Below are 72,089 nucleotides of genomic sequence, written 5' to 3' on the forward strand. Positions count from 1 at the left end.
GAGGTAGAATTTTTGGGTCATTCTGGTCAACTTTTCATCCAGTCTTCCTTTTGCTATCATAGTTCTTCCAGCTAATTTGCCTTCCTTAATGAGCTGATATTTATAATAACAAGTCAGTAACTCATATTTTAAAAACCTCAACATTTGTTCATGTCTTCTCTGTGTCCATCTTCATGCCATGGGCTCCACAAGCACCTTGTCCCCATGTGCCTCAAACACATCAGTTCGGGTCCTGCCTCAGGGCCTTTGCACTCTCTGAAGAACAAGGTTCATCATATCCATTTGGTTAGCTCCTTCATATCTTCCAATGGTACCTTTTCACATAGGGCCCTATGCTTTCCTGACTGGTGTAAAATTTTGCCCCCTTCCCCTCTATTCTTCTTCCTTCTCCATAGCACTTATTGTCATGATACCTTGTATATTTTACTTGTCTGTGGCTCCCAAACTAGAATGTTTTTCCCTATTTTGTCCTCCACTGTGAGCCTTGACCTGTGCCTGACGACAAGCATTACATAAATGCACATTGTGGAGTTACGACCCTATTCATCACAGCTTCCCTTTGATCTTTTCTATATTGCAGCATTGGATACTCCAGTGGGGAGAACCAACTTGTCTAAAATACCAGGCTTTTTCATCTCTAACTTTTACCTGGGCTGTGCCTCCTTCCTGGCCCTAAAGCTAAAACATCACCTTAAACCTTTTGGCCTGATGCCAGCCACTTTAAAGAAGGGAAAACCGATATGGTGGAATTCCCACATAGATGCTTGGTGTTCCAAGATTTCTTAAACCATGTTTAGAAAGCTCACAGTGAGCTCCAAAATCATTGCAGAAGAGCCTCACTTTGCCCTAGAATGCACAACCTTACCCCACCCCAGACCCTTACTGCATACCTACTCCTCATGCTCTGACAGGCCCAAAGCTAATAGTATGAAGGGGCTGAAAGCAAAAGGGCAGACCGTCCTTGGAAGTTAGGTGTCCAACCCAAGACTGGCAGCAGTGGCCTCTGAAATGCAGGCAGAGGGTCTGATTGAACACTTAGCTGCTGGGCAGCCAAACTGAACCAGCAGAATGGTTCCTCCAGGTCAGTGCACTGGTAACAACTGGGAGTGGGAAGTAGTGGGGTTGTGTAGAGATGCTCTTACCTTTGTGAACAACAGCATAGTGACTGAGGATCGGGACAGAACCTGGTCAAGGGGGAAAGCCTAGGGAATTTCCCCTTTAACCTCCTTACCTACATTTCGTAGTGCTTAGTGACACATCCCATTACTTCACCTTAGATCAGTGTCTGATTCATCTTTAGCTCCCCTTCACCTCACCCTTTCACAATATCTGATGATCCACCATACGCCTTTCTCTGTCTTTGAACAATGTATGGTGGACAACCCACTGTTAACCCACTTTACCTCATCCCATACTGTTATCTGGGGCTTCTCTAAGTCTTGCAACCCACAATTCTGCCCCAACATAGGACCGTGTTTACTGAACCCTCAAGATAGTATCTGGAGACCCTCTTATCCTACCCCAGCACAGCATCTGGACACCCATTATCCCTCTTTTACTCCACTACTGTGTTTATCAGCCCTCCTTAATTCCAGGAAATAGCATCTGGAGATTTTCTTTTTACCTCCTCCAAAATTACCTCTAGCATAATGTCTGTTACTTCATATGTGACAAAGTCTAGTAAACTCCATACTCACCATTTATTCCTACTTTCATGTAAGTAGTTAAGGATGGCCACTTACTATAGTCCTCAGAATAGGGACCTGTGATATACCACCCCCCACCATCCAACAACAGTATCTTCTGATACTTCTCTGTACTTCTAGTAGGATGGTTTGTGATCTCCCTCCATTACTTATCCATCACAACAATGGTGGCTATTTCCCATTTCCCCATCTAGCAGTGTCTGTAGTGATTCCCACAAGAAAGGGCAGTGACTGATAAATCACCATAAACTCCACATTTTCATCTGCATTTTGGAGCCTCTGCTATCCCCCCTGTCTGTAGGACCTCCAGCAAAAAATCTACTGATGTCCATTACCCAGTAACACAGTATCTATGACCCCTCCATTAAATCCTGGTAGTATTTGCTTTTCCCCTATTGGTCCCCACTAACATAATGCTGATTCCCCATTGCTTCATGAGGGCCCTGAGTGGCTACTGCAAGTTCTCCAGCATTACTTCTCCACATCCCCACTGTTTGCAGGAGAAGGGTTGAGGATGAGATCCTAGCTTCATATATCCCTCTGGGGAATTAATGGCCCAGAGTGGGTTAGAGAGGATCTAAGGGCGTCAGGAGACCACAAGCTGATCTTCCCGTGATGCAACCAGAATAGAGAGGGCTATGGATGTGGATCCAAATCCTGCTGCCAACACTGATCCACTGAGGGATTCTGGGCCAACCCAGCAAACTTTCCCCCTGGGCCTCAATCGCCTCACCTAAAAAATGTAATTATAGAGAATGAAGTAACTTAATGTAAGCCAGGGCTTATTAAAGGAGCAGGGCTAGTGAAGACCAATGAGGGTATCATGTTATTGTTAATAACATTACTAGTTATATATTGACACTAGCATCGGATCAACATCTGCATGACTGTGCCCAAACCTCACAGAGGGAAACGTTATTTTATTGTAAGTTACTTTCAGTTATTTCTCTTTTATATGTATTATGATACTGTAGTACTGAGGTATTTTTAAAGCCAAATTTATTGAGGTATTTATATAATATTCACCCTTTTTAGTGTACAATTCTTAATTTTGACGAATGCATGCATTTATGTAATCACCACCATAATCAAGACAGAGAACATTTCCTTCACTCCCCCAAATTCCTTCCTATCCTTTTTTGGGCAGTTTTTCTCCCTATTTCCAGCCTCTTGCAGTCACTAATTTGATCTGTTTCTTGTCTCTATAGTTTTACTTTTTGCTACCATGGTATAAAAATGTATGTGTATCCATATATAGATCTATACATATGTTTATATCTCCTTTTGAGTCTGACATCTCATTTTATGATGTATTTGAGATTCATCCACATGATTGTATGAGATACAGATGGAAAATAAGGTATGAGAAGATGCTCAACATCATTAGGAAGATGCAAATTAAGACCATGATGAGATACCACTACACACTAGAATGGCTTGAAAAAAATTTTTAAATAGTACCAAAAGTTGTCAAGGATGCAAAGCAGTAGAAACTTTCATGCATTGCTGCTGGAAAGGGAAAGTGGTTTATCTACTCTGAACCAAAATTTGGTAAGTTCTTATAAAATTAACCATATACTAACCCTATGACCCAGAAAACCCACTCCTTGGTATTTAACATATAGAAATGAAAAATTACATGTGGACTGAAATGTTCACAGAAACTATATTCTGGGGCGCCTGGATGGCTCAGTCAGTTAAGCGGCTGCCTTAAGTCATGATTCCAGGGTCCTGGGATAGAGCCCTGCATCCAGCTCTCTGCTCAGTGGAGAGCCTGCTTCTCCCTCTCCCTCTGCCTGCCGCTCTGCCTACTTGTGCTCTATCTCTGTCAAGTAAATAAAATCTTAAAAAAAAAACAAAAACTGTATTCAATTGCCAAAAGATTGGAAACAACCCAAATATCATCAGTGGGTGAATAATTCAACAAATTGTAGGACATCTATACAGTGGGATACTACTTACCCATAAAAGGGAATGATTTATTGACACAAGCTACAATGTGGATGAATCTCAAAAGTATTATGTTTTACCATGTGATAATTTAAATTATATTTGATAAAAGATTATTAGATATTAGATTATAACTATAAATAGGTTTGTATAATTTTATATGTGCATATCATTACATACTATAGTAATATTGTATATTTACAATATACAGCAATAATATTTATTGTATATTCCTTATAATAAAATTTATTTTATGATATATAATATATATTGTATGATTATTGAATTATGTAATTTTTATATATCAAACTTTCACAATACTTAAGTTATTTGCATTTTTACATGTTTACATTTAATGTTTATAGTGCAGAATTATAACTGTAATAAAAGGGAGCATATGGTCTGAAGAGCCTGCAGTTGTAGCTGGTCTATATTTTTATTATTTGTCAACAGCTCAGCACTGGCTTTTCTTAACATCAAGGAAGCTTGCTCTACTTAGCCCAGCTGTGTTCTCTGAGAGTACTCTACTTCCCCAGTGAGAACCCCCCGACACCATCCCTCAACGATTTTACGTGAAGTAATACTTCTTGTGATCACTTTGTGTTTTGTACTATATTTGTGTTGCAAGTACCACCATCTGATACCAAATGGGTTTTTCGTTCACCCCTCCCCACTGGACTTCCAACCTCATGATGCCCAGATTTGTCATGTTCCTACTGTGTCCAAGGCACCCGGTACAGCACTAGCACGAAGTAGATACTCTGTATAAGGTTTTTTTAAAGATCTGTTCATTGATTTGAGAGAGGGAGAGAGCTTGCTTGAGTTGGGGGAGGAACAAAGAGAGAAACTCTTCAAGCAGACTCCCTGCTGAGCATGGAGCCTGAGGTGGGGCTTAATCCCATGATCCTCCACATCATGAGCTGAAACCATGAGTCAGATGCTCAACCAACTGAGCCACACAGGCATCTCTCTGTTTAAGTTTGTTAAATAGAAGAATGAATGATAGTAATAGCACCAAGGTTGACCAAGTGCCCCACACCAAATGAGCTAAAGTCATGGCTGGTGGGGGGCTGGTGAGGGAGGAAGGGTAGGTTGGTTACCTGTCCTCTAATTCAAGAATTAATGCCCCTTCCCACACCTCAGCACATCTAAGCCCTAACCCTTCCTCACCCAACCTCAACTACCCCATTCTTACCCTCCCCAGTATATCTGACCTATATCCTTCCCCAGTGTCCTCAAGGTCAAGGCTGTGTCTCCTAACTCAGCCTCCTGTTTGCAATGGGCAGGCCATGTAGAATGGGGAGGGACAACAGCAGGGAACTACAGGCAGGGGCCATGCTGTCAGCATCCACCCCAGCACTTCTGTATCCCATCATCCCATATGGTCTGCCCTGCCTCCTCCACCAGAAGAACCGCCAGCGGATATGAAACCCTGAGGACAAGAGGAAGGTGGCAGGACTGAGGCTTCCCAGCCCCGGGTACCTCGCTGGACAATAAATATAACACACTGTGGCAGCTGTTGACCCTATGGCAAAGTCAGGTTAAAACTGATTGTCATGGGCACTTGCCCTAATAGCAGGATAGGCTGAGCCCTCCACCCTCAGCCATCAGTTGGGGTACTGGTGCTGGTGTGACTGTTATCTATATTATACCCTACCACACCCCACCCCACTTCCCATGCCATATATCATACCATACCATACACAATACCATACCAGTTATTAACCATTTTACTTAATTCCATAAATATACTGATTCTACTATTGAAGTATAATTAATTTATATAAAAATTTCTGTCATTTATTTATATTTAAATATACATTTATATATTTTTTTAATTTATTTATTTGACAGAGAGAGAGAGATCACAAGTAGGCAGTCAGGCAGAGAGAGAGGAGGAAGCAGGTTCCCCGCTGAGCAGAGAGCCCGATGCAGGGCTCGATCCCAGGACCCCGAGATCATGACCTGAGCCGAAGGCAGCGGCTTAATCCAGTGAGCCACCCAGGCGCCCCTATATTATTATTATACTGTGCCTAATTATTATATCTATCATGAATTATATATCATGAATAATACAAACTGATGCTAAGAAAGCCTGTATCCCTTCTTTAGGCACCTTCAGGTCAGTGGTGTTTGCACTATATTAACACAATGATAGTGCCACCTCTAGAGGTGAAGTTTTTCCCCCTTTGTGAAATGAGCTCAATTAGATTACTCCTATAGTGATGATTGTACTATTTTAATATTTATTGCTATTAAAACAATAACTGGTGTTCTGCTTCCATCTGTGAAACAGAACAATGAAGGCAGTACTTTAATACGACCATTTGAATTACATTAAGGTTATGACTATAATCGGGGGGCCTGGCTGGCTCAGTTAGTAGAGCACACAACGCCTGATCTCCAGATCATGAGTTCCAGGTCCATGTTGGGAGGAGAGATTACTTAAAAAGTTATGACTATAATTAATATCAATTCTGAGAACCCATGCTATGTTCCATTACATTCTGGAAAATGGCATGTTTATAATGCATTGCTGACTGTTTATTTCTATGTAACAAGCTACCCAAAACATTATCTTAAAAAACAAACAACCAACCACCACCAACAAAAAACCAACAGGACAGTGAGTTTTAAATTACAGCAGCTAGTTGAGGCCTGGGAAGCTTACCTCCTCTTCCTGAAAGTCCACATGTCAGGCCTTCAATAGAATGACTACAATCCATAGTGACTGTCTCCTTCTAGCACTGCTGATTACCAACATCAACAGCTAATCTAAATGATCAAGGACTCCTCCTCTACCTGCCCTACACACAAACTAAGAGTCATTTTAACTTATTTTACCTCATGTAGATGGTTTTTGGATAATAAATTCTATTAGCACCTTTCTGTCACTGTAACAAATCAAAACATGTTCCCACACACTTTCAAATCCTCCCTAGAAGGGGACAAAGTATTCTATGAGGAATCACTTACTCAGTGATAAACTGGAGTTTATCTAATCAGAAGAATGTTTTTTATTGAGGTATAATTACCACACATTGTATTAGTTTCAGGTATACAACATAACGATTCGACAATTCTATACATCACTCTGTGCTTACCACAAGTGTAGTCACCATCTGTCACCACACATTATTACAATATTACTGACTATTCCCTAAGCTGTACTTTTTTTTCCCCTAAGCTGTACTTTTTATCTGTGTGCCTTATTCATTTTACAACTGTAAGTCTGTACCTCTTAATCCCTTTACTATTTCACCCCCCCTCCCACCCCACCTCTGGCTGGCAACCACCAGTCTGTTCTCTGTGTTTAAAAATCTGGTTGGTTGGTTGGTTGTTTTTTTTTAGATTCTACATGTAAGTGAAATCACATGGTATCTGTCTTTCTCTGACTTCTTTCCCTTAATATTATACCCTCTAGGTCCATTCATGTTGTTGCAAATGACAAGATCTCATTCTTTTGTATGGCTGAGTAATATTCCATTGTGTACATATCCATACCACCTCTTCTTCAGCCATTCACCCATCAGTGGATACTTGGGTTGCTTCCATATCTTGGCTACTGTAAAGCATGCTGCAATAAACATAGGGGTACATGTATCTTTTGAATTAGTGTTTTCATATTCTTTGGGTAAATACCAAGTAGTGGAATTACTGGGTAACATGGTATTTGTATTTTTAATTTTTTTAGGAAATTCTATATTGTTTTCCACAGTGGTTGCACCAATTTACATTCCCACCAATAAGGGTTCCCTTTTCTTGACATCCTCCCCAACACTTGTTATTTTTTGTCTTCTTGATACAAGACATTCTGACTAGTATGAGGTGATACCTCATTGTAGTTTCCAGTCACATTTCCCTGATGATTACTGCTGTTGAACATCTTTTCATGTGTCTGTTAGCCATCTATTTGTCTTCTTTGGAATAAATGTCTATTCAGGTCCTCTGCCTATTCTTTAATCAGATTGTTTTTTGGTGAACTATATTTCTTTATATATTCTAGATATTAACCCTTTATCAGATATATCACTTGCAAATATCTTCTCCCATTCACTGGGTTGCCTTTTTGTTTTGTTGATGATTCCTTTGCTGTGCAAAAGCTTTTTATTTTGGTGTAGTCTTAATGGTTTATTTTGCTTTCATTTCTCTTGCCTGAGGACATATCCATAAACATGTTGCTAAGATTGATGTCTAAGAGATTACCACCTATGTTTTATTTTAGGAGTTTTATGGTTTCAGGTCTCATAATCAGAAGAATTTCTAGAGATGTGCTGTTAGAGAAATATAGCAACTGGTCTCTCTGTGTAAGGTTATCTCCCTGCAAGTAATTTAGAATTTGCCCTCTGAAATCATTGCCTCCTCTCATATACAGTTCTAGTTATTTAATTTCTACTCCTTGTTGATAGGGGAGCAGTCAGATTTTGTCTTCTCTGTCCTTCAAACCATCACATTGTTTGCCCTTCCTATAAGGGCTTCCCTGCTGAGGAACTGGACTTGACTTCTAGAATACCTACAGCATATACTATTTTTTTACTCATAAGCAGACCTTTCTAAGTCAGACATAATCTCTTCAGAGCTAAGGAATGAGCCATGAGAAACTATGAGGGACCGGGGAGAACAAAGGGATATCTCTCAGTGGATGAAAGCACAATCACAGGAGTAAGAGCCATTGCAGATAATACCCCAATACATCAGTGAGGAGTCAACACCTTTCAAATATCTGAAATCTCCCCCTCAAAGTCCTAAGGCCTATGCTGGAAAGATCTGAGTTATAGGGGAAAATGTATCTTTTCAGGTTGGATCCTAACTTATAACCACCTACGCTTTGTGTGCTTTTCTTTGCTTATATTTTCTCACATTCGCAAAAGGGGGAATACACTTTTTCCCCAATGATTACCTTTTCACCTGTATTTGTCCTAAGTTTTCAGTAGTTTGACTGTGATGAACCTAGGCATTTTTTTTCCACTTGGGTTTCTTGGGGATTCTTGAATCTATAAAATTTGTGTTCTCACCTCTTAATAATTTTCATACAGATCCGTAAAATTTCACCTATTATTACTTCAAAAAATTTTTACATTATCCTACAGGTAACTGAGGAGAGTATTCTCTTTTTAAAAAATCTTTTTTCTCTGCTCTTCAGTTTAGACAACTTATACTGATCCATAAGTTCACTGACTTTCTTTTGTCTTTTCCTGGCAAAGCCCATCTGCTGGCAAGCCCATTCAATGATATATTTTCAAATATGCTATTTTTTGCTCTAGAGATTTATTAGGTTCTTTTTAATACATTCTCTTTCTACCCTATCTGTTCATTATAAGCATATTTTACATCCTTGAGCATAAATATAATGGGTGTTTTAAAAAGCCTTTAAACACTCTGTAATTTAGCATAGATCTGCTAATTCTACCAACTGGGCCTTTTGGGGTTGGTCTCCAACAATTTCCTTTTCCTTTAAGTATAGGCAACATCTTTCTGTTTCAATTTTATGTCACAATTTTGCATTATATCCTTGACTTTGTAAATGATGTTTTAAAGACTCTGGATTTTGCTATAATCATCTGAAGGATGTTGAATTTTTTTATTTGCTTGTACAACTTTCTGGGACTTGAACTCAAACTCTCTCCCTTAGTGTAAGAATCTGAATTCTCTTTTAGCATTAGCTGAGCTATAAAGAGTCAGCCCCACACATACATAGTTCAGGAGTCATTCAGAGATTTGGACAGTTTCTACAAAGAATTTGGCCCTGCTCTTTCTCCTTTGGGGAGTTCTTTCCCTTTTCCTCCCCACTATTTTCCTGCTATTGCAGTCCTGCTAAAGGACAGCCTATAGTTCTTCAAACTGGTTATAACTGCTGATTTTTAGCCGACGTATATGGCACTGCCTAGGACCTGCCCTCAGGTGAAAAGTTGATTATTTAATTGTAGAAGGCTATCAATCAATCTTGTCTGATAATTATTAATTATTTCATGCATTCTCAACAGTGTGACAATACTCCTAACGGGGGAAAAATTGGTTCTTGGAGGATTAAAAAAAAATCTTAAGGGGCGCCTGGGTGGCTCAGTGGGTTAAAGCCGCTGCCTTCGGCTCAGGTCATGATCCCAGGGTCCTGGGATCGAGCCCCACATCGGGCTCTCTGCTCACCAGGGAGCCTGCTTCCCTTCCTCTCTCTGCCTGTCTCTCTGTCTACTTGTAATCTGTCAAATAAATAAATAAAATCTTTTAAAAAAAATCTTAAGATGGCTTCTGGTTTGTGGCCCTTCAAAGCAGCATACTACATACAAAGATATGTATCTGTTATATTTCATAGGGATAGGGCTAATGATCAGGGGCAAAATATCTTAAAAGGCTTCTGGGGGAAATAATGAAAAAAGATGGAGGAAAAAAGAATTGATAAGTTATATATTCTTTAGGATTTTCTATGAACACAATCATATCTGTAAATAATGACACTTTCTTCTTTCAAATCACTGCACCTTTTTTTTCTTGCCCTATTGAATTAGTAAGAATCTCAATTAAAATAACAAATTTTGATAACAAGTATCTTTGTCTCGGACTCCTGGGTGGCTCAGTCGGTTAAAGCCTCTGCCTTCAACTCAGGTCATGAACTCAGGGTCCTGGGATCGAGGCCCACATCAGGCTCTCTGCTCAGCAGGGAGCCTGCTTCCCCCTCCACCTCTCTGCCTGCCTCTCTGCCTACTTGTGACCTCTGTCTGTCCAAAAAAAAAAAAAAAAGATTCTATTAAGAAAAATATCTTTGTCTCATTCTTAGATACCAACGGAAAGGTTTCACCATTAAGAAGGCTGTTTTCGTACCCCTGGGGATAAAAATACATTATATGTCTATTAAAATAAAAAAAAAAAAACTTAAAAAAAAAAGAAGACTGTTTTCTCTAGGAACTTTATACATACCTTTATGTGACTGAGGGAAGTTCCCATTTTTTGTCTTTGTTGAAAGATAAATTCTATGAGATTTCTTTTCTCCATCTATTCATGTGAGAATATATGATTCTACTTCATTACATTAATGTGAATTACACTGATTTTCAAATGTTAAACCTACTTGCATTCTGACAATATTTCAAATTAAGTCACGATATATTATCCTTTTCATATACTGCAAGATTTATTATTATATTGTTTTGTGCATTTGTTTTCATCAGAGAGAGACCTATATATTTCCTTTCTCTTGCATGTCCTTATAAAGCTTCAGTATCCATGTTTGCTTCACTTCATAAAATAAATTGGAGTGTGTTCCAACATTTATCAATTCTCTTGAGACTGTATGAGTAGTGTTTTCTCCTTAAATCATTGGTAGAATGAAGTCACATGAGACTGAACTGTCTATTGTAAAGGCTTATAGTAATGGATTCAATTTCATTACTAGGTATAGGACGCTTCACATTGCCTGTTACCCCCCAGCAAAGCTGATTTATTGTGTATTACTAGGAATTTGTCTGTTTCATATAAATTTTCAAATGTATTGGTATAAACTCTGTATGAAATCCTTTCATTATCTTTTTAATGTCTGCAGGATTCAGAGTGACCCAATTTTCATTCCTAACTTGTTTTCTCTCTCACTCTGTCTCTCTGTTCACCTGACGGAAATGGAAAAGTTAAGTGTGGCATATTTATACAAGGAAAAATAAATGTAGCATTTTCACACAAAAATGAGTAATAAATGACGTGGCAAGCAAAGGCAAAAGAAAAAGTTAAATTTCTTACTGCCTACAGTCCATTGACGAGACCGTGAAACAGGTTGAGTGATCTTCCTCAAGGAGCTCAGATACCTCGATGTTGACACTTTGCTAAGGGCAAAAGGCAATCTTAGTCCAACGCCCCAGGATCCTGTAAGTCTTATTTAACATATAAAAATTCCTTTGGTAACTTCTTTTATCTCTACCCGCCTCCCAGGATATATGCTGGAAATCATCATCAAAGCATATGGCCCACTGATACACATCTGAAGGGTCTTATGACTAAGATTTTATTAGATAATAATAAATGACCTTTTCCTAACAATAGCCAGCCTCCTCAAGATTCTGGAAACCTTGGGGCACTTGGGTGGCTCAGTGGGTTAAGCCTCTGCCTTCGGCTCAGGTCATGATCTCAGGGTCAAGCCCCACATCGGGCTCTCTGCTTCCCGCTCTCTTAGTCTGCATCTCTGCCTACTTGTGATCTCTGTGTCATATAAATAAATAAAATCTTTAAAAAAAATTCTGGAAACCTTGCTTCCAAAATTCCTTAGAGACTTATGCTATCCCTAACTCCCTCCCATCTTGAAAGCATATAATCAGTCACTCCTCATAACCCCAGTACAGCTTTTTCTGCCCATGGGTCCCCATGCTTTAATAAAACCATCTTTTTACACCAAAGATATCTCAAGAATTCTTTCTTGGCCATCAGCTCCAAACTCCAACATTTCCTACATCAATAAATAACCCAGAACTACATAAAACAACATGCAGTCAGTGAATCACACAATGTTGGTCAAGAGAATTCAGATGCAAGAGTATATACTGTGTAATTCCACTGATATAAAATTTAAAAATTGCCAAACCAATCTTTGCTGTTAAGAGATTTGGACAGTGATCATTCTTGGAGAATGAGAAAGAAAACAGAAGAGAACATGAAGACATACTTTGGGATGCTGGTAATGTCCTGTTTCTTGATCTGGATAGCAGTTAAATAAATGGATGTGTTCAGTTTCTGAAAATCCATCCAGCAGTACTTAGGCTATATGTGCTTTTAGGTATGTATACTATACATCAAAGAAGTTACTATTAAAAAATCAGGAGGGGGCACCTGGGTGGCTCAGTGGGTTAAGCCTCTGCCTTCGGCTCAAGTCATGATCTCAGGGTCCTGTAATTGAGTCCCGCATTGGGCTCTCTGCTTGGCAGGGAGCCTGCTTCCTCCTCTCGCTCTCTCTGCCTGCCTCTCTGCCTACTTGTGATCTCTGTCTGTCAAATAAATAAATAAAATCTTTAAAAAAAAAAAAAATCAGGAGGGCTTCTGCTTTTTTGCTCCAAAATGGAAAGAGCTTGTAAGTGATCACTACTGTCCTCACAGCAAGAAAAAAAGCTAACTGAAAATTAATAATTCTTATTTCCCTCATAAGAATTGAGGTCACAGGGCAAACAAATGGTCTGAGAACTGGAGAGGCAGGCAAAGAGAATCACAGATAACCTGAAGGAGAAGCTGCTATAGTCAGGGACTGGTAGGAACTGATGAACTGCTAGAAACTGAGTGCGGACCAGCTTGACAGTTAAAAACTCCTATAGGACCCCACTTTCTTGAGTTTGACCTCTAAGAACATCACCACTTTCTCAGAATGAAGATCAGAAGAAATTCCCCTCACGCTTTTAGCAGGGGGAGGGGGAAATAACTGTTTTGAAATATTTTAGATAGTCTGTTATCCACCTGCCCTCAAGGGAAACTAATTTACCAGAGACTAACCAATGTCGAGGAAGGGAAATTCCCAGCCCCCTCTAGCCCTCCTGTGTCACCTAACTACTTGAAGGAGGAAAGGACCTGGGAAGAACTTGTGCAGGTCACAGCTCAGGGTCGATGGCAAACTGAGAGATTAAGACCTAAAATTCTTCACCACTCCTACATCTCCTCTACATCAACAGGATTCTTGTATAAAAACAGGGTTAGAGGGGCGCCTGGGTGGCTCAGTGGGTTGGGCTGCTGCCTTCGGCTAAGGTCATGATCTCAGGGTCCTGGGATCGAGTCCCGCATAGTGCTCTCTGCTCAGCAGGGAGCCTGCTTCCCTCTCTCTCTCTCTGCCTGCCTCTCTGCCTACTTGTGATCTCTCTGTCAAATAAATAAATAAAATCTTAAAAAAAAAAAAAACAGGGTTAGAGCTGAAAAAAGAAAAACCCACGATCCATCTTAATAGTTCAGAAAATTATGTAGCAAAATTCAAAGCCCTTTCATCATAAAAACATTAAACAAAATCCTTGCTAGTTATTTTGTGGATATCGACAGACTGATACTAAAGCCTGTATGGAGAGGCAAAAGAGGATAATACCCAACACAATACTGAACTACTAAGTCGGGGGTCTGACAAATAATCATCCATTCAAATCTTTGTAACACTTCCCTCTTTGGTTATGCTTGGGAACGCTATTCCTAAACCAATATTACAAAACCTATACAATATTATCACCAGATGACTTTTACATTTAATTATTCAGTGAGCGTCGAATATATCCTAGTGTAAAGTATTACGTTAATATTACTTCACTCCCACTCACCATTACTAAGTGTAACTAACACGGTGTATTGAGAAAACCAGCCCATTGCCGGCAGTACCAAAAGTTACTCTCCCGTATGTTATCACCAGGCTGCAGCTACCTTAGGAAACACAGCACCAGAGCCCCCGCCATGGCCCTCGGGCCGCACCAGTGACCCTACCTTGCGGCTGGCACCCACAGGCCTGAGGCTTTGGAAAGCCGCCAGTTCCGGACCGCCCTTCCCTGCCTTCTAGCCTGATCTGGACCACCAGGACGCGCGCACCGCGCCCTCTTCTGTTTCCCCTCCACCGTTACCACCCCTCGCGTGGCGTACTCCTCAGAGCGACAACTCTCGGGTGTCCGCGGACGGACGTCCCGGCGGCCAACTAGGGTTCTAGAGAGCCTTCTGGGATTCGGGCTACTTTTCCCACAAGCCACCGCGGCCGCGGACCTTCAGGGTCGAACTACATTTCCCAGAGGGCAGCGGTCACAGCGGATCTTTGGCTTCCCTTCCATTTTCGCGCTGTTCTCGCGCTGCGCACGGTGAGTCGAACTCATCTCACGATGTAAGCGGCTCGGGGTGCCGATAGGCTGGGCTCTGGACAACCAAGTTGATCGGGGGTGGGGGAAGAAGGGTTCAAAGCGTGGAAGCCGGTAGTAGGGGCGACCAGTTGTTACCGTGATCTCAGGCCTGCAGTTCAAGCACCGTAGAGGAGGGTGGTGGGTGTCTGTAGAGACTTATGGGGAGCGGGGGAGAAGCGTGCGCGCGCCGACATGTGCCTCCGTTACAGTGGGTGCGGTGCGATTGTGAAATGAGGGTGAGACAAGTGCGCGTGAGACATGTGCACATGTAATACGCATTTGGTTGCATGTCTTTTACCGGTGCGGCGATTGCTGTGGCTCTTTTGTGTCATTGTCCCTGGCTCTAGGTTCCCGGCTGCGTCCTTCGTCTTCTCTCCTCTTAGCTGCTTGTGGCTGCCACAGAGGAACGGCTTTAAAAAACGAAGTTGGAGGTTGGGAACGCCTTGGAAATTCTTTACTTGGGAGCTCTGAGGGGCAGCCACGTGTCTCAGAACCACGGAGTTCCCAGAGATCTGACCGCAGGAACTTGCTGTAAACCTTACACAGATTACACGCTGTCCTACTTCCATCTGTTTGTGTGTGTGACCAGGGCGGGCGTGGACCTAGAGAATGTTGTACAACAAAGTCATTCTGTGCTCCAAGAAAAACCCGGCGTCCTATGACTCCCTACCTGGTCCTGCCATTCCCCGAAAGAAGGAACCTGATAAGGAGAATTGTTACATCCCCCCAAAATCAGTGTTTGGGCTAGTTTTTCCTTTCATAAAATTATTGGTTTTAGGGTATGCTTTCCTTTGCCTGAAATGTCGTAATCCCGATCTGCTTTCTTCCCAGTGGATGTTGGGTACTATTACGGTAAACCTCGTTAACATTCTCATGTTCATTGGGTTGTCATTCACATCCTCCTGTGTATTCTGTTAGAACGCAAAAAGATTCAGATTTTTGGGGTCTAGAATCAAAGATATTTTCCTGTATTTAATGATGTGAAAAATTAATGTTCAGGGTTATGGAAATGTTTAATGATTAACCCATATGGTTGAATATTATGCAGGTGATAAGATAATGTTTATACAGGGGCACCTGGGTGGCTCCTTTGGTTAAGTGTCCCACTCTTGGTTTTGGCTCAGGTCATGATCTGGGAATAGTAGGATGGAGCCCCTAGTACAGCTCCCCACTCAGCAGGGAGTCTGCTTGGGATTCTCTTCCTTTCCCTTTGTCCCTCCCCCATCAAGTGCATGCTCTCTCTCTAAAATAAATCTTTAAAAAAAAAAAAAAGGATAATGTTTATACAGAGTTAGACTTCAGGGAAATGTACACTCTATAATGTTAAGTAATACTCATATCTATCAACCGTAATACCCTGGAAAAATTTTAATTATATATGAATCCCACTTAAGAAAGTATTACTATGAGAAGTTTTTCAAGAAGTGCATCATAAAGTAATATTTTAATTGTTTATTGAGGAAGAGTAGTGGTGTTGCTACATTTATCAAGCATCTGTTGTGTACCAGACACTCTTGTACCTTTATTACATTCTGTGATGCAATCTGCAAGTACCACTTACTTGTATTGTGTTCATTTTCAGTAGGATCTTGGTAATGAAAGTGTTGGGTAGCTACAACCAAAGGATATCCAAAGATTGTAGGTGTAATTTGTTTCCCTTGTAATACTTTCTCACATCATGCATAGAGTTCAGGTTTCATAAATACAAGAATGAACAACCTGTTCTTTATGTTTTCTCTATGATTTTTTTAAGGTTTTATTTATTTATTGAGAGAATGAGAGGGAGAGAGAGAATCTCAAGCAGATTCCACATTGAAGGCAGCACCCTACCCAGGGCTTGATCTTACAACTTGAGATCAGGACCAGAGCTGAAATCAAGAGTCAGTTGCTCAACTGACTGAGCCAGGCTCTATTTTAACATTTGTCATATGTTGAAATGTCTTTGAAATATTTTGAAATACCTTATATTGTGATGATGGCATTAATAAAGGCTTGTTGTAAAACATGCAGTATCCTAAGGAACTTCTGATAAAGAAATATAAAATACTCTTATTCCCAGCACCCAGAGATAAGCTATTAATATTTTTTCCATTTAGTATATGTGTATTGTTTTGAAGAGTATGATCATATTAATTAAGTCTAAGAGTCAAACCATAAAGAAATAAGAATCTGGTTTGAAAAAAGAGTCCATGAGTTTTTTTATATGTGCATGTGAGTGGAAGAGAGAAGTGACAATTTCTGGTTTGAAAAACTTTCCAGATATTTACATCTTTTAGATAATAGAAATAACCATTAAATTAATTACCAGGGCAGCAAGTATCAAATAGACAGTCTTTCAGAGTTAGATTTTTCTTTAAAGATTCTTTTTTTTTACTTTTAAGAAATCTCTACACCCAACTTGGGGCTCCAACTCAACCCTGAGATCAAGAGTCTCATACTTGGGGTGCCTGGGTGGCTCAGTTAAGCATCAGACTATTGATTTCAGCTCAGGTCATGATCTCAGGGTTGTGGGATTGAGCTCTCCACAGGGCTTCTCGCTGAGTGTGAATCTGCTTGGGATTCTCTCCCTCTGCCCCTACCCCAGTTTCTGCTCTCTCTTCTCTCCCCTCTCTCTCTTTCTCTTAAAAAAAAGTAAAATAAAAAGTTCTGTGCTCTACCAACTGAGCCAGCCAGGCACCCCCAGAGTTAGAATTTTAAAAAGAGATTTAAGATTGGTTTTACAAAACTTTCCAATAATAACTGATTTTTTAGGTCTTTTCCAAATAACATTTCCAAGTATGGTCTGTAAGAAGAGAAAAGAACTGATAATTTTACTTACTCACATTTCTTTCACAGATTAAAAGTACTGAACCTCTCATTAATGTTCTCACTTTATGAGACACCTGATCAGATTAGATTTTTTGAAAAAATTGTGTTTCAAATATGTCTTTTTTTTGCTGCTGCAGTTGGGAGAAGGCAAATTTCCTCTTCCTCTTTCCTAGATACTCTTAGTATTTTATTAATAAGAAATACAGTCTTGAACCAACACCCTCAGTTTTTTTTGTGTGAGTGTTATAGGAGTGGAACTGAGAAGCACAACTTTAAAAAGGAGATTTTAGAATCATTTCTTTTGCAATAATCAATTAGAGAAAAATGAGAAATTAGAGAAAATGAAATCAGTAAAATAAGTAACATATTAATATAGTATTATAGCATACTATTAAGTTTTTATAGAGATTATCTTTCTCCAAAATATTCATACTCTGGATTTTACTGATGAAAAACCAAGGCAAACAAATCTCATGGACTCTAAGAACATTTCCACATTTAGAAAATCTAAATACAGATTAAATTCAACAGGATGCCATTCCTACATTATGTATGTTTATTAGCCTGGACCAGCATTATCACAATTAATAATGGTATATATGCCATCATATAATAGAACTGAATTAATTAACCTGTTACCTCCTGTAAGATTTTTGTGTAGCTATTTAATTAATGTAAATTCCTAGGAGTAGAATTTGGGATAAAACACTCAGACTCTTACTAAGTGCTTGTGATATGCCTAACCATGCAATCTTAGTATTTGGGTTGATAAGATTCAAATGACATGGTTACTACCTTTATGTTTCTTTCAGTAAGTAAGGTGAACATTGAATGGAAATAAATGGATCAGAGGCTACTAGAGAGATTCAGATAATGTGACATGGGATTTTGGAAGGGAATGATGTTATTCTGACAGTAGCTGTCACCTTACTATCAAATTATGCTGACCTAAAAAAGCACTGTAATGGCAAGGAATTTATGTGTAAATTTTTACCTTCTTTATTAATATAATTCTTTACTATAAAATACATAGTTTTAGTGGGTTAAACCTCTGCCTTTGGCTCAGGTCATGATCTCAGGGTCCTGGGATGGAGCCCCCGCATTGGGCTCTCTGCTCAGCAGGGAGCCTGCTTCCCCCTCTCTTGCTGCCTGCCTGTCTGCCTACTTGTGATCTCTCTGTCAAATAAATAAATAAAATCTTTTAAAAATAAAATAAAATAAAATACATCTTTTTAAAGTATATAATTTAGTAGTTTTTAATGTAGTCACAGGGTTGTATAACCAGTACCCCTATCAAAGCACCACCATTAATTATGTATAAGTATTTCATTTGTTTTTTTTAATGTGGTAAAGTATGCATAACAAAATTTGACACTTTAACCCTCTTTTTTAGAGGAGGGAGGAGGGAGAGAGGATCTTAAGCAGGTTCCTCGCCCACTGTGGAGCCTGCTGTGGGGCTTCATCTCACAACCCTGAGATCATGACCTGAGCTGAAATCAACACTCAGAAGCTTAGCCAACTGAGTCACCCAGGTGCCTCAACATATTAACCATTTTCAAGTGCACAGTTAAGTAGCATTAAGTATATTCACATTGTTCTGCCACCATCACCACCATTCATCTTCAGAACTTCATCTTCTCCAACTGAAACTCTACCCATTAAACACTTCCCATTCCCCTCCTCCCACCTCCCCATCCCTGGCACCCACTTTCTGTCTCTATGAATTTGATTATTCTAAGAATCTCAGATAAGAGGTATCATACACTATTTGTCCTTTTGTGATTAACTGATTTCACTTAGCATAATGTCTTCAAGATTCCTCCACATTATAACTTGAATTAAAATAACCCTCGTTTTTATGGCTGCATAATATTCCCTTGCATGCATATACCACATTTTCTTTATCTATTTATGGACATTGGGGTGTCTTCTACTTTGGGGCTGTTATAATACAAACATTTGTGTACAAGTTGTTTTGGGGTTTTTTTTGGGGGGGATGAATGTGTATTTTCTCTCCTGAAATACATACGTAAGGGTAGAATTGCTGGACCACATGGTAATTCCTACATTACCGGTTTTATTCTTATGATGTTGATGTAAGTGAAACTAATAGACTAACTCAGCAGCTTCCTGGAGGATGTGACTAACAGGGTGGGAAATAGCTCTTTGAAGAAAACTTGCAAAAGGATATAGCAGTGAAATCAGCATCAATATTGTAAGACTATTCTCAGAGAGTTTACCCATCTTTTTAGGGAGTAATCCAGTAATGAGCATACATAAAAATGAGAGAAAGTTGTATTACTGGTGGCTGAAGAAAATAAGAACCGTTTAGCAAAACAATCCCAATTTCATGTACTTCTCCAAGGCCAAGTAAATACTGTTTAAAGGAGTGAACTGGGGCACCTGGGTGGCTCAGAGGGTTAACCCTCTGCCTTCAGCTCAGGTCATGATCTCAGGGTCCTGGGATCGAGCCCTGCATTGGGCTCTCTGCTCAGCGCCGAGCCTGCTTCCCCCTCTCTCTCTGCCTGCCTCTCTGCCTACTTGTGATCTCTTTCTCTGTGTCAAATAAATAAAATCTTTAAAAAAATAGTAAAAGAATGAACTGTTCACATTTTGGAAAACAATTTCCACTCAAAACATAACAAATGTTCATATGCATATACATTTTAATTTACAACATGATCATTGAATCAATAACTTCATATGCTTAAATTCTTATCAAGATCAAAAGAAAAATATGTGATATATACACAGGGAAATATTCAGCCATTCAAAAGAAGATTTTGCTATTTGCAACAACATGAGTGTATGTTACCCTAAATGATGTAAGTTAGAGAAAGGCAAGTAGCAATTTATATGCAGAATTTAATCCTCCAACCCCTCAAAAAAAAAAAAAAAAAAAAGCTGGAGCACCTGGGTGGCTCAGTTGGTTAAGTGGCTGCCTTTGGCTCACTCAGGTCATGATCTCAGGGTTCTTGGATCGAGCCCCGTATCAAGATCTTTGCTCAGCAGGGAGTTTGCTTCTCCCTCTCCCTCTGTGCTCATGCTCTCTCTCTCTCTGTCACTCTCACTGTCTCTCAAATAAATAAATAAAATCTTAAAAAAAAAAAAAAAAAGCCGAACTCAGATACGGAGAAAAGATTGGTAGTTGCCAGAGGTGGTTGGGGTAGGGGGTGGGGCGGGAGAAATGCATTTAGGTGGGCAAAAGGTACAAACTTTCAGTTATTAATGAGTCATGGGTATGTAATGTCCAGCATAGTGCTATTATTAATAATACTATATCATATTTGAAAGTTGCTAAGAAAGTAGATCTTCAAAGTTTTCATCACAAGAAAAAAAATGTAACTATATATGATGATGGATATTAACTAGACTTAACTATGGTGATCATCTTGCAATATATACAAGTATGGAATCATGCTATATAACTGAAACTGATGTTATATGTCAATTATATCTCGAAGAAATATGTAAGTTTTAGGTCCAAGTCTAATACAACAGTATATTATCTCTAAAAACTGGTTATTGAGGTATGACCTTCTTGAGGTTGCTTTAGGTATTTTCTGTCAGCTTTTAAATATCTAATTACTTGATCCCTGGTGAAATTTTGAGATTTTAAGATTTTATTTATTTATTTGACAGATCACAAGTAGGCAGAGAGGCAGGCAGAGAGAGAAGGGAGGAAGCAGGCTCCCTGCTGAGCAAAGAGCCCGAAGTGGGGCTCGATCCCAGGACGCTGGGATCATGACCTGAGCCGAAGGCAGCGGCTTTAACCCACTGAGCCACCCAGGCGCCCCGAGATTTTAATAACTCAGATTGCATAACAGTATTCTGGGACACACACACACACACACACACACACACTTTGGCTAAGATTAACCATGTGAGTTTCACCTTTTTTTATTCATCAGTACTATGAAATGCCTATGTCAAAGGATATCTTTTCTTCAATGTCTAGGTCATTGAAACAGCAAAGAAACCTGTCTCTTGTATGTAGGCAATTATTATTACTTTCCAAGAAAAAAAAATCAAGAGAAAAAGACAGGTACTGTTGATGTATGAGTGTATAGCTTTCTGGACTTTTTCTATCTACTGGAGCCTAATGATCTGTCAGCCTTTCAATATTGCAATAGGCATGTATCTTACAAATAGTATAGTATAAATGTGGTTTCATAATCTGATTTTTCTGACAGAATTTCTGGAATATTTTCCATGTCTTCATTACATTCCCTTCACATTTTGTATGTAATGTATTTCATAATGTATTTCAGCAGTCAGTTTTTCTGGAATCAGAATGTTGAACCCCGCCTGACCAATTCTATGGATTTTCTAATCTGTACACCCTTTCTTTTCTTTTACTTAATTTTTTAAAAGATTTGTCTATTTGAGAGAGAGAGAAAGAGTAGGGGAAGGGGCAAAGGGAGAGGGAGACAAGCAGACCACACTGAGCAGGGAGCTGGACACAGGGCTCGATCCAGGACCCCAAAATCATGACCTGAGCTGAAATCAAGAGCCTGACACCCAACCGACTGAGCCACGCAGGTGCCCCTAATCTGTACACCCTTTCTAACCTATTCATCCTCACTGACCCCAAAGTCAAGAAGTAAGGTGTGGTTTGGATGGTGTAGGCCTTTCCAATCCTGAAAGCTGTGAATGAAGGGAGGAGGAGCAGCCCAGTCTCAGGTGCGAGCAGCTTCCCCAAAAGGGAGGACTGGACAGAAAACTGTCTGCTGAAGTACCTGCATTTCCTGGGGATTAGGGGAAGAGTTTCAATTTATCTAAAATCCTTCTAATCTTTTGCAATTAGGTGTGTTTGTATGGTCAGAGGTATAAAGTAAAATGGAATGTAGAAGCAAAACTTTTAATTTCTTATGTAGTAATACTAAAGCATGCTTGTTCTCACGGGTGTCTTTTTCCTTCCCAGTTTTGGATTCTCTATTTTTCTCCAGTAGAGAAACCCCAAGGAGGACTTTTTTCATCAGTTTTTGCAGATATGAAACTATGACATAATGTAAGATGGTGTTCCCTTCTTGTTGAAATGAATGTTTTCATTACATTTCATTTCATTCCTGTGATATAAAAGTTCTCATTAATTATCTGGAAACTTCCTACCAGAAAACACCCCAATCAATTATTGATGCTCTATACCAGTGAACAATTGTTGCAGATAACCTCGTGTTCTCCTTCTGTGACCAATCTTTTCCAACCTTTATTTGGTTTATGTATATACTGGCTAGAATATTCATTATCTCTTATGAGCCCAACATATTTTAAAAGCAGGGATGGAAGAATGAAAAAAATAAAGTCCTATAAAGAAATGATTTGAGCTTCCCATGTCAGGATTGTAGCTGATGAATTAGAGATGAGGATCCCATTTGGCCAAACACGGAAAGATTCTGACATTCTCATAGACGTGAGTTTTCTAGGTACAGGTGATAAAACCTAGTAATAAATGGTCTCTTTCTTAGTGTAGGTTGAGATTAATGCTTTGTGAGGCCTTTAAAATTAAATAGACATGTGATTTAGAACTTGCAAATATATGAGATCATGACTTGAGTGGAAATCAAGAGTCTGCTTTTTAACAGACTAAACCACCCAGGTACCCCCAACATAATTTTTTTTAACATGTTGACTACTGTTACATGTTTTCAGTTTTTTGTTATAAAAAATTCTCTGAAAAACGTTCTTCTGCATATAACTTGGGTACCTCTATTTTTATTTCCTTAGGGTAAATTTTTAATAGTGGGCTTTCATATAAGAAATCAGACATTTTAAGGACCTACAGTGTTGTCTTCTGACCCTGTGATATTAGCATTTGAGTTGATTAAATGACCAAACGTATTTAGCCCTTCTTTTTTTTTTAAATATTTTATTTATTTATTTGACAGAGAGACAGAGAACACAAGTAGGCAGAGCGGCAGGCAGAGGGCAGAGGGAGAGGGAGAAGCAGGCTCTCTGCTGAGCCGGGAGCCCGATATGGAACTCGATCCTAGGACCCCGGAATCACGACCCGAGCCAAAGGCAGCTGCTTAACTAACTGAGCCACCCAGGTGCTCCCCCCGCCTTTTTTAAAAGAGAGTGAATGTACTGAGTGGGGGCGCGAGTGGGGGGGCACATAGGAAGAGAGAGAATCTTAAGCAGGCTTCACACTCAGCACAGAGCCTGTGACAGAGTTCAGTCTCATGACCTGGAGATCATGACCTGACCTGAAATTTAGAGTCAGACACTTAACCTACGAAGTGACCTGGGTGCCCCTTTAGCTGTTACTTTTAAATGCCAATAATCCAGCAGGATATAAACTATGAATAGGAGTTAAGTATAAATCAGTGTATAGTAAAGACCACTAAAGAGTCAGGTGACCTACTTTGGGAATTCATAGGAAAGTGACATTGGTTGGATTCTGGCCATTACTATAAAGTATGAACAAGTTATACTGAGCCCATGGAATCTCTCTGGAGATAAGTGGGATTTATTGTGTAAGCTTTTGCCTTCTGATTCTTTTTTCTCAACTGATGTTTAGATGCAAAGTAAGACTAATATGGTAAGTTGATTGGGCAGTTGTCTGGAAGACGTTGTGGCTAAATGTCAAGAAAAAAACCTCCCTGGGGTCAAGAAGATTTTAGAGTACTCAGAGCTTTTCTCCAAGCTCAAGAAGAGAGTGTTTTAAAATTAAATGAAGTTTTGAGGCACCTGGGTGGCTCAGTTGGTTAAGCATCTGCCTTTGGCTCAGGTTATGATCCCAGGGTCCTGGGATTGAGTTCTACATTGGGCTCTCTGCTCAGCGGAGAGCCTGCTTGTCCCTCTCCCTCTGTCTACCACTCTACTTGTGCTCTCTCTCTCTTTCTGTCTAATAAATAAATAAAATCTTTTTAAAAAATTAAATTAAGTGAAGTCTCTACTTCTTGGAGAATAGCTTCTAACACATACATAAATGTATGTATAGCTTTTTAAGTTAATATATGGCCACTGTTAAAATAATTATGAAGTATATTTAAAACAAAAAGAAAACCAAGATTACACCTATAAAACAAAGTGATAGTAACATAGGATTGTATAATGTAATAAAATGGATAAATTACCAACCCTTTCAATGGAAGTCCTATTCCCTGTCCCTTAATGTCTCTCTTTTTTAATGATCTAATCATGTTGTACTCCTGTTTTTTTATCTTATTTTTCTATCAATAGTATATCTGTAATATTTTCCATGTCCTTAAATATGTTTTCCTATTTACCATTTAATGGCTGCCTTGTATTCTGTTGCCTGAATATTTAGTATTTAAGTAGTCAGCTGGGCCGGACTCAAAACACAGAATGTAGGCTTAAGCAGTTCCTTCTTTGTGTTCATTTCCCATATATTGACCAGCTTCAGTGGACCCTGAGGCCATAAAACCACCTCTGGTTTGGATGATGAGGCCTCTATCAGCCTTGGAAGGTGGGAGTGAAGGCAGGTGAATCCACCCATGGAAAGACTGAGCAGCTCAACCTCAGGACTAAATGAGCTTTCCCAACGTAGGATCTTGTCCAGTCGGTCTCCTGCTCCTGTATTTGGATCTGGCTTCAATGCCAGAAATGACTTACTCTACAACCACCTTTGCGTAGTCTGGTATCCTGGGACTTGGAAGAGACCTTAGATCCATCTTCTCTTTTTCCCTAAATTGTGTATGCACAATAGTGGGGGCTGATTTTAGAAGAATGGGGAAACAAAAAGATTTTATTGAATTAAGTCATATTGGGAACACTGAAACTTTTTTTTTCTTCTCTCAGCTCTGGATTTTCTGGAATTTGAATATTTTTCAATGGAGGAACACCAAAGAGCACTGATCAGGTCTGACATTTCTAAAACCATGACCTGTGTAAGTTGGTTATTTCTGTCTTCTTGCAATATTATGATTTTAGTCTATGTGGGTTTTTGATTAGTTAAGCCAAAGCTTCCTACTTAAAAGAGCCTCATTCAGTTATCTGCTCTACAGTTTGTCCTAAAATTAAAAAAAAAAATGATAGCAAATAGCTCAATTTCCTCCCAATGAATGTTTGTTGTCCAGTTTTTGTATTTATTATCCAATTTACTCAATCCACTTCTATGCTTATTCTTCAATCAAAGGCTATGACAGACCAGTAAAGGAGTGAAGTCCCAAGAAGGAAATATTTGAATTTCCTTTATAGGTCTCTGGTTTGATGAATTAGAAGTGTTGGTCCCATTTAATTACCACAGGTAGACTTTCAAATTCTCCACAGACCTGAATTTTCTAGGCAGATGAGATATGGATATTGGTATCAGTTGGTCTCAGTCTTAGTATGTGATGGTATCTCATGTTCTTGAGCATTGTAGAATGATTGGAAACATTTGTGTCATGCATCTTTCTAAGGAATTATTGAGAGACAAATATATCTATTTTGTGGTTGAATGTGATCTGTTGAATTTGGGTGACATCTCTTTGATTACAGCTCATCTTCATCAGTATACAGTTAGAAAAATGTAGAGTAACTGATGAAAGATGACTATGAATGAGAATATTATCCTAAGGAGTGCAAATGTGTTGATTTCCAGAATTGATGAAGACCTTTGAAATTTTGTCCAACCGAAGTATATCCATGTCAGGAATGGATTAAGTCTGAGATATCTATAATAAAACAGATTGTGACACAGCCAAAATTTATCTGTCAAAAACAAAGAAAAATGCTTATGATAAGTCCTGGCAAAGGATGAACTCAGTGCTTGTAGAACTGTCAGGCTTTTTTCAAAAGCTTTTACTTAATACAGAAATTTTTATATTCAATATGGGAGGGAAATCCCATCTTTGTTTAACTCTGAAGGGAAAATAATTTAGAACCTCACAGTTTTTGAAAATGTATACATCATGCAACTGGCTGACTACATGATTGTGCATTATACTTTATTGAGTGGGAAAAAAACCTTTAATTTCGTCCATTCCCCAGTAGGTCTGAGTTTTTGTGATAGCCCACAACCTATAAAGATTTGTCTGTAGTAATAGGATTCTTCAGGGTTATGTGGACATTGGGCTTTGATTTTCTAGCCCACTTGTACTATATCACTCCCTTTCTTTAATTCGCTCCTGTAATCTCCTGTCTTTACCATCTCAAAAATGTGTTTTCAATTTCATACTACATGGGTTTGCAGTTTCAGGAATTAGTGACATTCAGGGATGTGGCCATAGACATCTCTCGGCAGGAGTGGGAGTGCCTGGACCCTATTCAGAGGGACTTGTACAGGGATGTGATGTTGGAGAACTATAGAAACTTGGTCTCATTGGGTAAGTTCGTTTGCCACGAGAAATTTAGAATGTGCTCTGTGGTATGTTGACTTTCAACACAGGGAATTTCAAAGCTGTCTTTCAAGATGTAAGCTGAATTTATTTTTCTTGTTCCCAGAGGAAGGTTTGAGGTCTGTTTGTCAGGGCCTCTGCCACCAACCATGGTCATTTCCTCTTTTAGTGATACTCACATCTCCCTCTGGCCCTTCCTTACTTCCTATGGGGCTGGACAAAAATTCCTTATATTTATTCCATATATAGCTTTTGTCCAGGAAGCCTGGCTTACCATTGTGTTCAGGCTGATTTGCTGTGTCGTCCTCTGATCCACTTAAAGGGCAATAATTAGACATAGACTTGTGATTGACTATAGCTATGAGAAGAGCTCTGTAGCTTCTGTAGTGGTGGACTGGATAAACAGTATTCATTTAAACCTGAAGAGTACACATTTCATTTCCTGCAACCAATTTTGTGTGATTTATGGCTGAAAGTTACAATTCACGAGCATGACATCTGTAATTGAATGAATATTTTGTAAGTGAATCAGGATGCTTCTCGTTTTTCTCTTAAGGAAATAATATTATTATAATTGGCATTATTTCCCAATTGTGACACTCGTACGGGGGGGGGGAGAGGAATATGTATACATGCATACAAATTTAATCATCAAACAACCATGCAATAATAGTAGTATCACACCCATTTTACTTGCCAACATTGAGGAAGAGTGTATTGAAATGACTTCCTCAAATTCACAAGGTTGGTAGATATTAGAGGAGAAAGAATTGGTGCATAGGCCCTTAGCTCCAATGAGTGTCCTCAAACATTATTAACCTTTTCAATCACTTTGTTCAATTTTCTCTTAAGAAGAATCTATATGAGTTTAAATTAAAATAAAATTTTATCATACCAACCTGGTTTCTTAAATCATCTCATCCTTCTATTATCTGAAGTCTGTAGCAGTAACAACCTTGATTTCATTATAAATTTAAGTAAAGCTAAAGATTTTGTGAGTTCTGCTTTCATTTCTGTGCCATGTGGCTTTTTTTTTTTTTTTTCTTGTAAGCAGGACATTCTGTTTCTAAGCCTGATGTGGTTGACTTATTGGAGCAAGGAAAAGAGCCCTGGAGGATTTTGAGAGAAGAAACACAAAGACAGTACACAGGTAAGGAGGGGAAGGAAGGCAAAGGTAAACCATCAGGGCTGGTGGCAGCCTGTGTGGTTAGGCAGGAGGAGTACATCCCTGTGGTATTTGTAAAGCCCTCGAAGACTTGTAGACCATGGGCATGTGACCTGGAGAGGAAATCAAGGTCTCAACACGAGCTACTGAGAAAACTTCAACTTCATGCCATTTACCATTCATCTTACTTCTCTTATATTTTAAACTCATTTTCACTAACAGGGAATCTCATTTTTCATTTGTGCAATATTTTATCTATACATGGGATTCTACTGCTCTCTATCTCCCCTTTTGCACAACATACACATGCACACACATGCGCACACGCACACACGTGTCAATGCAGTGATAGTGAACAAGACTTATAAGGTCCCTGCTCTCATGGAATTTATATTGTACCAGGGTGAGGATAACAGTAAACAGCTAAATAGATAAATAATATTGGGAAAAGAATGATGGAAAATAAGCAGAAATTGGGCCATTTTAATTAAGGTGGTTGCAGATGACTTTTCTGAGCGGGTAACATTTGAGAGGAGACCTGAAATAAGGGCATGTGTTTGTTTGGGAAGAATGTTCCATCCTAAATGAATTGCTTGGAAGACTCAGAAGATGGCTGGGGAAGAGGGGAAAGGGATGAGGAGACGAGTGGAAAGAGGGCCAGAGAGAGCTTAGAGGGTTTGAGGAGCAGCATTGTAGACCAAATTAGAAGGCCTAAGGGGAGAGAATTAAGTAACGAGACCACACTGTTAGGAGAAATCTGCTCCTACAAGGTTTTATTAGATTTGAATTGTTAGGAATAATAAGTATTAGAATCAATATGTAATCAGTTTTTAAATTTTTAATTTTAAACCATTTTTTTAAATGTTAGTCAAATATGGAGAACCACATTAAACAAATGTCTAACTCAATGAGTTAAATATGGTAAACACCCAAGTCGGAAAATAAAACTTTTTTTTCTCTTGACTTATTTTGAAATAATTTCAAGTCACAGAAAGATTGTAATAATAGTACAAAAGATTCTTTTATACCTTTCAGCCAGTCTTTCCAAATGAGGAAAGCTTTTCTAGTCCACACTGAAGCCCTTCACCTGTCCACACCCAGTCACAATCTTCTCCCCCTGCTAAGTGTAACCACTCTTCTGATTTTAATGGCGATCAGTTCCTTCCCTTTTTTCTCCCTCCAATTTCTTTATATGCTTTTAAAATCTTTAATCTCTAAGTTTCCTCTCCATCTCTTTTGTTCCTAACCATTTACTTGCTGAAGGAACATCTTCCATTCTGTTTTGCTGATGCCATTTTGAGATTTACTTAAACATGTTCTCTGACCTCTGTGTATCCTCTAAATAAGTAATGGGATCAAGAAGCATAATGAGAGGGGCGCCTGGGTGGCTCAGTCCTTAAGCGTTTGCCTTTGGCTGAGGTCATGATCCCAGGGTCCTGGGATGGAACCTGACATCGAGCCCCGCATCCAGCCCCGCATCAGGCTCCCTGTTCAGCGGGAAGCCTGCTTCTCCATCTCCTGCTCCCCCTGTTTGTGTTCCCCCTCTTGCTGTGTCTCTATCAAATAAACAAATAAAATCTTTAAAAAATGTAATGAGATTTAGATTATCTATATATAATTATATATATTATATAATATTTAAATATATTAAAATTTTAAATATTACTTAAATATATAGAATTTAAATATATGAGATATATTTAAAATATGTATTTTGAGAAGACAACTTCTTCAACAGTCTTCTATACATAATGTGTTGGCAGTATTGATTGCTGGCTTTCCACATACCAAACAGAACCGAGATTATTGCTTACTGTGTTAAAGGACAACACTGCCTCTAAATAGCTTTGGTAGTGGGACGACTGGGTGGCTCAGTGGGTTAAGCCTCTGCCTTCAGCTCAGGTCATGATCTCAGGGTCCTGGGATCGAGCCCCATGTTGGGCTCTCTGCTCAGCGGGCAGCCTGCTTCCCCCCTCTCTCTCTGCCTGCCTTTTGCCTACTTGTGATTTCTCTGTCAAATAAAATAAAAAAAATCTTTTTTAAAAAATAAATAGGGGTTCCTGTGTGGCTCAGTGGGTTAAAGCCTCTGTCTTCGGCTCAGATCATGGTCCCAGGGTCCTGGGATCGAGCCCTGCATCGGGTTCTCTGCTTGGCGGGGAGCCTGCCCCTCTGCCAACTTGTGATCTCTGTCAAGTAAATAAATAAAGTCTTTAAAATAAATAAATAAATAAATAAATAAATAAATAAATAAATAAATAAATAGCTAGCTTTGGTAGTGTCTCAAAGGGAGAAATGCCAGGATGGATGTTATTGACAGTTGACAGTTTGTTTTAAGGCCTGTCTTTCAATGTGATTAGGATTGGGTGAAGATCAAGATACAACAGTGGAAAATTCATGGAAATTAGGTAAGAATTTTGAGGCTTGGGGGACATCTGGGAGGCTCTGTTGGTTAAGCATCTGTCTTTGGTTCAAGGTCCTGGGATCGAGCCCCGTGTCAGGCTCCCTGCTCTCCCTTTCCCTTTGCCACTCCCCCCTGCTTGTGGTTTCTCTCTCTCTCTGTGTCAAATAAATAAATAAAATCTTTAAAAATAGGGACACCTGGGTGGCTGAGTCAGTTAAGCCTCTGTCTTCAGCTCAGGTCATGATCCCAGTGTCCTGTGGTTGAGTCCGCATTAGACTCCTTGCTCAGTGGGGAGTCAGCTTCTCCCTCTCCCTCTGCTGTGCACGCTCTCTCTTTCTGTCAAATAAATAAATAAAAATTAAAAAAAAAATACTCTTCAATAAAAACTCAACAACTAAATGTATTTTATACTTTCAATTTTTTACAGACCTAATAGGTGAGAAGTGGTATCTCGTTTCAATTTGCATTTTCTTTATGAGTGAGTGAAAATTTTTTTCATATGTTTAACAGCCATTCCTTTCTATTTCATGAGTTTTGGGGGTTGTGTCTCTCCCCCATTTTTCTATCTGGCTTTTTATCATTTGTCCCTCAATCTTTAAGGGTGTTTTTACATATTAGGAGTATCAGCCATTTGTCTGAAGTGTATGTTGCAAATATTTTCTCCCAGTTTCTCAATTGTTCTTTTTGTTGTTGTTGTTACTTTGATTATGGCAGTTTATTTATTTTTTAATATAGTCAAATTCATCATTCTTATTATCTCTGAATTTTGTGTCTTGGTTAGAAGCTATCACAAGGTTAAAGATAAATATACATCTTTTCTTCTATCACGTGAAAGATTTTATTTTTTACATTTAAATCCCTAATCCATTTGGAGTTTGTTCTTGTATATAAAGGTATGGATCTAATGAAATCTTTTCCCACATGGCTATCCCAGTTGTCCCAACGCCATTAATTTAAACATCCATCTTTGCTCCCTTCATTTAAAATGCTCTCTTCGTCATATAATAAATTTCCGTATATTCTTGGGTCTATTTCTGGGCTTTCTGTTCTGTTCTACTGTTTTATTTCTATATCCATCCATAACTAACACATTGCTTTTATTATGGATACATTGTAGTGCATTTTAAATGTATGTTATGGCTAGTCCTGTCCCCCCTTTTAGATTTTCAGTGTTTTTCTTTTATAATTTTTCAATGTTTGTTTTTCCATGTGAACTTGATTATTGATTATTAATTTTTCTAACTCCATGGAAAGCTTATTGGTATCTTATTTGAATTGCATTACATTTACAAATTAATTTAAGAAGAACTCTTAAGTTCTTAATTTATAGCTGTTAAGTCTCTTAATTTATAACGTTAAGTCTTCCAATTTATAGCTGTTAAGTCTCTTAATTTAAAACTTTAAGTCTTCCAATCCAAGAAGAGGGGTTGTTTCTCCATGTGTTTGAGGCTACTTGTATGTCTTTCAGGAGTGTTTAAAATTTTTCTGAAATGAGTTTTACATATTTCTTACTAATTTTTTTTCCTAAATAGTTAATCTTGTTCTTTACTATCATAAATCACATTTTATCTATTGTTTTGTCCTTTACCTAGTTATGGTTTTACAGTAGGAAGACTCTTAATTTTTTTCAACAGGTTTATTGGTATATAACTTATATAACATAAAATCATTCTTTTTTATGTATATATATATTTTTGAGATTTTATTTATTTATTTATCTGTCAGAGAGAGAAAGAGAGAGCACACACAAGCAGGCAGAGTGGCAGGCAGAGGTGGAGAGAGAAGCAGGCTCCCCACGGAGCAAGGAGCCTGATGCGGGACTCGATCCCCAGGACTCTGGGATCATGGCCTGAGCCGAAGGCAGCTGCTCAACTGACTGAGCCACCCAGGCGTCCCAACATAAAATCATTCTTTAAAACTGAACAAGTCTGGGGCACCTGGGTGGCTTAGTCGGTTGAGCATCCATCCAACTCTTTATACTGGCTCAAGTCATGATCTCAGCATAATGAAATCGAGCCCTGCATGGGGCTCCACATAGCAGGGAGTCTGCTTGAGATTCTTTCCCTCTGCCCCTCCCCCTGCTCATGGGCACTCTCTCTTTCTTTTTCTCTCCCTCTCAAATAAATAAATAAATACATAAATAAATCTTTTAAAAATAAAGTGAAAAGGTCAGGGTTTTAATATAATCACAATTTTGGGCAACCATCACCAGTATGTAATTCCATCACCCCAAAAAGAAATCTGATACCCATTAGCAGTCACTCTCTACACCCTACTCTCATAGTCTACCCTAGTCTCATAGTCTGCTTTCTGTCTGTAGATTTGACTATCAGGAGTACTTTATATACTTGGAATCATACACATGAAGATTTGTGTGAATAGCTTCTGTCATAATGCTTTTGAGATTCATCAATGTAATATCAACTTCATTCTTTTATTCTGGCTGAATAATATTCTATTCCATCATTATTTTTGCTTTGATTTTGGTATCAAACTTAGGAAATCATTGTATAATCCCAGGTCTCAAAAATTTACTATCTATTTTTCCAAGAAGTTACTAGTTTTAGCTCTGACATTTAGGCCTTTGATCCATTTTGAGTTAATTTTCATATGTGCTGTAGGGTGTAAGCTCCAACTTCATTCTTTTGTACATGAATATCCACTTATTCCTTCATTGTTGCTAAAAAGACTTCATTGAATTTTGTTGGCTCCCTTTTCAGTAATGAATGGAGATTTTATTTCTGGACTCTGAATTCTATTCCATTGATCTATATATCTGTCTTTATGCCAGCATCACACGGTCTTGATTTATTTAGCGTAGTAGTAAGTTTTGAAATCAGGAAGTGTGGGTACTGTTACTTTGTTCTGTTCTTTTTTTTTTTTTCCAAGATCATTTTGGCCTTTTGGAGTCTCCTATATTTCCATAATGATCAGCTTGTCATTTTCAGCACAGAAGCAGTTGCCATTTTGATACGGATCGCATTGCATCTGTTGATCAGTCTGTGGAACATTATAATCTTAACAGCATTGCCTTTCATGAACCTGAGAGGTCTCTCCTGTTATTTAGGTATTTAATTTCTTTCCACAATATTTAGAAGTTGTCAATGTGTAGATCTCAGGCTTTTTTTGTTCAGTTTATTCCTACGTATTTTATTCTTTTTTTTTTTTAAAGATTTTATTTATTTATTTGACAGACAGAGATCACAAGTAGGCAGAGAGAGAGAGAGGGAGAAGCAGGCTTCCTGCCGAGCAGAGAGCCCGATATGGGGCTCGATCCCAGGACCCTGAGATCATGACCCGAGCCGAAGGCAGAGGCTTTAACCCACTGAGCCACCCAGGCGCCCCCGTATTTTATTCTTTTTGACATCATTATAGATGGCATTTCTTTCTTAATTTTGGTTTTAGATTGGTACCCTTGATTTTAGTAGGTTGACTTTATATCCTGGTATACTACTATGTCATCTGTGATATAGTGATAATTTTATTTCCCTTTTTTAGATAATTTTATTTCTTCTTTACCTCCTTCTTACCTTTGATTTATCTTGTCTAATTGAATGGCTGATATCTTTACTACAGTCTTGAATAGTTGCAGGGACAGTCGGGTTCCTTGATTTGTTCTTGATCTCGGCAGAAATGTCTGGAGTGTTTCCCCATCTAATAAACCAGCTTTAGAGCTAAGGGGTGTGTGTGTGTGTGTGTGTGTGTTTTGTGTTGTGGAAGTATCCCTGAGCTCCTGTTTGCTTGGATTCTTCTCTGCTAATATTTTATATGTTTTCTCTTGACATTCGTAAGTGATTTTGGCCCATATTTTCTTTAAATGTCTCTTATCAGGTTTAGATTTTAATTTTTTTTTCATAAAAATTACAAGAGAATTGGAAAGTTTTCCTTTGTTTTCAATGACCTAGAACAGCTTATGGAGCATTATTAGCTCTACGGGTAAAAGCAGTTATGACCTTCTGTGACTTGTCTCCCAATATATCCTCCAAAAAGGACAAAGGAATGAAAAACTAGTAAATCTAGGCAAAATCCACATCCTAGCATATCTTAAAGGCAAGATACGAAAAGTTCCTTATATCTGTAAGAAAAAGACTTAAATTAAAAACCCCAGGACACTCGCCCAGTAAAGGCAGTTGGTTCTTCTTGCTCTAAAATTAGGGGGTGCCTGGGTGGCTCAATGGGTTAAGCCTCTGCCTTCAGCTCAGGTCATGATCTCAGGGTCCTGGGATCAAGCCCCCGCATCGGGCTCTCTGCTCAGCAGGAAGCCTGCTTCCCCCTGTCTCTCCTGCCTGCATCTCTGCCTATTTGTGATCTCTCTCACTGTCAAATAAATAAATTAAATCTTAAAAAAAAAAAAAAGTAAAATTAGGAGCGCCTGGCTGACTCTGTTGGTAGAGCATGAAACTCTTGATCTCAGGGTCATGAGTTCAAGCCCATGTTGGGCATGGAGCCTACTTTAAAAAAAAAAAAGTAAAATTCATTACTATTGAAAGAGCCTCACAATGAAAAGGATATTTACGTAGATCACCAACTGATAAGATTTTGCCATATCTACTTTATTTCTCTCTGTACTATGTTTATGGAGGTATTGGAATGCATGTTTTAGGTATCATGACTGTACCTGTGAATCATTGAGCATGTGTCTCCTAAGAATAGGGATATCTCCACTTAAATAAGAGTATGTTTTTAAATTTTTTTAGAAGTTTATGTATGTAGTATGTATGTATGTATATAATCTCTACACCCAGTGTGGGGCTCAAACTCATGAACCAGAATTAAGAGTTGCATGATCTGGGGCGCCTGGGTGGCTCAGTGGGTTAAGCCTCTGCCAGGTCGTGGTCTCAGGGTCCTGGGACTGAGCCCCAACTGGACTCTCTGCTCAGCGGGGAGCCTGCTTCTCCCTCTCTCTCTGCCTGTCTCTCTGTCTACTTGTGATCTCTCTCTCTGTCAAATAAACAAATAAAATCTAAAAAAAAAAAGAAAGAAAAAAAGAGTTGCATGATCTTTCAACTAACTGAGCCAGCCGTGTTCCCCAAGGGTGTGTTTTGGGGGCACCTGGGTGGTGCAGCCTGTTGAGTGTCAGATTCTGGATTTCAGCTCATGGTCTTGGGGTCCTGAGATCCAGCCCCCCGTCGGGCTCAGCACTCAGTGCAGAGTCTGCTGGTCCCTCTCCCTCCTCCTGCTTGCTCTCGCTCTCTCTCAAATAAATAAAATCTTTATTTTTTAAGTGTGTTTTTAAAAGTTTATATAAATATTTTTTCACAGAGAGGCATTCTATTTTACATAATTGCTAAAATTTTTCTCAGGAATTATTCTTTCTGCATTTATTGACATAATCATATGATTTTTTTCTCCATTGTTCTGTTACTGAGTTGAATTCTGTTTATTGACTGACTGAATTCTGGAGTCTAGTTCCGGTTATGGTGTGTTGATACATTATCCCTTTTCAATATTGTTAGGTTGGAATTTTTAATATTTTACTTAGGTTTTGGAGTGCCTGGGTAGCTCAGCTGATTAAGTATCTGCCTTCAGCTCAGGTCAGCTCAGCCCAAGACTCTGGGATCGAGCCCCATGTTGGGCTCCCTGCTCAGCGGGGAGTCTGCTTCTTCCTCTCCCTCTGCCTGCCACTACCCCTGCTTGTGCTCTCTCTCACTGTCAAATAAATAAATAAAATCTTTTAAAAAATATCTTTAAAACATTTTCTTCTTCAGGTTTCATGATGAAATTAGCCTGTAATCTTCCTTTTTTTATTATCCTTTTTAAGGTTGGATAGAACAATTACATTCACTTTATGAATGTGTTGAGGGGAATGTGTGCTTTCTCCCCACTTTTGGAATGTTTGAAGAAATATGCCAGAAAAACCATCTAGGCCTTCAGCTACTATTGTAGTTGGTTTGTTTTTGTTTTTGTTTTTGTTTTTGTTTTGACAGAGAAGGGTAGGGACCCTATACAGAGCTCAGTCTCACAACCCTGAGATCATGACCTGAGCTGAAATCAAGAGTCAGACACTTTAAAAAAAAAAAAAGATTTTATTGATTTATTTGAGAGAGAGAGAGCACAAGCAGAGGCAAGCGTAGAGGGACAAGCAGACTCCCCATTGAGTGGGGAGCCCAATATGGAGGTCAATCCCAGGACCCCAAGATCATGAGCTGAGCTGAAGTCAGACGCTTAACCGACTGAGCCACGCAGGTGCCCCTGTAGCTGATTTTTAAAATTTACTTGGATTGGGGTTCCTCGCTGGCTCGGTGAGTAGAGCACGTGACTCTTGATCTCAGGGTCATGGATTTGAGCCCCACATTGGGGGTAGAGATTACTTAAAAAAAAAAGTTTTTTTTTTAAAAAGTAAAACTTACTCAGATTATGTAATGCTAGAATTATTGAAGTTTTCTGTCTATTGATTTTGTAGAGGCTCTTTTCTCTACAAAGACTTTTATGTGTTTCATCCAGGTTATTAACATAAAAAGGTTGTTTCATGATGTCATTTTACTGCATTTGTGAGGTGTGGATGGCCCAAAAGTGATGTCCCTGTTAGCTGGCATTCCTGCATTGGATATTGTTGCCATCTCCTTTTCCTTTATTAGTTTTGAAAGAATCACATTAGTAACATTGCTTTAAAATAAATATGTGGTATTATGGATCTTCCGTGTTATTTGTGGGCACTATTTTGTAAAAGTACTTTTATCTTTCTAATTTATTTTCATTTCGTTCTTTTTCTAGCTTCTTACAATAAATGTTTAGATCATCAATGTTCAGGTTTTCTTTTCTCATATGTCTTTAAATCTGTTATATAATTTTTTCTACTTTATATGTAAATGGATGCAGATGTTATAATTTGGTTCAAAATAATTTCTATATGGAAATTTAGAAAATACTACCTTAGATAAACTATTTTCTTTTTCTCCCAGCTTTTTGTTTTTAAAAATTATCAAGCAAAGTGCAAATATTAAAAATATATATGTAGCTAATTACCCTTCACATAGATTTAACTTTGGTTATTAACATTTCGCCTTTTTCTCTATATATATGCACCTTTCTTCTTGGCTTATTTGATGGTAAGTAGCAGTTAATCATTACATTTCACCTCTCAAACAGTTCTTTGTGCCTCTCCTAAGAATAAAGTCTTTCTTCTATATAGTCACACTACGACTATCATAGCAATTCAGCCTTGCCATCTAATATATAGTCCATATTTCAATTTTTTAGCTTTTTCCCAAAAATACCATTTGTAAAATTTATTTCCATAATCCATTCCAGATTCGTACACTGTACTGCATTTGGGTGTTAGGCTTTTTATCTTACTCTTATCCTACCTTTTTTCTCTTCACTTTAAGTTTGATTACTTTGTAGTGTCCAGTTTAGTTTTCTTATGGAATGTCTGCATTCTTGGTTTGAAGTTTTCCTCTTATCATTAGCATTAGGTTAAACATTTTGCCCAGAGGTGGTGTGTAATTTTTTTTTTGTAAACTTTATTTTAGGTTGATTCTAGATTTATGGAAAATTACTAAGATAGTAGAGAGATTTCCTATCTATACTTCTCCTGATTTCTGCCACTGTTAACATCTCATATCATTAAGATGCATTTGTCAAAACTAAGAAAATGACATTGGTATTAACCAAGCTCTAGGCTCCATTTGTATATTTCACCAGTTTTTCTGTTAATGTCTTTCTGTTCCAGGATCCTTCCATTCAGGGTAGCACATTGTATTAATTTGTCATGTCTCCCAGTCTCTCCTGGTTTGTGACAGTTTTTCAAGTTTTCTTTGTCTTTCCAGAATTTGACTGTCTTAACAGACACTGCCAGGTATCTTTCAGAATATCCCCCAATCTGGGTCTGTTGTTTTTCTCATGATTAGACTGGAGATAGGGGTTTTTTAGAAAGACCTGCAACAGAAGTGAAATGTCCTTTTCATCACATCATGAGGGATACATGATATCCATGTGATGTCACTGGTGATGTTGACTTTTCTCCACTCTGAAGTTACTCTTTTTCCTTTTCCATACTTTACTCTTTAGAGCAGCCCACTAAGTGTACCTCACCATGTGAAGAGGGGTGCAGGATTGGAAATTAAGCTTATGTAGGGTAGAATATCATATAGGTAGAATATAATATAGAATAATATAATATAGAATATATAGAGAATATAATATAGGTAGAATATAAGAATATAAGCTTAATTTATATACATATATATATATATGTAATTTATTTGACAGAGAGAGAGATGACAAGTAGGCAGAGAAACAGGCAGAGAGAGAGGAGGAAGCAGGCTCCCCTCTGAGCAGAGAACCCCAGGCAGGGCTCGATCCCAGGACCCTGAGATCATGACCTGAGCCAAAGCAGAGGCTTAACCCACTAAGCCACACAGACACCCCGAAAATCTATATATTTTTATCTGGAATTCCATATAAAAGATTTGTCTCTTCCCCCTTTATTTTACTGTGGACTCATTCATATTTATTTTACACTTGGAGTTCTAATTATATGTTACATTCTTTCTTTCTCTTTGGGCACTGATAGCTCTTTTAGTTTGATTCCTGTGTCCGTTAATATCCCCATTCTTTTTGTTTTTTGAGGATTTCTTTCCTGATACAATTTTCAGATTCGTTTTGGTTTTTTTTTGCCTCTTTCCTGACTAGAATCAGCCATTTCTCCTAAGAGCCCTGTTTCCTTTTATTGAAAAATAGTATTTAGAAACCAAGATCGGGGGCACCTGGGTGGCTCAGTGGGTTAAAGCCTCTGCCTTCGGCTCAGGTCATGATCCCAGGGTCCTGGGATCAAGCCCTGCATCGGGCTCTCTGCTCGGTAGGGAGCCTGCTTCCCCCCCTCTCTCCACCTGCCTCTCTGCCTACTTGTGATCTCTGTCAAATAAACAAAATCTTTAAAAATAAAAATTTTTTTAAGATTTATTTATTTATTTATTTCACAGACAGAGATCACAAGTCAGACAGAGATTACAAGTAGGCAGAGAGGCAGGCAGAGAGAGAGGGGGAAGCAGGCTCCCTAGCGAGCAGAGAGCCCGATGCAGGGCTTGATCCCAGGACCCTGGGATCATGACCTGAACCGAAGGCAGAGGCTTTAACCCACTGAGCCACCCAGGCGCCCCTAAAAAATAAAAATTAAAAAAAATTTTTTTTAAATAAATAAATAAATACATAAATAAATACATAAATAAGAAACCAAGATCGGGGTGCTAGGTGTACTCATTGCTGTTGGAATGCCACCGCCTCTATTCCCTCTACAGGACCTAGCCAGGCTATAAATGTATGTATACATGTATACTGACATATAGGTGTGATTGTTTTATTATCTGTCTATATATACATTAAGCTAAACATGAGCTCATACTGATATCTCCAACTCCCATCCAGTATTTCCGGGTGCATTCTAGCCTTCTTGTCTTGTTTATTTGTAACTTTTTTCTCAGTGAGAAAACTGGCTCCCACCATCCATCATCCATCCCCATGAGAAACAAATTTACTAACTTGGTAGTGCTTGTGTCTTTAATTTTCAGTCAAAAGATTGTTTTTTAAAGTTTGTAATTATTTTTATATCATAGGGCACAGTTTGTCTAGTGTGTTGATCAACTACAAGCACTTTTTAATTTCCCAATATATGTTGATAATCTAGTTGGTTTTGTAATACTGATTTCTAGCATACCTGTGATCGGGCAACAAAATCTGTATGATTTTGATCCTTTGAAATATGTGTTGAGACTTGCTTTATAGCCCAGTTTATGTTCTGTTTTATAAGCAATTTATCTGTGACTGAAAAGGAACTGAATTCTGCAATATGTGGCTTATGGCCACAAAGTTCTAGATCTTTGTTTATTAAATGTTCCACTCAGACTTTGGATTGTGTCAATATTTGGTTTATTTCATGCTGTGTTAATAGGTGAACACAAAATTAATAACCCTTATTAAGCAATCTTCCATGTGCATTGCAGAAAATTAGAAAATAGAGACAGGTAAAGAAATTTTTTAAATATTAAAATATCTGATTCCTACCACTGTAACACGTTAGTGGATAAAATGCACACATGCCGATACATGTTTTTCTTTTTACCAAAGGGACACATATTTTTACTGTTTTATAACCTGATTTCTTTATCAGTGATTCTTCTATTTTATATTTCTATTACATTTTTATTTTACTGCATCTTTAAAACCCAAGTTCTGTTCTTTTTTTTTTTTTTAAGATTTTATTTATTTATTTGACAGACAGAGATCACAAGTAGGCAGAGAGGCAGGCAGAGAGAGAGGAAGGGAAGCAGGCTCCCTGCCGAGCAGAGAGTCTGATGCGGGGCTTGATCCCAGGACCCTGGGACCAGGACCCGAGCCGAAGGCAGAGGCTTTAACCCACTGAGCCACCCAGGTGCCCCCCAAGTTCTATTCTTATTACCCCATTTAGCCCAATTTGATTTGTTCAAATCAGTATCCCAATGCAAGACTGCATTCCATTTGGTTATTATACACTGAAATCCCTCTTAATTTAACACATTCCCTTTATGATACTAATACTTTTGAAGAGACAAGGCCTCTTAAATTGCAAAATTTGCCATCTTTTGAACTTGTCTCACTACTGTCCATGATACAATTTGTTTATTCTCTACTCTTTGTATTTTTGTAGATTGGAAATTATTTTCTGTCCCAAGGGATTCACATTAAATATTTGTGGGAGAAGTACATCACATCGGTGATTATGTGTATTCTTTCAAGAGATACAACATGTATTGAATTTTACAATTAGTTTTGGATTGTTAAAACTCAGTTAAGCTACCAGTTTGATTCCTCCATTTTCTATTTTCATTTACTTAATATGTTTAATCAACATAATCATTTTTTTCTGCTTTTTCTTTTCACAAATTGGCGAAACACAGCTTCATACTTAGGAGCATATGTTTTTTAATGAAACGTTAAATCTTTTAAACTTTCCTTACATGTTTGGCCCAACATTTGTGAGAATTATCTTGTATCTTCCCTGTCCCATTCTTGGAATTAGCCTTTTTGACATTTTTTTCTATTTCCTGAAAATTAACCTGTTTCAGACTTTTGTCCTTTGTAGGATTGTTTTTGATCAATATTTTCCTATGTTTGTCTTTGACTTTTTTATAATACCTTAATTTTTTGTTTGTTCTCCCCTCTTTTCTTGATTAGTTTAGAAGTGTACCATCATACATTGATTTTTTTTCCCCAAGAGATATCTTTTTGTTTGTTTGTTTTTTGGGGGGGGTTGTTTTCTTACAGAGTGGAGGTGGAGGGGAACAGGGAGTGGGAGAGAGAATCAGGCTCCAGACCTGGCTCTGAGCCCAATGCAGGGCGTGATCTTGAAGCCGAGATGAAGAGTTGGACACTAACCAACTGAGCCACCCAGGCACCCCCAAGAGATACCTTTTTGAATTTATGTGTTGATTTTCTTTTTCTAAACTCATTACCTTCTGGGTTTTTTATCTTTATACTTTCAGCTTTCCTTTGGTTCGCTTTGATGTTTTTTCTAAACATTTTCATATGTTGTTGATTTAATTCGTGTTGAGGTGACAACTTTTCTCTGGGAATTATGGTTGGATATTGTATCTTCTGAAATATACTATTTTCATTTTTTGTCTGGTTATAGTTCTCTAGTTTCACTGTTTATTTCCTCAGTATAATAAAGATACTGATTCTATTTTTTATTTTTGACTGCTGGCAACTTTATAGCCCCACCACTCTGCCCCACTTTTGGGCAAGCAGATAAAAAGCCTGAGAGCTCCCTACTTTGGTGCCTGTGGAAAGTTCAAACCATGCAAACTCCATGCCCTGTATCCTATCACCTGTTACACACATCCCACAATTGAGTCACATACTCTGGCCTTGACTCATGCCCCCTCATTCTGCACTGATAGTCCTGAGTCTTTTCCTGAATCTGGATTGCCATCTTCCAGCTTATATCTGATATTTCCTTTTAACTGGCATCCCAGGATTTTCCTTCAAATTTTAATTTCTTGATTCTCTCCAGCATCTCTTGATTCTTTCCAGCATCTCCAAATAAGGAATGTGTTATTTCATTCAAGTATGTATGTGAATTGTCTGAAAAGGCACCAAAATACTGGGAAGTACCAGGGTGGCTGGCCTTGAAAATAAAAAGAAAGAGAGAATGTGAAAAGTGATATAAACAACATAGATTTAGCATATTTAGAATGGAGAAGGAATAACAAAACTCAACTCAAGATAAGTAAAAACAATTATTTAGCACCTGTGATATGTCAGAACCTTGTAATTCAGTGATGAAAGAAAGGAAGGATTGTGTCTGCTCTTGGGAAAGTTTGGGGAAATGTAAATAGAATATCAGATAAGGAAACTAATGTTATCATAATTGGAAATAAAGGGATGGTGGAAGGAATGAAGTACTAGAACATAAAAAGACATGGATATACTTAGAGTTAGCAGGTGCTCCCTTTCTAAGGGATGAGAAGGATCAGCTTATAAAGTGCCCAGGTCCAAGGAGTCTTCTCAGACAAAACAGTCTTTGGAAAGCATCAAGTGATAGAGGTTGTACCATATCCTAAGTGCTGGAAAGAGAGAATGTGAAAGGGACCACCTGGGTGGCTCAGATGGTTAAGCGTCTGCCTTCAGCTCAGGTCATGATCTCAGGGTCCTGGGATTTTGAGTCCCATATCAGGCTTCCTGCTCAGCGGGGAGCCTTTTTCTCCCTCTCCCTCTGTTGTTCCCCCTGCTTGTGCTGTCACTCTCTGTCAAATAAATAAATAAAGTCTTTAAAAAGAAAGAGAGAGAGAATGTGAAAGGAGATAGGGGCAAAGGAGTCAGTGTTTGGACATTCCAGGAGTGAAGAGAAACACTAGAGAAACTTAGGATAAATTCTTAACCTTTGATCTGCATTTAAATCCATGGTAGAAATATTTAAAATAAAGATGCCAAGGTTTTTTTCCCTCTTAATTCTAACTTACTTGGTCTGTGACAGAACCAGGATATCAGATTTATAACAAGCTTGCCAAAGATTCTGGCCCACACCTAAATTTCAGTAACTTCACTATCTCACATAACTTTACATACATCTCTGAACCCTTGGCCTTTCAAAATTTTCATAACGATATTTTACTATTCAGTAAGTCCTTATGAGTGTTGGTTCATATTTCTTTCATAGACGTTCCGTGTTCTCTAGTATAAGAAATACAGGTTTTTTTGTTTGTTTTCTTCTGTTTCAGATTTGGATTTACGCTGTGAGGTAATCAGCCATGTAGAAATGCCCACTTATGAAAAAGATATATCTTCTACACAACATCAGAGTACATGTAACAACAAGAAATTCTACAAATGTAAGAAGAAATTTAGTAGTGGCTCTCAATTTATTCTACATCACAGGTTCCATATTGGCAGAAGACCCTATGAATGCAAGGACTGTGGGAAGAACTTTCGTAGTGGCTATCAACTTACCCTACATCGGAGATTTCATACTGGTGAGAAACCTTATGAATGTACAGAATGCAGGAAGAACTTTAAAAGTGGTTATCAACTTACTGTACATCAGAGATTCCATACTGGCGAGAAAACCTATGAATGTAAGGACTGTGGGAAGGCCTTTATTTATGCCTCACACATTGTTCAGCATGAGAGAATCCACACTGGAGGGAGGCCTTATGAATGTCGGGAATGTGGGAAGGCCTTTAGTCAAGGTGGACACCTTAGAATTCATCAAAGAATTCATACTGGTGAGAAACCCTATAAATGTCAAGAATGTGGGAAGGCTTTTAGTAGGCACTCAAACCTCATTGAACATGGGCAGATCCATACTGATGGGAAACTTTATGTATGTGAGAAATGTGGGAAGGCCTTTAAAAGAGGTCATCAACTTACCATACATCAGAGTGTTCATACTGGTAAAAAACCATATGATTGTAAAGAATGTGGAAAGGGCTATACCACTGCCTCATACCTTATTCTACATCAGAGAATTCATAAAGGTGGGAAACCATATGAATGTAAGGAATGTAAGAAAACCTTTACCTTGTATAGAAATCTTACTCGACATCAGCATATTCACACTGGTGAGAAACTTTTTGAATGTAAGCAGTGTGGGAAGGCCTATACTACTGGCTCAAAGCTTTTTCAACATCAGAAAACTCACACTGGTGAGAAGCCCTTTGAATGTAAGGAATGTGGAAAGGCCTTTAGCTTATATGAATATCTTCATCAACATCAGAAGATTCATACTGGTATGAAACATTTTGAATGTAAGCAGTGTAAAAAAACCTTTACTTTGTATAGAAATCTTATTCGACATCAGAGTATACATACTGGTAAGAAACTTTTTGAATGTAAGGAATGTGGGAAGGCCTATACTACTGCCTCAAACCTTGTGCAACATCAGAAAACTCATACCGGTGAGAAACCCTATGAATGCAAAGAGTGTGGAAAGACCTTTAGCTTGCATGGATATCTTAATCAGCATCAGAAAATCCATACTGGTGTGAAACCCTATGAGTGTATGATATGTAGGAAAACCTTTACTTTCTATAGAAACCTTACCCTACACCAGAGTATTCATACTGACGAGAAACCTTTTAAATGTAAGGAATGTGGGAAGACCTTTAGACGTAGTTCACACCTTACCGCACATCAGAGTGTTCACGCTGATAAGAAACCCTTTGAATGTAAGAAATGTGGGAAGTCCTTTAAAACATATGGATACCTTACACAACATCAGAAAATTCATACTGGTGGGAAACCCCACAGCTGTAAGGAATGTGGGAAGGCCTTTAGTCGTGCTTCAAACCTTGTTCAACATGAGAGAATTCATACTGGTGAAAAGCCCTACGTGTGTACGAAGTGTGGGAAAGCCTTCAGGTATGGTTCAGCCCTTAAAGTACATCAGGGAATACATACAGATCTGAAACTCTAAGAACATAAGGAATGTGATAATGCTTTTAGGCATGGCCCAGACCTTTTAAACAGGCAGTTCACACTGATGAGGAATTATTGAATGTTAGTCTTTATAGGTATGTCTTCACCAGATGAGAGAATTCATTATGTAGTTCTTATCACTTTATAAAGATTACAGTGTCACTCCCATTTTAATGGAATGTTTGACTAAACAATAGCAAATTAAACCCTGAATAGCCAAAGCAATCTTGAAAAAGAAGATTAAAACTGGAAATATCATGATCCCAGATTTCAAGATCTACTACAAAGCTGTAGTAATTAAAACAGTGTGGTACTGGTGTAAAAATAGGCACAAGGATCAGTGGAACAGAATAGAGAGCCCAGAAATACATCCACAACTAGATGGTCAATTAATCTTCAACAGAGGAGGCAAAAATATACAACGGGGAAAAGTCTCTTCTACAAATGATGTTGGGAAAATGGGACCACTCTCTTACACCATACACTAAAAATAAACTCAAAATGGATTAAAGACCTAAATGTGAGACCCAAAGCCATAAAAGCCCTAGAAGAGAATGCAGGCAGTAATTTCTCTGATACCGGCCATAGCAACATTTTTCTAGATAAGTCCCCTGAGGGAAGGGAAACAAAAGCAAAAGTAAAGTACTGGGACAACATCAAAATAAAAAGCTTCTGCATAGTGAAGGAAACAATTAGCAAAGCTAAAAAGCAATCTACAGAATTAGAGAATATATTTACAAATGACAAATCCAGTAAAGGTTTAGTGTCTAAAAATATAAAAAGCTTACACAACTCAACACACAAAAAAATCCAGTATTAAATTGAGCAGAAGATACGAACAAATATTCTCCAAAGAAGACATAAGATGGCCAACAGACACATAAAAAGATGCTTAACATCACTCATCATTGGGGAAATGCAAATCAAAACCACAATGGGGTATCACCTCACACCTGTCAGAATGACTAAAATCAGCAATCCAAGAAACAGTGTTGGCAAGGCTATGGAGAAAAAGGAACCCTTTTGCACTGTTGGTGTGAATGCAAACTGGTGCACCCACTGAAGAAAACAGTATGGAGATTCCTAAAAAAATTAAAAATAGAATTACCACAGGATCCAGTAATTCCATTACTGGATATTTACCCAGAGAATACAAAAACTAATTTGAAAAGATGTGTGCACCCCTATATTTATTGGAGCATTATTTACAATAGCCAAGTTATGGAACCAGTCAAAATGTCCATCAATAAATGAATGGATGGGGTGCATGCGTGGCTCAGTGGGTTAAAGCCTCTGCCGTCAGCTCAGGTCATGATCCCAGGCTCCTGGGATCGAGCCCAGCATCGGGCTCTCTGCTCGGCAGGAAGCCTGCTTCCCCTCCCCTCTCTCTGCCTGCCTCTCTGCCTACTCGTGATCTCTGTCTGTCAAATAAATAAATAAAATCTTTTAAAAAAATGAATGAATAAAGAAGAATGAAATCTTGCCATTTGCAAAAACAGAACTAGAGGGTATAATGCTAAGTGAAATAAGTCAGAGAAAGACAAATACCATATGATTTCACTCATATGTAGAATTTAAGAAACAAAACAAATGAACAAAGGAAAAAATAGACAAACCAAAACAACAATAACAAACAGACCCTTAACTATAGAGAACAAACTGATGGTTACCCTTCTGAGGGCTTGGAGGGGGTGGGATTAGTGAAATAGGTAAAGGGGATTAAGAGAGTACTTTTCATGATGAGCACTGAGTCGTGTGTAGAATTGTTGAATCACTATATTGTACACCTGAAGCTAATATAACACTGTATGTTGACTATACTGGAATTAATTTTTAAAAAATAATGACAAATTAAGAAAAAAATGGGAATCTCAAATTTTTCATGCCTACAGTGTGCATGGAATTTTCAATTAAATTTGTTAAATTTCGGGGAGCCTGGGTGGCTCAGTTGGTGAAGCGTCAGCCTTTGGCTCGGGTCATGATCCCAGGGTCCTGGGATAGAGTCCTACATCTGGCTCCCTGCTCGGTAGGGAGCCTGCTTCTCCCTCTCCCCCTGCTGCTCCCCCTGCTTGTACTCTCTCTCTCTCTGTCAAATAAGTAAAATAAAATCTTTTAAACAACTTGTCATTTAATGAATGGCTAAAAGCCTTCCATAATAATCAATGGCTGTGTCACAGATTTCCCCAAATCTTAATGGCTTATCACAACAGCTCTCACAGATTCTGTGGGTCAGAAATTCAGGAGTAACTTGGCCGAGTGCTTCTGGACTGGGTTTTTCATGAGATTTCAGTCATCTGGAATATTGGGTCCAGGTGGGTCGCTCACGTTGGCTGCTGGTACAGAGAGAGAGTGTGTCAGAAATCCATCCTCGTCCACAGTGGACCTGATTTACATGAGGAAATCCTGGACTTGAAGTTGATGCTTTAAGTAAGTGAGACTTCTGGCACTTCTTGAGTATATATATATATTTTTTAAATGCTCCACTCCAAGACCATATTATCCTTGGGAAGCATTTTTTTTTAAAGACTGTTTATTCATTTGACAGACAGAGATCACAAGTAGGCAGAGAGAGGAGGGAGCAGGCTCCCCACTGAGCAGAGAGCCCGGTGGGGCTGGATCCCAGGACCCCGGGACCACGACCCGAGCCGAAGGCAGAGGCTTTAACCCACTGAGCCACCCAGGTGCCCCTTGAGTATATTTTGCATGTGGTAAGAATGCAACCAATTTATACTGAGACGACTAATGGTTGTGGGTTTTTAAAAATATTTTATTTATTTATTTGACAGAGATCATAAGTGGGCAGAGAGATAGACAGACAGAGAGAGGGGGAAGCAGGCTCCCTGCTGAGCAGAGAGCCCGATGCGGGGTTCAATCCCAGGACCCTGGGATCATGACCTGAGCCGAAGGCAGAGGCTTTAACCCACTGAGCCACCCAGGCACCCCTGGTTGTGTTTTTAAAAAATATATATCCACAAATTCTCTGAAACTGCACCCTTCAAAACTGAAGCCTCCCTCTTGCTGCATTCCAAGCTACCTGAAAAATCTGAGTAAGTATGTCTGCTTCTCACAGTTTCTATGAGTCAGGAATTTGGGAGCAGATATGCAAAGGCGTTCTGGCACCATGTATCTCATGAATTGAAGATCTGGAAGGGATTGATGGGGGTTGGATGATCTGCTTTCGAAGATGGTTTAGTTTTGTGGCTGGTAAGTTCATCCTGGCAAGTTATTTCCTCTCTAGCAGGACCCTTCCATGTGCTGCTTGACTGTCTTTGTGACAGGATAATTGGCTTTTCTCAGAACTGATCCTTGCTATAATCTAGCTTTGGCAGTCACTTCTGCCTCATCCTCTTTATTAGCAGTAGGTAGGTCAAGTCCAGTCCACATTCACCAGGAGAGAAATCCAGCTTCACCTTTTTTTTTTTAAAGATTTTATTCATTTATTTGATAGACAGAGGTCACAAGTAGACAGAGAGGCAGGCACAGAGAGAGAGGGGGGAGGAAGCAGGCTCCCTGCTGAGCAGAGAGCCCGATGCGGGGCTCGATCCCAGGACCCCGAGATCATGACCCCAGCGGAAGGCAGAGGCTTAACCCTCTGAGCCAGCCAGGTGCCCCCAGCTTCACCTTTTGAAAGGGGAAGTGTCAAAACATTTGCAGACATTTTTAAAATATTTATCTATTTGACAGAGATCACAAGTAGGCAGAGGCAGGCAGAGAGAGAGCGCGAAGTAGGCTCCCTGCTGAGCAGAGAGCCCGATGCGGGGCTTGATCCCAGGACCCTGGGATCATGACCTGAGCCGAAGGCAGAAGCTTTAACCCATTGAGCCACCCAGGTGCCCCATTTGGAGACATTTTTAAATCACCACACCTGCCAACACTGCTCAGTTGTTAAACTCTCAAAAATTGATAATAAACATGTTCATTTCATGTACACAGAAATCCTTTAAGCTGCAGCACATACCTTACCTGTCATCATTGCCATTCTACCAACTTATGGACCGTGTGTTATCGGCCAAGATACTTATCACCTATCATGGCATCATTTGCTACATGCTAATCAGGAACACATAATAGTTTTATTATGGAGATTAATTGAAGTCATACTTGTAAAACCTTGGGAGATTATCTGGCCTATAACCCGTGTTCAATAAATATGAGCTGGTACTCTCATCACTACTACTGTTGCTGATAGTTTTTATGAGTAAGATTTTAACAGTTTAATTAATTTCAGACAGCTTCTTAAAGCCACTCATTAAATTTTACATAATTTTTGAAATAAGTACATGATTTAGGGTGTGTAGAAATTATGATAATAGCAACAATTCGTATTCTCCATTCACAATTTAAGATTAGGTAGAAATTAATAAATGGCTAGTAAAAAGTAAATCGTTCTTTTGGAGATTTTTCCTAAATTTGTAATGTAAATATTTCTTTGCTCATCAGTATCTTGTCTAGGTTAATACATTGCATTTGGGCTTCTTTTCTAAGGTAGTACTTTTTTATGTCTTTGATTTTTTTTTTAGAGGTTTTTCTTTTATTTGACAGAGCACAAGCAGGGGCAGTGGGAGAGGGAAAAGCAGGCTCCCCACTGAGCAGGATTCTGATGTGGGGCTTGATCCCAGGACCCTGGAATTGTGACCTGAGCTGAAGGCAGACACTTAAGGACTGAGCCACCAAAGCACCCCTACGTCATTGATTTTTTTGTAACATGTCTAGAATGCACACATTCTTGATTTATTTCCTCCTGATATGATTTGTTGATCTGTCCCTCATTTTTCCTATAAGTTGGAAATTATATCCAGAGAATTCATTAAGTTTAGGCACTTGGGTGGCTCAGTCAGTTAAGCATCCAGCTCTTGCTTTCGGCTCAGGCCAGATCTCAGGGTCATGGGATCAAGCCCTATGTCAGGGCTCTGTGCTTATTGTGGAGTTTGCTTGAGATTCTCTCCCTTTTCCTTTCCCTCTCCCTCCCCCTCTGGCCTTCTCCTGCTCACTCTCTCTCAAATAAATAAATCTTTTAAAATATTTTGTTTATTTGTCAGAGAGAGAGAGAGAGCACATGCACAAGCGGGGTGGGTAGGGGGATGTGGGGGGAGCAGGCTCCCCACTGAGCAAGGAGCCTGACTTGGGACTGCATCCCAGGACCCTGGGATCATGACCTGAGCCAAAGGCAGATGCTAAACCCACTGAGTCACCCAGGTGTCCCAACAAATATATTTTTTTTAAAGTAATGTTATCCATTTTTTGTTATGTAGTTTTCAGTGTCTTATTAAAGTTTCCCTATTATTACTTACTTTTGCCAGTTTAAGCTTTTAATGACTGATATCTGATTTAAAAATATGATTGTATTTCAAAACTGTCCATTGATCCTCATAGATTTACCCATTTTTTTATTTATATGTCACTGGGATATTAAATAAGATACAATAAAAATACGATACAACACAGAAAACAATACAATAAAATAAAAAAAAATTTTAGAAGTTACATCTTAGAGAATTAAACTTTTTATCAACATGTAGTGTTTTTTTAGTCTACAGTCATCCTTTCAAATTAATCTTGTCTGCTCCAAAATTATATATATATATATATTTGAAGATTTTATTTATTTATTTATTTATTTTGCCAGAAGAGAGAGAGAGCACAAGCAGGAGGAGTGGCAGGCAGAGGGAGAAGCAGGCTTCCCTTGAGAAAGGAGCCTGATGCAGAACTCCATCCAAGGATCCTGGGATCCTAGGATCATGACTCAGCCAAAGGCAGACTCCTAACCAACTGAGCCACCCAGTTAGGTGGCTTTTATAAGTACTTAACTTTTATAAGTACTTAACTTTATATCATCTTTTTCTTTGCTACCTCTCTCCTTAAGCTTTAGATGTGACCCTTTTAACACCTACAGCCACATTTTTATTTATTTATTTTTTTAAGACTATATTTTTTTAGTAATTTCCACACCCAAAGTGGGGCTTGAATTCACAACCCCAAGATCAAGAGTGGCATGCTCCACCTACTGAGCCAGCCAGATGCCCCTGTTTTTATTTATTTATTTATTTTAAAGATTTTATTTTATTTATTTGACAGACAGAGATCACAAGTAGGCAGAGACGCAGGCAGAGAGAGAGGGGGAAGCAGGCTCCTTGCTGAGCAGAGAGCCTGATGCGGGGCTCCATTCCAGGACCCTGAGATCATGACCTGAGCTGAAGGCAGAGGCTTTAACCCACTGAGCCACCCAGGCGCCCCACCTGTTTTTATTTTTTTAACAGGAGGGAAAAAAAAAAACAAACCAGTTTTATTTTGTGCACTGGAGGCTCAATAATGAAATTGAGAAGTCCTTAATTTTTAAGTTGATGTTTAATGGAATTAATCCATTTAAATTACTATGATTATTGACAAACATGAATCATTTTTAGTTGCCTAATGTTCTTTCTGTATTTTTCTCTTACTTTCTTATTTTCTTTTACGTTTACCTTTTTTTTTTTCTTTTATCACTTTGGAAACTTTTCACTCTTGTTTGATCCTATAAACTGTTAATATAGAAATAGAACAAGCATTTTAACTTAAAGTTCAAATTTAATTGATACTTAGAGTTTTCCACACACCTGACATTTGTTAGAATTCTTCAATTTCAGGGGCATCTGGCTGGCTCTGGTTGTTAAGCTGGACTCTTGATTTTGGCTCAGGTCATAATCTCAGGGTCCTGAGAGCCCCAGGTGGGGTTCCTCACTGGGTGTGGAGCCTGCTTAAGATTCTCTCTCCCTTACCCTCTGCGCTCCCCCACCCCATACCCACATGTGCATTCTCTCTCTAAAAAAGAGCTTCGATTTCAACCTGGCATCTCCACCTACTGCCAGGTGGTGGCTGTTGATGGAACAGGTACCCCATCAAGGATTGTAAGGGACTTTTGGCTCCCCAGCCAGATGTCACTCCAACCTGGATCTGGGCAAGCCTGTGCAGGTGAGGGGGAAAGGCGAGGATGATGGCTTCAGGGAAGCAGAAGATGCTGCCATCAGCTTTGTGTTGGACCAGATCAGCTCATGTCTGGACCACCTGGAATAGAACCGGTCTCCAGGAGCTGCCTGAGTCCAAACAGCAGACCATGCCTTGAGTTCCAGTCCAGCTCAGGGGGGACCCTAGGCTCCTCTAGCTCCCAACCAGGACCCAATCCTTCCACCCTGGGCTAGGCTTTGGCCATGAGTACTCAGCACCTGACTTAGATACCTTCTCAAGGCCTGGCCTACAGGTCCCTTAATAGGTCTATCTGCCTGGGCCACCCTTCTGGTACTCCCCTTGGGGTGCCTGGGCCCGCCCCCACCATACCTGGGGCCAAGTATGGGCGTGTAACCACCCACCTTGCCTGCCTGTCCAGTTCCTGGCCACTCCCCACTCTGCCCAGGCCTTGAGTGTCTACATTAAGCAGATCTCAAACACCAATGAATGAATTTTTAAAAAATGCTTCCACTTCAACCCTCCCTTAAAAGTTGCTATGATGTAGTTCCTTGATACTTTTTCCTTTAATTTTTTAAGGGTTTTTTCCCTAAGATTTTTATTTATTGATTTGAGAGAGAGAGAGAGAGAGAGAAAGCATGAGCAGAGGGGAGAGGCAGAGGGAGAGGGAGAAACAGACTCCCCACTGAGCAAGGAGCCTGACTTGGGGCTGGATCCCAGGACCCTAAGATCATGACCTGAGCCAAAGGCAGATGCTTAACCATCTGAACCACCCAGGTGCCCCCCTTTTATTTTTAATTGAACAAATTAGGCATTATATTAGCAGTTCACACAGTAAATGGTAAGATATATACAGGTTATATAGTAGGAATAGTTTGCACATTTTATCATAAATATTTTATTGGTTTTTATTTTGTTTTCTCTTTTCTGTTGAATTATTTTCTGCCTTAATCTTTGTTATTTCCTTCTTTCTGCCTTTTGTTTTGTTTTGTTTTTAAACTAATCTCTATACCTAACATGTGGCTCTAACTCACTACCCTCAAGATTAAGAGTCACACTCTACCTACCCAGCCAGTCAGGCACCTCTGCTTTATTTTTAGTTTGCCCTACTTTTATTGAGATCTTTCTTTTCAGAAGCAAGTCAATCTGTGTGGCCTGTCCTTAAGAAAGAGTTACACATTCCAGAATTTTTAAGGTCAATTATAACACTTTTAAAAATTGCGATTAAAGGGGATGCATTGGGCTCCCTGCTCAACAGGGAGCCTGCTTCACCCTCGCCCTCTCCCTGCTGCTGCTCCTGCTTGTGCACGCTTGCACGCTCGCTCTCTCTCTCCGTCAAATAAATAAAATAGTTTTAAAAATAAATAACCTCTAATAAATCTCTAATTTTTCATTTGGATCTAGGCACTCAGAACAGCATGTGTGGGCAAGAAACTTGTCTGTAATGCTTTAGGATCTTCCTCTCTTGCTCCCCATTAAGAACTTTCAGAAAGTCAAATAACCTTAAACGTTCTTAAGGGGAGCATAATATTTGTAGGTTTTCAGCTAGTCCTCAATTGTGAAATTGAAGAGTTTTGATTTTTGTTTCTCTCTTTCTTCTGTACCTGACCAAGAGGACAGAAATGCCTCCTGGCCTATTGCCTAGTTGAGGACAGTTATTGAGGACCAGCAAGAATTCCAGGGAAAACCTAGTAGGTAATGTATCATGATATTTTTCTGATATATAAGGAAGAGACCAATGATGCTAATGAAAAGAACGTGGTAGCCTATGAAAAAAAAATATAAAGAAAAGGAAGAGAAAGAGCCTGCTAAGGACAGTTTTAGAAATGGTAGGTGTATAGGATTACTCAGGAGATTCATGAGCAATACATCTAAGAACTGATTTAATGGAAGAGAGAAGCGACCAAAGGAAACCAGAATATGTCACCTCTAAATATGCCTCCTTGACATAAAAGTTACTCTGAGCTGAAGGCAATTAAGATGTAAACCCAGGGGTGCCTGGGTGGCTCAGTGGGTTAAATAGCCTTTGCCTTCGGCTCAGGTCATGGTCTTAGGGTCCTGGGATCGAGCCCTGCATCGGGCTCTCTGCTCAGCGGGGAGCCTGCTTCCCCCCCCCCCCCCGGTGCCTGCCTCTCTGACTACTTGTGACCTCTGTCTACCAAATAAATAAATAAAATCTTAAAAAAAAAAGATACAAACCCAGAAAGAACTCCCCATTTTCTGCCTAAAGGCAAAAAAAAAATTATTTTGCAGGAGACACTCTACTCACCCCAGAGAAGGGCATCAGAGGAATCCGCAAACAAACCCTACTCCATTTGTTTCCTCTTGATACTTACCTTCCCACAGTTCGCTGCTCTTGGAAGCCTAAAACTGCTTTCTCTGTCCCGTCATTTTCTATAAACTTATTCTTTGTTGAAGATGCTATATAATCTGGAATTCTAAGCCACCTATTTGAGCTGTTTTTGTTTTAGATTTCTGCTGGGTAATACCTGCTGCCCATCTTGATAAGCTGTTTTTCTGCTGTTAATCTTGTCTTTTATTACAGGGGTCTCAGCCAGCTGCTCAGAAGTGTAGAAGGAAAATTACTTTTCCACCCCTACATAATCAAGAAGTCCTTAGGTTGTGGCTTCACTATGTTTTTTGACTACTTTATTGGTATTTGTGAATGATTAATTTTTTAGTCTTTGTTCCTTTTTCTCCTCAGGGTATTGACCAATATTTTAAGTGACAGACATTAAATTAATACTTATTTGTCCATTTAATCTGTTATAAATATTTCCCCCAAATTCATAGATGTTGTTTTTGTTTTTGCTTTATTTACTTATACTATTCAAATATTTGGGGTATTTATAAATAACCATTAAGATTTACAAATAACGATTATGTGAAAATTCTCTCTCTCTGGATTCCTCCCCTTGCTTATGTTTAGAAAACCTGGGGCCTAAACCAAAATAATAAAAATATTTACAAGATATTTCTTAAGATTTTTTTTTGCCATTTCTAATTAATTCAGTCCATCTTTAATCTTTCTAAGTATGAAGAATGCAATGGATTGAAGAATGTCACGTCACCTTTATACATTAGTCATTTACTTAACCCTTCATTGGACACGCTAGACCTTTCCCTGTAGTACAAAAGTTGACATTTACATACATTACTGAACAGGTTGTCTTTATTTCAGGGAACACAACAAACTCAGCATCCCACGTTCGGATGCTCACACCCTGGCAAGGACACCATGGTCCTCAGGGCCACATCACTGACCCTCACAACAGGGCGGACCCTCACACACACGCCTGAGGCCTTCGAAGAGAAGAGCTCCGCAGTCCCCTTCTCAGAGCTCCCTGGTCGGGTATCAGCCGGTCTCGTCTCCTCCACGCAAGCACAACCGCGGCATGAGCCCTTCGCCTCAGGTCCTGGCCTCCAGCAGGTCGGTGATGTGCGCTTGCGCACGCCCAAGCCGCGCGGCCACTCCCAGAAGCCCTCCCCGGCTCCCGCGCGGAGCGCGCCGCTTTACTTCAGGGCTTTTACGACCCTACGCTCCGTGTCCCACGGTGCGCGTCGTGACTGGGGACCTCGGGCTCTTTCTGCGTGTCCCTTGTTGGGCGCCGCGCTTGAGTGGCCCCAGTGAGAGGAAGACGTCCTTGTGGGTCGCCGCGGAAAAGGCTGTGCGGACGCAGCGTGGAGCCCGCGTGCACGGCGAGTGGCGGTGAGAGTGGGAGCCGGAAACGCGAGTGCCAGTCCCCTCAGGCCTGTGGGTGCTCGAGCCCCAGAAGAGGGTGCTTGTGCCCCTGTGAGAAGGACGGAAAGGGTGTGTATTTGTGGGAGGCGAAACTAGGGTGCAGTGGTAAGACTAGGAGAGGTGCGTGGTTGCCGTCGTGTGACGGAGACGTAAGGTGCTTGTCCTTCATCTGAGCTTGGTTTGTGGTAGCTCTGTGGTGAGTGGCCCTGGGACCGCTGGCTCTGGGTTCGCTGCCACTTCCTCCACCTTCCTGTCAGCCACGTATGCCTACCTCAGAGAAGTGACTGCTGGCGGGAAACCATATACTGAGACTGTTAGGACGGGAATTTTAGATCATGAATTATCCCGACACTGGCTTCTAGGAACGTGTGGATAGAGAGACTCCAAGAATAGTATTACTTCCTGGGACTGCCCTTCTTGGGAGTTTTCTGGGGTCCATTTACATACCTGAGAATGACAGCATTCTTTGAGCCCTTAAGGAAGAAACCACAAGTGAACAATCTTGCTTCATTCTGGTTAATACGTCTGAGGTCACAGCGGTTGTAGCCATGCAGAGTAGAACATAAATGCTCAGTACTGTGGTGACTGATTATTCCCGTTCAGGTTTCTGTAGTTAAGCAATGAAAACATGAGTTTGTGACGTGTGTTTACAAGTTAAGGGACTGAGCCAGAATTCAAGTGACCAAGACCAGGATTTCTTAACAGGGGTCCTTTGTATTTATAGGTGTAGAGGGAACCACAGCTCCCTGAAATTGTGTAGATAATTGCTGCACATATTTGGAAACTTTAATTTTCCAAGGGTGTACATAATTCAAAAGATTTACACCTGGTTTTATCTAGAAACAAAAATTGCTATACGTTGAAATGATTTTGCACAAAATTAGTCATCAGGATGATGGGGATGGTTGAGAAAGCCCATGACATCAATGAGAGAATATTATGCAGCTGATATAATTTCTGTTTATACAAATTAGTTATTATAAGGAAAGAGACTGTTATCTAATGAAACCATCTTTATTTTTGTGGATATAGTAGTCAAGAAAATTTTAGGGGTGCCTGGGTGGCTCAGTTGGTTAAGTTTCTGCCTTCAGCTCAGGTCATGATCTCAAGGTCCTGGGACTGAGCCCCATGTCTGGCTTCCGGCTCAGCAGAGGGTCTCTGCTTCTTCCTCTCCCTCTGTTGCACCGCTTGCTGGTGTACATGTGTGCTGTTTCTCTCAAATAAACAAAATCTAGAAAAAGAGAAAAATTAAAATTATATGAAGTTCATATTTAAAAATAGAATTTTGTAAAACCCTTTTGGGAGGATTATATCCAAAATGATATTTTAATTGGTTATTCAGAGAAGAATGGCAGGTACGTAGTCATATTTATTGGACAGCTTCTGTGTACTCAAAAAACTTCCCTGCCTTTTTTACATACATATTGTCGTTAATCTGCAAAGGCCATTTCCCTTCTGTTAATGGAAAAATGTTTATAGTGAAATGTATCTGATTATATCCGTGTAGTACAACTAAAGGCTGTTAAAGAACAGGTAAGTAGTAGTTGTTTCAATCACTGATTTTTCATGGCAGGCCTAGTATGTACAGATGTTTTAATTTTTTTTTTTTCATTTTATTTATTTGTCAGAGAGAGAGAGAAAGAGAGTACAAGCGAGGGGTGGGGGTGGCAGGGAGAGGGAGAAGCAGGCTACCTGCTGAGCAAGGAGCCCCATGCGTGACTCAATCCCAGGACCCTGGCATCATGATCTGAGCCAAAGGCAGACACTTGACTGAGCCAGCCACCCAGGCATCCCAGTACAGATTTATTTTTGTTTTTTAGATTTTATTTATTTGACAGACAGAGATCACAAGTAAGCAGAGAGGCAGGCAGAGAGAGAGGGAGGAAGCAGGCTCCCTGCTGAGCAGAGAGCCCAATGGGGGGCTCAATCCCAGGATCCTGAGGAACCTGATCCCAGGAACCTGAGCCGAAGGCAGAGGCTTTAACCCACTGAGCCACCCAGGTGCCCTAGATTTTTTTTAATGATGAAAATATAGCCTCTGTTGTTACAGTGACTTAAAATATTTTAAATACTCTTGAATGTCTTTATGTTGCATTTATTATAATAAAAATAATGCAGACTTATTGCAAAAGAAATTAATGTCCTAAGAAGTTATTTTTTTTTAAGATTTTTTTTTTTTAATTCGACGCAGAGAGAGACGGCGAGAGCGGGAATACAAGCAGAGGTAGTGGGAGAGGGAGAAGCAGGCTTCCCGCTATGCAGGGAGCCTGCTCTATCCCAGAACCCTGGGATCATGACCTGAGCCAAAGGCAAATGCTTAATGACTGAGTCACCCAGGCACCCCTAATGTCCTAAGAAATTTAAAAAGAAAATCTCACTGTCTAAAATAATCACTTTTGGGGCGCCTGGGTGGCTCAGTGGGTTAAAGCCTCTGCCTTCGGCTCAGGTCATGATCCCAGGGTCCTAAGATCTTAAATCTTAAAAAAAAATTTTTTTAAATAATCACTTTTAATATTTTGGTGTATGTGTTTCTAGTTTATGTGTGAACATTTATTTGTGGCTTTGTTTTGGCAAAACATAATTGGTGAAATAAGAGAGACAGAATTCTACTCTTAGTTTGAAAAAGAAATCTAGCCCAATCATGGGTTTCCTTGTACCTCTGTTTGTTAGGGAGGAGGAAATGCCAGGGATCTTCTTCTTTGAAGAACACTTAATTTTCACATCTTAGATATTAGGAATGTTGTTCAGAATCTTATTGTGGCACCAAATTATTAAATAATACAACCTTTCATAATTAATAATTTAGGCAGTGGCACATGCCTGTAGTCACAGCTACTTGGGAGGCTGAAAATCATATTTTCTCAAAGGTAGGAACTGAAATTTTTAAACATAAAGAGAAAGCTCAAGGAGCACAAATTTTCTATGAGAAAAGCATAATGCAGGAGAATTAATTTCCATGTGTATTAATGGATTAAGGATCATGTAATGACTTTTGTTTTCAGTCGTGATAAATAATTTATATCATCCATCTTATACTTTTTAGTGTTTATATAGACTGTCTTGTTTATTTTTTTTAAGATTTTATTTATTTATTTGACAGAGAACACAAGTAGGCTGAGCAGCAGGCAGAGGAAGAGGGAGAAGCAGGCTTTCTGCTGAGCAGGGAGCCCGACACGGAACTCAATCTCAGGACCCCAGAATCATGACCTGAGGCAAAGGCAGACACTTAACCAACTGAGCTACTCAGGCACCCCTAGATTGTCTTGTTTATTCTTCAAAACAGTCATATGTAGTAGGTGATATTCTTAAACTTTCTTTGCTCATTTTGTAATAAACAGAGGCACTGAGGTATTATTATTAACCCTCACAGCTTAAAGCTCACTTTCAGTTACTGGAAGTCAGACAATAGAGCCTGTATTCTTAATTTCAACAGAATATCACCTCCCTACATTATGCATATCTTTTTAAAACTGTCTTTCTTACTGAGTTAATACTGTTTTCTTTCTTTCTTTCTTTTTTTAAAGATTTATTTATTTATTTATTTATTTGACAGAGATCACAAGTAGGCAGAGATGCAGGCGGGGGGGTGGGGGAAGCAGGTTCCCTGCTGAGCAGAGAGCCCGATTTGGGGTCGATCCCAGGGCCCTGGGATCATGACCTGAGCCAAAGGCAGAGGCTTTAACCCACTGAGCCACCCAGGTGCCCCGAGTTAATATTGTTTTCCAGCATTTCATATGGATTATTTTTTTTTAAGATTTTATTTATTTATTTGACAGACCAAGATCACAAGTAGACAGGCAGGCAGAGAGAGAGGAAGGGAAGCAGACTCCCTGCCGAGGAGAGAGCCCAATGCAGGGCTCAATCCCAGGACCCAGGAATCATGACCTGAGCTGAAGGCAGAGGATTTAACTCACTGAGCCACTCAAGCACCCCTTCATGTGGATTATTATGGAAGCCACAGTATGTCACCATATTGCAGACCATAATATTTTAACCTGTTGGCTTCTGTGAGAAAGTAACGTTTTTAAGTTTTGGTTATCAAAAATTATTCTCTGATGAACATCCTTGTGCACATGCCCTGCATACTTTTATAGTTATTTCCTTTAAAAAAATTTCCTAGAAATGGAATTTTGTGGTTAAAAAAATCAGACTTTGGTTAAGTGCCTACAATATGCTAGACCCAGAAATTTTGGGCTTTGGAGTATTAAAATCCTGGATAGCCATAGTCGCTTCCTTTAAAATGCTTATTATCTAAAATGAGGTAAAATCTGAATAGAAATAATTGTAAGGCAGTGTGTGGTGAAGACCACTGGAAAGATTTAGATGACCTACTTTGTGAATACAGGAAAGACACACCAGTGTATCTACAGCAACAGTCAGGATATAAACAAAATATACCAGTTCTATGGAATATCTATGGTAATAAGTGGATTTTGTGCTGTGACCTTTTTTTTTTTAAGATTTTATTTATTTATTGGACACAGAGAAAATCACAAGTAGGCAGAGGCAGGCAGAGAGAGAGTGTGGAGGGGGGGGAAGCAGGCTCCCTGCTGAGCAGAGAGCCCAATGCGGGGCTCTATCCCTGTACCCTGAGATCATGACCTGAGCCAAAGGCAGAGGCTTAACCCACTGAACCACCCAGGCGCCCTTGTGCTATGACTTTTATACTCACAGTTCTTCTAATTTTGTTAGAGGTAAAGTAAAACTGATAGGATATCAATTCAGTTGCTGTCTGGGGGACATGATGGCTTAGCTGACAGGTTTAGAAACCAAATAAACCATTCCATCAAGAAGACTTGAAATAAAGCTGTACGAGAGCATCATCAGTTTATACAAGAGATTACACAAAGACTGCTTCCTATTTCTTCTAGACAGAACTCCATCATACCTGAGAAGAAATGGTAACATGAGTTCAGATAGTGGGATCCAAAGGAAACGGACAAAACTGTTCAGTAAAACTAACTGTAGTTAACAAAGGACTTTCTTGAATTCTCCTTTTTGGATATCTTCCTGTTAAATAAAGAAAAAACATATATTTCAAGTTAACCTCTGGTCATTGTTATAGTAATATAAAGTAAGTTTTAAAAAGAAAAAAATCAAGAAAGGGGCACCTCGGTGCCTCAGTCAGTTAAGTGTCCAACTCTTGATTTCTTTTTTTTTCTTTTCTCATATATATATTTTTAATTAACATATAATGTATTATTAGCCCCAGGGGTACAGGTCTGTGAATCGTCAGGCTTACACACTTCACAGCACTCACCATAGCACATACCCTCCCCCTGACTCTTGATTTCAGCTCAGGTCATAATCTCAGGGTCTTGAGATCAAGCCCTGAGTTAGGCTCAGCAGGGCGTCTGCTTGAGATTTTCTCTCTCCCTCTGCCCCTTCCCACTATGTACTTACTCTTTTTTTCTCTCTCAAATAAATTAATCTTAATAAAAAAATAAATAACAAAAGAAAAATCAAGATCAAAAGAAAAGGAAAGCACTGTTAAAGAATGGTCCCATAACCTTCCAGATTTTTTTATCTACTGATTTCAATTGTCTGTTTCTCTGCCACTTTTTCTCTACGCTAATTGATACATTCTTAGGTTTTAAAAGAATAATAATGGTCAATCTAATTATTCTTGACAGTGTATCTGGAATATTTCTCATATCCTTAAATATTTTTCCCAACTTCACATTTGATATCTACTTTGTATTGTAGTACAGTGATGGTTTGTCATATATTTAACTTGTAAGTTTGCTAGGCTTAACGTACTGATGTTCCATCTCCAATGTCTTTACCAATTTCACTCAGTTCCACAGCCTCTAAAGAGGTTCTCATTAAGATAATGTAGGCTCTTTTCAGTCTCAGAAGATGAGAATAAAAAGAAGAGGATTGAAATAAGACTGCACTGCCCATTCTTGGGTCTGCATCTGCCTCACCAAAGTGAAACAGTAGCCGGAGAACTTGTGCAAACTTATGTAGGTCTGATTTTAATGCAGATATATTTCTGTTCTATGACTTTGTTCTTCAGAGACCCCTGGAATTTGGGGAAGGAGATGGCCTTATCTAGAATCTTAATCTCCCTAAATTATGTGTGATGGATAATAGGTTTGGAACCTGGAGTGGAAGATCCTAACATTAATTTATATCCTGTTGGGAACACTAAAGCAAAATCAGTCTTAAGGTCTTTCTCTTCTCCCAGCTCTGGCTTTCTTGATCTGTGCTTTTCTGTTAGAGGAATCATGAGGACTGATCCGCTCTTGCAGGTCTAAAACCATGGCCCATGTAAGTTGGTGTTTCTCTCCTCCTTGAAATATGTGTGTGGTTTTTTTTTTTTTTTTTTTAGGTCATGTGAGTATTTTCATTAATTTTTCTAAAGTTACTACCAGCAGAAGTCCCATCCAATAATCTTCTTCCTCATCTTTTGTTCCAGTGAAATATAATACCAGATTACCCAGCATACTCTCTATGTGACCTGTTGTAAACTAACTAGTATTTATGGTATAACTGCAAAATTATTCAACATGTCTAAAGTCTGCATTCTTTTATCAAGGGCAGTGATGGAGTAGTGGAGGATATATACCTTTTAAAGTAAAGATTTATGTTATCTGAGGTTGTTCCATAGTGTGGATAAATGGATATAATGGTTGTATCCAACCATCCATGAGAAGACTTGGAAATTTTCCAGACTTGAGATTTACAGGTAGATAAGGTAGATATTTGGTATTGAATGACTTAAGTCTCAGTGTAGAGTAAAATCTCATAGTTTGTGTCAATTACTATATAATTGTGATTTGCAAACTGAGTCATAGACTTTGGCAGGAAATCTCCGAGAGATAAATATGAAAAGTGTTCTGTTGTTGGATGAGACATACTAAATTTAGGTGATATCTGCATAATTCATCATCCTTCCTCAGTATTCTTTAACTCAATATATTAGTTATCCATTGTTGTATAACAGATCACCCCAACACTTAGTAGCTCAAAGCAGTAAACATTTATCTCACAGTTTCAGTGATTTGGAAATCCGGGCATGGCTTAGGTTTCTCTTCTGTCTGGATCTTTTACAAGGCTATCAAGGTCTTGGTGAGGGCTGAAGTCATCTTAAGGCCAACATTGGGTGTATTGCTTCTGAGCTCATTCCCCTGGGTTTTGACAGGATCCAGTTGCTCATGGACTATTGACTGGAGGCCACTCTTGGTTAAGCAAGTGAGACATCCAAAGAGGACAAGCGATGTGGGAATCATAGTCTTGTAACATTTCATCACTTCTGTCATATTCTATTTATTAAAAGCAAATCACTCAGTTTGGCTCACACATGTGAAGGAGAGTACTCAAGGGCATAAATACCAAAAGATGATCATTGGTAACCCAAGTAGAAGCTACCTGCCATATTCAACATAAGCTAGGTGTTCAGGGACAGATGGTAGATGGCAACAAGAAAACTGTATATCATCATAAGTAGTAGGTGAACACAGAATCACAGAATTGGGGAAGACCTTACAAATATGATACATCCTACCTGTATAAATGATTAAATCCAGTATCCATAAATTATGCCATATGCCAGAAAGTACCTGGGTTTGTCAAAACAAGAAAAAATATGTATGGTAAGATCTGACGTAATGAAGTATTTAATGATTGAGGGAATTCTTAATTTTATACAAACCTTAGTTTCTAAAATTGAGACTTCCTACTGTATTTTAGAAAATACTTGATTAAATTTTCTCTTCTAAAATGCAAAAATTTTCTTCAGCAACCCACACTTACTGAAAATTTATGTGACAGATAGCAAATATTACACTTGAAATCACTATTTAATAGTCAGTAGTTATTATTTTATCAAGTCTCAAATGATTCAAATATTTAAGGAATATTTTGTCTGTTCCAGGAAGTTTCTTCAAAAATATGTATATATTCTGTTTCAGTCCCCTCCTGTGTTAGAGATTTTCAGCCTACATACTTGCTGTTTTGCTTGCTTTCTGCAGTGCAGTCTTTATCTCCTCTCCGTCCATCTTCAACAAAATATTTCTCTAATTTCTCTCATAATGCATGGTTTTGCAATTTCAGAGATCTATGACATTCAGGGATGTGGCCATAGACTTCTCTCAGCAGGAGTGGGAATATTTTGACTCTGTTCAGAAGAACTTGTACCAGGATGTGACGATGGAGAACTATGATAACTTGGTCTCATTGGGTATGTTCATCAGCCTCTAATGATTTAAGATAATTTAGAATCTGTTCTTTAAGATATGCATTTTTTCCCACTGTGATTTTCAGGGCTGCTTTTAGGAAACTGGTTACATTTCTTTCTTAATTTTGTCCTGAAGAAATGGTTTGAGCTTTGTCAGTTTGGAAGTTGCTCCTCCATTAAATATTGTTTGGGAGGAAAGATTTCACTTTACCATTCAGAATTCTTCTGGCTGGTCTAAGAATTAAATTGACATGAGACAGATTAACAGGAGAAAAAAACCAAAGTTTATGTGTACACAGGTTCTCCAAATGAAACTGGGGCCCCAAAAAATGATGAAATCAGGGAATTTTTATACTTTTTAGACAAGGAGACAATAAATCTGTGAAGAATTGACAGAGCAAAGAAGACTTATATTCAGAATTTCAATTAGTAAGTAATCGTAAATAGAATTTGGGCTGGGGTAGTAAATTAGTAAAAAGTAACAAGGGTTGTTAACACAGTCTTCTCAGCTTTAAATTCCGTGTTTTTTTTTTTAAAGATTCATTCATTTATTTGACAGAGAGAGATCACAAGTAGGCAGAGAAGCAGGCAGAGAGAGAGGGGGAAGCAGGCTCCCCGCCAAGCAGAGAGCCCGATGCGGGGCTCGATCCCAGGACCCTGAGATCACGACCTGAGCCGAAGGCAGAGGCTTTAACCCACTGAGCCACCCAGGCGCCCCAAATTCCATGTATTTGTTGTAAGGATTTCTCTTTATCTCCTGATACAGGGAGGATACCTTCCATTAGGATATTTATTTCCTGCTTTCTGAAGACAAAGCAGGGATTGTAGTGTTCTTCTTGCATTTAACTTTTCATTTTTTAAAGTAGATTACATGCCCAGTGTTGGACTTGAACTCATGGCCCTGAGGTTGAGAATCTAATGCTCTACCAGCTGAGCTAGCTAATCACCCCTGCACTGAACTTTTAATTTAAACTAATCAATTAAGGGGCACCTGGGTGGCTCAGTCAATTAAGAATCTGCCTTCAGCTCAGGTTATGATCTCAGGGTCCTGGGATCGAGCCCTACGTTGGGCTCACTGCTTGGCAGAGAACCTGCTTCTTCCTCTCCCACTCCCCCTCCTTGTGTGCTGTCTGCCTGTCAAATAAATAAACAAATAAATCTTTAAAAAATAATAATAAAACAGTCAAAATGTGCAGTGCTGGGGTGACTCGGTCAGTTGAGCACCTGACTCTTAGATTTGGCTGGGTTTATGATCTTAATGTCATGAGATTGAGCCCCGTGTCAGGCTCTGTGCTCACTGGGGAGTCTGCTTGAGTTTCTCACCCTCTCCTTCTGCCCCTACCTCACTCGCACATGCTCACTCTGTCTCCCTCTCTAAAAAAATTATGCCAAAATAGCAATTTTGGAATGGTCTGCCCTTGACCCCTACATCTTTATCTTCCTTGTCCTTCAGTGATATTCATATCCCTTCTGGTCTTATAGTTGCCTCCCTTTCTTCATGAATAGGGTCTTGTTCAGAATTCTCTGGTGTTTATTATATAACCATTGCTTTTTTTAAAAAAAAAGATTTTATTTATTTATTTGAGAGCGAGAGAGAGCATGAGAGGGGAGAAGGTCGGAGGGAGAAGCAGACTCCCTATGGAGCTGGGAGCCTGATGCCGGACTTGATCCCGGGACTCCAGGATCATGACCTGAGCTGAAGGCAGTCGCTCAGCCAACTGAGCCACCCAGGAACCCCTATACAACCATTGTTAAAGGACACATGTTTCCTATTTATTTATGCTCAGAACATCTACAGGTACTCCATTTTATTATCTACTTGCAGGTTAATCAGCTTGACACAGGGTCCTGAATTGCTCTTATTGCCCTAAAAGAGCCTGTATAGTTTAAATAGAGGTGGATTAGTTAAATGGAATTCATTGAAAACTGAGGCATACACATTTTATTTCATATAAAATCCTGTTTTGTGATTGAAAATTGTAATCTATGAACATTACGTTAAAATGGAATGAATATCTTTTAGATAGCTTTTCTTGTGTACTCTTCATAAAACAACAGCATCAGTAATAATGTTAATATCTAGCCTTGTTCTTACATATATAATAGGCAATGCTCTGAGCACTTTACAAGTATATATCAACTTGTTTGATCCTTCTAACAGCCCTGTTCACATTTTACAAGTGAGAATACTGAAGCACTTGGTTTAAGTGGCTTTCCCAAAGTCAGACATAGCTGGAAAGTCAAAGACAAGAATTGAACCAAGGCTCCAGATTCTGTATTTTAAACTATGGTATTGGGGCACCTGGGTAGCTCACTGAGTTAAGCCTCTGCCCTCCACTCAGGTCATGATCTCAGGGTCCTGGAATTGAGCCCTGCGTCGGGGTCTCTGCTCAGTGGGGAACCTGCTTCCCCTCCTCTCTCTGCCTGCCTCTCTGCCTATTTGTGATCTCTTTCTGTCAAATAAATAAATAAAATCTTAAAAAAAAAACAACCTATGGTATTATGCATACTCTCAAGAAAAAAGAGGATTTATGAGGGTATTTTTAAAAACAAAAACCCCTTATTATACCTGATTTCTTGTTTGTTTCTTTGTTTTATTAAGATTTTATTTATTTATTTGACAGAGATCACAAGCAAAGAGGCAGGCAGAGAGAGGAAGGGAAGCAGACTCCCTGCCAAACAGAGAGCCCAGTGTGGGGCTCGATCCCAGGTCCCTGGGATCATGACTTCAGCCGAAGGCAGAGCCTTTAACCCACTTTTCCAGGTGCCCCTGATTTCTTGTTCTTTAGTTCCTTTACCCTCTCTTCTCAAAAAATGTTTATGGCTTTTTTTTTTTAAGATTTTATTTATTTGGGTGCCTGGGTGGCTCAGGCAGTTAAGCGTCTGCCTTTGGCTCGGGTCATGATCCCAGAGTCCTGGAATCGAGTTTTGAATCGGGCTCCCTGCTCAGCGGGGAGTCTGCATCCCTTCCCCTCTCCTGGCTCATGTGCTTTCTCTCTCTCTCTCTTGCTCACTCTCTAAGTAAATAAATAAAATCTTAAAAAAAGAGAGACAGAGAGATGGGGCACCTGGGTGGCTCAGTGGGTTAAAGCCTCTGCCTTCGGCTCAGGTCATGATCCCAGGGTCCTGGGATCAAGCCCCGCATCAGGCTCTCTGCTCAGTGGGGAGCCTGCTTCCCTTCCTCTCTCTCTGCCTGCCTCTCTGCCTACTTGTGATCTCTGTCTGTCAAGTGAATAAATAAAAATCTTAAAAAAAAAAAAAGAGAGAGAGAGAGACAGAAAGAGAAGGAACACAAGCAGGGGAAGCAGGAGAGGGAGAAGCAGGCTTCCTGCCAAACAGGAAGCTGGATGCAGGGCTCGATCCCAGGACCCTGGGATCATGACCTGAGCTGAAGGCAGACGTTTAATGACTGAGCCACCCAGGCACTGCTCTTCTCAAAAATCTTATTCAATTTTTGACCTTTAGTTTATTATTGTAATTTTAACCAAGCAATGTTTTGTTCTAAATCATGTGCCATTTTTTTTTCTTTGTAAGCAGGACATTCCATTTCCAAGCCAGATGTGATTACGTTATTGGGACAAGGAAAAGATCCCTGGATGGTTGTGAGGGAAGACTCAAGAAGATCGTGTACAGGTAAGGATGAGCAAGTCAAACTATGAGGACATAGCTGTATAGGTAAAAGCTAGTGGTCAAGGAGGAGACACACACACTTGAGTTTTTCTAACTCTGTTTATGTTGGTTTTTCATTTCATTTTCTTAAAATCAGAACATTTAATATTGTTAAGATGGCAATGCTACCCCAAATCCCATCAGCTTATTTGTAGAAATTGACAATCCTGATCATAAAACTCATGTGGGTATGCAAGGGATTCAGAATAGTCAAGAAAATCTTTAAAAAGAAAAAAGTGGGATTTGTATTTTCCAATTTCAAAACTTACTACATACCAAAATGTAGGGGATGCATTGAAAGCAGTGCTAAGAAGGAGGTTTATAGCTCTAAATGCTTATATTAGAAAGAAAATTCTCAAATCAACAACCCAACTACATACCTCAAGGAACTAACCTCAGAGATAGTAGAAGGAAGAAAATAATAAGGAATACAGCGGAGATAAACATAGTAGCAAATGAAAAACAATAGGAAAAATCAATTAAACCAAGAGTTGGTTCTTCAAAAAAATTAACCAAAGTGAGAAAACTTTCAGCTAGATTGACCAAAAAAGGAGAAAAGAGTCAGCTAAAATCAGAAACGAAAGAAGGGACTGTAAACTTATGCCAACAAACTGGGAAACCCAATGAGGTCCTGACCTAATAGAAAATCTAAAGAGACTTATACTAGTACAGAGATTGAATCACTAATCAAAAACAAACAGACACTTTCCAGCGCCTGCCCTGGACATAGCAGCTGCCGAGATGTTGATGCCCAAGAAGAACCAAATTGCAATTTATGAACTCCTTTTCAAGGAGGAAGTGATGGTGGCCAAGAAGGATGTCCACATGCCCAAACTCCCTGAGTTGGCAGACAGAAATGTGCCCAACCTTCCCGTCATGAAGGCCATGCAGTCTCTCAAATCATGAGAATATATAAAGGGACAGTTTGCCTGGACACATTTACCAACGAGGGTATCCAGTATCTCCAAGATTACCTCCACCTGCCCCCCAAGATTGTGCCTGCCACTCTCTGCCGCAGCCGCCCTGAGACTGGCAGACCACGGCCCAAAGGTCTGGAGGGAGAGTGACTTGCAAGACTCACATGAGGGGAAGCTGACAAAGACACCTACAGACACAGTGCTGTGCCCCCCCGGTGCCGACAAGAAAGCTGAAGCCGGGGTTGGGTCAGCAACTGAGTTCCAGTTTAGAGGTGGATTTGTTTGTGGACATGGTCAGCCACCTCAGTAAGGTTGGAAATTGTTTTATGTTGAATAAGTTTGTCAACAGGGGAGGAAAGAAAATGAACATACATTGGGCTCTTGGGTGGTTCAGTGGGTTAAAGCCTCTGCCTTTGGCTCAGGTCATGATCTCAGGGTCCTGGGATTGAGCCGGGCATCGGGTTCTCGGCTCAGCAGGGAGCCTGCTTCCCCCTCTCTCTCTGCCTGCCTTTCTGCCAACTTGTGATATCAGTCTGTCAAATAAATAAATAAAATCTTACCAAAAAAAAATGAACAGACACACGCAGAAATGCTCAACATCACTCATCATCAAGGAAATACAAAACTGCAATGAGTTATCACCTTACATCTGTCAGTTCGCTAAAATTAACACAGGAAACAGCAGGTGTTAGCAAGAATGTGTAGAAAGGAGAACCCTCTTAAACTTATTGGTGGGAATGCAAACTGGTGTGGCCACTGTGGAAAACAGTATGGCAGTTCCTCAAAAAGTTAAAAATAGCACTACCCTACAATCTAGAAATTGCACTACTAGGTATTTACCCAAAGGATACAAACAAACTAATTCGAATGTATACATGCAACCCGATTTTTATAACAGCATTATCAACGATAGCCAAATTATGGAAAGAGCTCAAATTCCATTGACTGATGAATGAATAAAGAAGATGTGTATATATAGACAATGGAATATTACTCAGCCATCAAAAAGAATGACACCTTGCCATTTGCAACGATGTGGATGGAGCTGGAGACTATTATGTTAAGTGAAATAAGTCAGAGAAAGACATACCATATGATTTCACTCATATGTGGCATTTAAGAAACAAAACAAACATAGAGGCAAAATGAAAGGAAAACCAAAAAACAGATTCAACTATGGAGAACAAACTGTTGGTTACTGGAGGGGAGGTGGTTGGGGATTGGGTTAAATAGGTGATGGGTATCAAGGGCACTTGTGCTGAACACTGGGTGTTGTATATAAGTGTTGAATCACTAAAATATGCACTTGTAACTATTACACTGTATGTTAAATAAGTGGAATATTTTTTTAAGATTTTATTTATTTGTCAGAGAGAGAGCACAAGCAGGGGAATGGCAGGCAGAGGGAGAGGAAGAAGCAGGCACCCTCGGAGCAAGGAGCTTGATGTGGGACATGATCCCTGGGATCATGACCTGAGCCCAAGGCAGTCGCTTAACTGCCTGAGCCACTCAGGTGTCCCTACATAAGTGGAATTTAAACAAAAACTCGGAAAGGAAACAAAAAAAAACAAAGAATTAACACAATTCCCCTCAAGCTTTTACAAACAACTGAAGAGGAAGGAACACTCCCAAATTTACTCTGAGGCCAGCATTACCCCGATACCACAGCCAGACAAACCCGGTGCAAGAAGAGAAAACCACAGGTTTTCATTATTATGAAATTATTATGTTCCTGATGCTTACTGAAGCAAAAGTTCTCAACAAAAATACTAGCAAACTGAATTCAATAGCACATGAAAAGGATTATACACCATGACAAAGTGGGATTTATTTCTGGGATCCAAGGATGATGCAATATATAAAAATCAAGCAATATAAATACACATTAACAGAATGAAGGGGGGGAACCACATGATTATTTCAATGTAGAAAAATCATTTAATAAAACATAATACTACTCATGACAAAACTCTCAAGAAACCAGGAATAGAAGGAAGCTGCCTCAACATAAGGCCATCTGTTAGTCCACAGCTAACATCACATTCAGTGGTGAAAGACTGAGAGCACTGGTTTTGCTGCATCCATGAGTTTGGCATGTTCTGTCTTCATTTTTTTTTATCAAGATATTTTCCAAATTCCCTTGTAATTTCTTTGTTGTCCCATTGGTTATTTAAGTGTGTGTTGTTTAGTTCCCATGTTTGTGTATGTACTTTCTAGTTTTCCTTCTGCTTCTGATTCCTAATTTTGTTCATGATTGGAAAAGACACTCTCATTTTAATTATTTTAAATTTTATTGATAGTTGATTTGAGTCTAATGTGGTCTATCTTGGGGAATGTTCCAGGGTACGTGGAAAGAACATGTATTTTGCTGTTGTGTGTAGCATACACAACATGTGTGTCTCTCAGGTCCAGTTTTTTTAGCCTGTTGTTCAAGTTCTCTGTTTCCTTATGATCTTCTGTTTGGTTTTTCTATCCATTATTGAAGGTGGAGAGGACCTGAGAAAAGATATGAAGGAATAAAACAGATGGAACATTTGTAGAATGTGTACTTAATAAGAAAAAACTCGGTGAGGATAAGCAAACAAGAACTCTCATTATTTTACTTAAAATAAGAACAAAGAAATGCACATATAGCTATGCACTGGAGGGAATTAGTACAATATTTATATTTTAGGGAGAATTTTTTTTTAATTTTTTAAAAGATTTTCTTTATTTGACAGAGAGAGAGAGAGAGATTGACAGCAAGAGAGGGAACACAAGCAGGGAGAGTGAGAGAGGAAGAAGCAGGCTTCCCGCTGAGCAGAGAGCATGATGCGGGGCTCCATCCCAGGACTCCAGGATCATGACCTGAGCCAAAGGCAGCCACTTAACGACTGAGCCACCCAGGCACCCCATTAGGGAGAAATTTTAATTGCAGATTAAAAGATCTAGTATAAAAAGTTTTTAATATATGTATATTTTATATGGAAAGTATCAGTTTCCATATAAATATATATGTGTGTGTGTATATATACATACATACATACATGGGGAGAGTACATTAAATTATTATAGTAACAGGTAATGAGTTATGGAGACACAAACTATTGCAAACTGTATAGTTGATTTTAGAGTTCTCTAAAATATTCATCTCTGATGGGTCATATTTTTTAATTTTTAATTTTAATTTTTTATTTTTAATTTAATTTAATTTTAATTTTTAATTTTAATTTTTAATTTAATTTAATTTTAATTAAAATTTTTAATTTTAATTTTAATTTTTAATTTTAATTAATTTTTTAATTTTTAAAGAAATTTACTATAAAACATTCACTTATTTTGTCCAGGAAAACAAAATGTTTTTCTCCTTTCTCTTAGATTTGGAATCAAGATATGAAATAATCAGCTGTGACAAAGTACACATTTAAAAAAAACATTTGTCTTTTACTGTACATCAGAAAATTCTTACTGGAGAGAAACCCTATGAATGTGACAAATGTGGGAAGGCTTTTAGTCGACATACAGACCTTACAGTACATCAGAGATTTCATACTGGTGAGAAAACCCTATGAATGTGAGCAATGTGGAAAGTCTAATTGTGCATCCAACCTTCTGCAACTTCAGAGAATTCATAC

At 39.1% G+C, this 72,089-nt stretch overlaps 1 protein-coding gene and 1 pseudogene across 2 annotated transcripts; both read left to right on the forward strand.

Moving 5' to 3' along the window:
* Positions 1–14,419: 14,419 nt before the first annotated feature.
* Positions 14,420–46,468, forward strand: LOC308358057 (uncharacterized protein). The gene is made up of 6 exons (XM_080828058.1): positions 14,420–14,437; positions 22,209–22,295; positions 25,049–25,137; positions 26,424–26,556; positions 27,623–27,718; positions 43,331–46,468. The coding sequence occupies exons 3-6, from the start codon at positions 25,081–25,083 to the stop codon at positions 45,022–45,024; spliced, it is 1,980 nt and encodes a 659-aa protein (XP_080684184.1). The 5' UTR covers positions 14,420–14,437; positions 22,209–22,295; positions 25,049–25,080; the 3' UTR covers positions 45,025–46,468.
* Positions 46,469–68,299: 21,831 nt separating this feature from the next.
* LOC308358686 (small ribosomal subunit protein eS10-like) lies at positions 68,300–68,785 on the forward strand (annotated as a pseudogene). The gene has a single exon. The product of its transcript is annotated as a small ribosomal subunit protein eS10-like (transcript).
* The last annotated feature ends 3,304 nt before the right edge of the window (positions 68,786–72,089 follow it).

Source organism: Martes martes (genome assembly GCF_963455335.1).
Source record: "Martes martes genome assembly, chromosome: 17".
Lineage (NCBI taxonomy): Eukaryota > Metazoa > Chordata > Mammalia > Carnivora > Mustelidae > Martes > Martes martes.

Coding starts and splice junctions, on each gene's coding strand:
- LOC308358057 (XM_080828058.1), top strand. CDS start 25,081: ATGGAGGAACACCAAAGAGCACTGATCAGGTCTGACATTTCTAAAACC. Junction 25,138..26,423: donor TTTCTAAAACCATGACCTGT/GTAAGTTGGTTA, acceptor ATGGGTTTGCAG/TTTCAGGAATTAGTGACATT. Junction 26,557..27,622: donor TAGAAACTTGGTCTCATTGG/GTAAGTTCGTTT, acceptor TCTTGTAAGCAG/GACATTCTGTTTCTAAGCCT.